The sequence below is a fragment of the Malus domestica genome, chromosome 12 (assembly GCF_042453785.1).
Source record: "Malus domestica chromosome 12, GDT2T_hap1".
NCBI lineage: Eukaryota > Viridiplantae > Streptophyta > Magnoliopsida > Rosales > Rosaceae > Malus > Malus domestica.
The window spans coordinates 16,464,557-16,535,781 of record NC_091672.1 but is presented as its reverse complement, the minus strand read 5'-3'; the positions used below and the strand labels follow the sequence as shown (position 1 = coordinate 16,535,781).

At 39.2% G+C, this 71,225-nt stretch overlaps 6 protein-coding genes across 7 annotated transcripts in view; 5 read left to right on the top strand and 1 right to left on the bottom strand.

Moving 5' to 3' along the window:
- Positions 1-1,875, bottom strand: part of LOC139189836 (uncharacterized) — a 3,577-nt gene extending 1,702 nt beyond the window's left edge. The window contains exons 1-7 of the mRNA XM_070809073.1: positions 1,593-1,875; positions 1,243-1,380; positions 825-906; positions 630-706; positions 383-498; positions 190-298; positions 1-94 (exon numbers count right to left, since the gene is read on the bottom strand). The exon at positions 1-94 is cut by the window's left edge and continues 23 nt beyond it. Coding sequence (XP_070665174.1) covers positions 1-94; positions 190-298; positions 383-498; positions 630-706; positions 825-906; positions 1,243-1,380; positions 1,593-1,859 — 883 coding nt within the window. The 5' untranslated portion in view covers positions 1,860-1,875. The remainder of the gene's footprint in view (positions 95-189; positions 299-382; positions 499-629; positions 707-824; positions 907-1,242; positions 1,381-1,592) is intronic.
- Positions 1,876-8,131: 6,256 nt separating this feature from the next.
- On the top strand, positions 8,132-10,308 carry LOC103433098 (protein NUCLEAR FUSION DEFECTIVE 4-like). Its single transcript, XM_070809495.1, has one exon. It carries the CDS (start codon positions 8,352-8,354, stop codon positions 10,188-10,190), a length of 1,839 nt encoding a protein of 612 aa, XP_070665596.1. The 5' UTR covers positions 8,132-8,351; the 3' UTR covers positions 10,191-10,308.
- A 15,144-nt stretch (positions 10,309-25,452) lies between these two features.
- Positions 25,453-25,953, top strand: LOC139189835 (uncharacterized). Its single transcript, XM_070809072.1, has 2 exons — positions 25,453-25,676; positions 25,815-25,953. Exons 1-2 carry the CDS (start codon positions 25,453-25,455, stop codon positions 25,951-25,953), a joined length of 363 nt encoding a protein of 120 aa, XP_070665173.1.
- Positions 25,954-58,694: 32,741 nt separating this feature from the next.
- On the top strand, positions 58,695-62,961 carry LOC103449992 (serine/threonine protein phosphatase 2A 57 kDa regulatory subunit B' beta isoform). Its single transcript, XM_008389310.4, has 2 exons — positions 58,695-60,383; positions 62,456-62,961. The coding sequence occupies exons 1-2, from the start codon at positions 59,214-59,216 to the stop codon at positions 62,777-62,779; spliced, it is 1,494 nt and encodes a 497-aa protein (XP_008387532.2). The 5' UTR covers positions 58,695-59,213; the 3' UTR covers positions 62,780-62,961.
- A 2,638-nt stretch (positions 62,962-65,599) lies between these two features.
- On the top strand, positions 65,600-68,166 carry LOC114819118 (uncharacterized). The gene is made up of 4 exons (XM_029090768.2): positions 65,600-65,993; positions 66,097-66,207; positions 66,860-66,928; positions 67,819-68,166. Exons 1-4 carry the CDS (start codon positions 65,844-65,846, stop codon positions 67,867-67,869), a joined length of 381 nt encoding a protein of 126 aa, XP_028946601.1. The 5' UTR covers positions 65,600-65,843; the 3' UTR covers positions 67,870-68,166.
- Positions 68,167-68,974: 808 nt separating this feature from the next.
- Positions 68,975-70,781, top strand: LOC114819117 (transcription factor MYB27-like). Of its 2 annotated transcripts, XM_008389308.4 has the most exons (5): positions 68,975-69,268; positions 69,370-69,486; positions 69,585-69,714; positions 69,869-69,966; positions 70,080-70,781. In XM_008389308.4, the coding sequence occupies exons 1-5, from the start codon at positions 69,205-69,207 to the stop codon at positions 70,424-70,426; spliced, it is 756 nt and encodes a 251-aa protein (XP_008387530.2). In that variant the 5' UTR covers positions 68,975-69,204; the 3' UTR covers positions 70,427-70,781. The 2 variants fall into 2 exon arrangements, with proteins under 2 accessions (XP_008387530.2, XP_070665635.1); XM_070809534.1 differs by having other exon boundaries at positions 69,118-69,486.
- The last annotated feature ends 444 nt before the right edge of the window (positions 70,782-71,225 follow it).

Here is a 71,225-nt window from a genome sequence, read left to right as displayed (position 1 = left end):
GTGTGTAGAGATGGTTTATTCCCCAGACCTGTCGATCCACATATCCAACGGCATTGCAGGCAGGTCCCAGATGTCCTCTCATCCCACACTTCACCTGAAAAAAAAAGAGGGTAAATGTTAAGCATTGCCAGAAATTGTAATGTATGCTGAAAGCTTCCGATATAGTTAGTCCGAAACAAATATACATACCAAGAATTTTTTCGGTCCGTCCTTTTCGTCTACCACAAAACTCCAATCTGGAACGTATAATGAAAATGTTGTGATCATGTAGACAAGGAATGCGACGAACCCTCCAATCCTGCAGAATGGTAAAAAAATAAATATTCACATAGAACAAAGATATTAAATTTGAATTAAGGATATAATCTGTTATATAACTCACCACTGCCATTTATATGCAGTGAAAATCGAGGTGTGTCCAGGGGCAAGTAAAGTTGGTCTGAGCTTGGTGGTGACTGTCTCAATTAGAGCAACAACAAAGTAAACCAATGCTATTCTCTGCTCGCCATTTTACCAACACATACACAACACGAGGAGATTAGATTCGGAAACGTCAGATTAATTAGTCCTTAAGTGAGTTTCATTAGAAAAAAAATAGCTTAAACATAAATTTGGATTGAGGGAAATACCTGGAGGATGCCGAACCATCGGATTTGTTTCATGTCAACTCCATAAACAAGATCATCAGGGGCATGGGAGTATCCTCCTGCACAACATATGAGAGTGAGAGAATTAAAATTTGGAACAACAACAAATTCGATGTGTTATTATTTAAACCAAGTTTCTTGAAAAGGAAGGCTTTTTTCTTGACAGAGGACTTTCACCTTGCAAAATAATTCCCCAAAACATGAGCTTCAATGTCCTTAGGATAATCTTCTTGACTGCATCATTTATCTTCGGAATTTTCTGCAAAATCGAAATTTTCACATATTTGGTAGTTATGGCAATGATCCAATTTGCATAAGGAGTATATTAAGCATTTGTTCACTTCTGCCATCTAGCTAGACTTAATTAACCAAAAGTCCAAAGGTAATAAGATTACTATTTACCTTATGTATTTAGTAGTGTGCTTTACATAATATGCAGGAGCGATAAAAGAACTTGAAAGAAGCCTCTGGGATTAGCCTAGCGGTGAGGTTGTGTAGGGTGATGGATAGTAGATTACGTACGTTTGAAGTTTAAAACCCCCAATGTGACTTAAAGAAAAACTTGAAAGGAGCAGTGTGTATGTATATGGTATACCTTGAAGGCAAGGGCTATAGCGACGCCTACAATGAAGAGGAAGAAGGGCATCACGAAATCAGCCAATGTGCATCCATTCCATGGTGAGTGATCAATACGTGCATATGCTCCTCCAGCATCATCTACCAATATCATCACCTGCATGTGCACATACAGATGTGAGCAAAATGTTCTCTTACCAGAGCGTCCAGACTATGATATGTTGTTAATTACACAGTAATAACCTTAATAGTTGGTTAAGTCATATTCAATACATAACGAATGATGTTGTTAGATTGTGAAGCATAACGGTTGAGTATGTGAAATCCAATGACAAAGCATAAAGTAGACTCTAACTTAAATGTACGTACCACTATGGTAAGGCCTCTAAATGCATCCAAAGTAGCAACTCTCTTGCTCTTTTGCTTAACCACTAGAACTGGTTGCTCCTCCCCCTTGATTTCCTTCTCTTCCAGAGGAGCCACCGCATCCACTTTCTTCATCTCCTCATCCTCATGATCATGGGCAATGACATCTCCACCGCCATTATGACCACTACTCGTTGTTACTTTTTTGTCAATCAAATCATCATCCTTCTTATGAAGACCTTCTTCCAATTTCTTAGCATCATCCTCCATAGCTAACTAACGTCTTTTCCCCTCAGAACTAAAGTTTGTTGAAGTTAAAGCTAGACAGTAACAGAAGTGAGAGGAAGGAAAGAGCTAGCTACGTATGAATCTGAGCAAAGACAACTGTGTATGTTACAAGGAGGCCGGCTTTTGTTGGCTTGACTGGAGCAAGGGGCCATGCAATTATAGGAAAAATATGGTAATCATATATAGTTGAAGATTTGAAATATGTTAAGGTTATAAATTGACAATTACATAAGAATATATGATGAGTCAGACAAATCAAAGAACTTTGAGCAATGAGAAGACAGAAATATGGTCAGGATTCCATGGTAGATAGCCAGTAACTGCCACAGTAATCGTCCCCTTAAAACGGATGGTTAGCGACAATGGTACGTAGTTAATTATCTTCTGTTTTGTACTTCATGGGCTGAAATCTTTGGCTTTACTAACTCTGATTCTTGTGTTGGACCTATTATCTCTTGTATAATGAATTAATGTCACATGTAAAATAAGGCACGTGTGACTATACTATCAAGTGACTTTCAAGTGTACTGATATATTACAGAAAAGATAAAAGTGCAAAATGTATATGATTTGTTTCTTTCAATCTCACTCATTCATTTCACGTTGCATTGAATAAAACATGATGTTGTATGTTTTTCCACAAGTATAAACTATAATAACACTATAAACGTTCAGACAGCCATACAAGATAACAACCCATAACTACTTGATCGTGGACGGACCGTTTGACATTTGATTTGCTTTCTATGTGCCAATTAAGCAATCAAGAAATGTTCTAATTAACAATGAGACGGCCTTATTGGATACATCACAAGTGAACAAAAAAAAAATGGTGGTAATTATGCTCGCAAAATAAAATAATATAACAGATATATGCAGGAGTTGAGCTCTCCTTTTCCTAATCGATGGAGTTCCATTTGGCATTTTCCTGTGTCGATCTCATATCTAAATGGACTTTAAAATGGTCACTAGCTTAATCTAAATTAAACTTTGGAAATCTCTACTTTAAAAAGATTACAAAAAACAAAAAATACAGCATTAAGAAAACATCTCAATGCAGGCCAATGAGCGACCAATTAATTTACAAACAAAAGCATGACCATCTAACTCCCATTTGGGGAGAGTAGGTGCCTCACACGTGCCTATTGTCGAAAAGCTAATTTCGTCTAATATTTCTCTATCTGGGGAAAGAGAAAAATAAAAAAATAAAAAAATCTTGTATCTGAGTTTCATTCTTGTGACATATCTAATGTAATACTTGATCTTGACCGTCCATTTGTTAGACTGTTTCATGGATAACGTAAACTTGAGTCTATGACAAGAAGTATGATAGTTCTAACAAGTAAGCAAGTAATAAACTGTGTAAAGAAGACTGATTTCTGCAAAACCCTAGTTACGTTAGGCTGAGATAAGTTATGTACAATCTGATGCAAATTTAATAGAAACTAGCAGAAAATACAAGTGAAACTCAGATCACCCAAAGATGTGTGGGTGACTTTGGCCGTTGATGCAAGTGAGTCTTATACACATCAAGAACTCATAATGACTTAATCGTAACTGTTTAAATAGGAGGGAAGTGAAGGGTAAAAAGATTAAAAAGTAAGACGAAAAAGACTAACCAGTCCATTAGAGACTGCATGAACTCAGTACATGGGGCAAACTTTCCCAACCAAGCCCACACTCGCTTAAACCCTTACTACTTGGGCAAGCAAAACTTGAAACTGGTCCTGGAGTTGGGCCTTGTGAAAAGATGAGGCATAAATAATTCCTACTAATTAGGCATAAAAACTCCTACTAATTAGGCAGGTAAAGTCGAACTTAGAGACAAATATACTGACTACTCCCCAATAATTCAAATACCCTTGAAGCCAGAAGAAACCAATCATTCATTATGTGGTCCAATCTGATTGAATTGTCAAATACTTAAACCAATGCCATTCAAATCTGGATTTGGAATTTGGTCACAAAACATCCACGCATCTTTGATTGTCCATTCGAATGCATGGATGATTTGACCCGAAAATATGTTTTAATTCGTGTTACTTCGACTTTGTGCCTACTACTAATCAACCCTAATTTGAAATTCAATAATACAAGATTATTCCAAAACTTGTTGACACACTCTCCCTCTATGATTTCAAAAGTTCACTTGATCCAAAATCATAACAAAAACTGAAAAAAAAACCCCTTTTAAGTCTATACATATACACGTGGTATCATATGTGGCATTGTCTCTCATTGATGGCCTTAATATGGTCTCGCTTGTTGATGATAATTGTTTACTATCGTCTTTGTGACACATTCTTAATTATGGTGCTTGTGGTAGCCAAATAGCGGTTTACTTATTATGTTTCTCTGTGCAAATTAACTCCAAATCAATATACTGGTTATTGAAGAAAATATATCCACGTGTCATCCCTTGTAATTGTTCTTGCTGATTAATGAAATGTATCTACTTTTTTTTTATCGTGTGATACTAGATGAGTTAAACACGTTTGATATATTAAATTTAAATCATTTGTATTTAAAACTAAACTAATATTTGTATCCAATCGAAATTTGCTTTCGAAGTTGATTCGTATTATTGTATTTATCCTGTTAGAAAAATCATCGGACTTGGATTCTCTGCCCTCCCAATTCGGTGCCCTCCCCGTGCCCTCTTGTTTGTGTGGTCACGGTTAAGCCACGTCAATATTTTATATTACTATTTTTTTTTGTCTTATTATTTTTATAAAAAACAATATAAAATATTAGCATTGATTAACCGTGACCACACAAAACAGGAGGGCACGAAGAGGGCACCGAAATGGGAGGGCAAAGAATCCAAGTCCAAAATCATCACCCCCACTCAAATATCTTCCCTTATCCAAAGCTCCTAAAAGACAAGATTTGGAACTTAAGATATAGTCAAATCATACCGTATTGGAATTTGGTTTTTCATGTCATTTTCCCAAAAGTCGGGTGTTCCCTTGAAATTTTACACCTAAAGTAGTCTTTGCGTTCTAACGGAATATGACGCAGTTAGTGAGATCATATTTAGGCAAAACAATTGTTTGTTTGCTACACTATCTCTAAAGAATATGTTAAATTCTAAGTAGAATAACACAATTAAATTCTACGTGAATTGACATACGAGTCTTTTGCTGTCAAATTTAACATATGAAAAAAATGATGTCAATTAATTCTTTAATTATTTTATTATGTGGATCATGTTTATGCACTAATTATAAATCTTAAAAAAGTATTTTATTGATTTTTTTTAAATAGGTAAATATCATTTATAACAAAAAAAAAGCATATAGGTTGAAAAAAAAAAATTGACATTACTACATCAACAATCAAATTAACATTTAACAATCATCTTTTGACATTTTCAATAAAGATGCTCACAGAATTCAAAAGTGTCCATAAATTGAGCTTTCATTTCTTATTCTTTTGTAAATTTATGAGCACAATGTGTTTTCAATCTTTGGGATGAAAGTGTTTTTCAAGGCATGTGTGGTGGAGTGGGACCACAATCCTATCAATGAATTCATTGTTATTGCTTTTCTTAAATGAAAAAGAGTAGGGGAATTGCTATTAGGAAATAAAAATACATTTGTGTGTGTAAAATAATATTTTTAGAGTGTCAATAACACTTCTAAAAAATAATGTTGCAAAAACTAAATAATTAGTTGAGGTGCCATATGCATATTATTTGCCATATAAAATGGTGCACGGTATGGGTTAAAAATTGTGACGTGACTAGCTTTTTATTGGTTATCTTACAAACAAGGATTGTCTGCCCTCCACTTCCGGTACCCTTCTCGTGCTCTCCTGTTTTGTATGATCACGGTTAAACCACGTAAACATTTTATATTGTTTTTTATAGATATAATAAGACAAAAATAAATAGTAATATAAAATATTAACGTGGTTTAATCGTGACCACATAAACAGAAAGGCACAAGAAGGACACCGAAAATGAAAGGCAGACAATCCTTGTCCTTTCCATGTCAATGTGTAACTGGTTGTGAAAGGTCTTGCTTGAGGTGATAAATATCTTTACTTTTACGATTTCCACTTTAATAAGTGCATCCAGATAAAAGGGCTGGCGCCAGGAATGCATAAGTAAACGGTTGAAAAACACGTTTTGGGAATGTTCTTGTGACGTAGGTTGTTACAGTGCTGTATGACAGAATAATTAAATTAGAGGTGTAATATCTACACACCCTATTTTACTTTTCATACATCTTTTTAATTTTCGGTCTTTAGATCGGATGAATTGAAGATTATCAACTTACAGAAATTATCAAGGGGTATGTGAGAAGTAAAATAAGATATGTGAATAACACACTCTTTAAATTAAAACATAATATATATATATATATATATATTTAAATTTAATACTTAACTTTTACTTTTATTACGTGTAATATTCTAGTCGAACTATTTTGCCATTTAAACCTTTATCAAATGTTTCTTTTTAAGGTATTAGAATAAGTTGTCGTACATGTAAAATTTCACAGCCATATATCCTTTATATTATCTGATTTGTATTGTCCATGTATTAGACTTGAAAATTCATCATATATAAATAAGTGTGTCGATAATGAATCTTATATTAATAAGAGGAATGATCTAGTATGAACTTATAACTAAGTTGGATTACTATCTGTATTGCCGATATGGTGTACATCAACTTTCATCCAACTTAAATTTTAAGGAAAACTAATGAAAATAGTTTAAAAACTTTGAGTTTTAACGATAAAGATAAAATAAAGGATAAAGTGAATAGTATTATAATTGACTTTTTAGTGTAAAAATATGATTTTTCGTTAAAATGGACAATACCGAAAGTTTTTCGTTAAAGTTCCTTAAATTTTAAACTAATACTGCCATTCAACACTTTATTAGTTAAATTTTATTAAACCAATTTGAACTTGACTAAAATAGAAGCCAATAATGCTCCAAAAGCCAGCTGTGCAAATCAGCATATAAACTTCATTACAAGATGCTGATAGAATCATACAATAATTATTGTGCATGTATATTAGGCCTAAATATTACCCCGTGTAACTCCAACAAGCATGCTCAGTCAACTTTCAAAGATATTTTTTTGGGGTTCTGGAGCAGCAAATTATGCGGAAGATTACGGATTTGGATCCTCTCCTAAGCCCAAGGAGAGGATTCTCCTGACCAAATATTCTGGGCTATTAGATTTTCATCCAACAATTATAATTATTATAACTTTAAAGATATCCTCTGTTTGTAACCGTTGAATAAAAATCCAACGACTCAAAATGCTCGGTCAGGAGGATCCTCTCCTTGGGCTCATGAGAAGATCCAAATCCGAAGATTACAGCTCAAAAACATGGTAATGGGGCATGGTAGTCTAATTCAAGATTGACAAAAAAATTCAAGATTGACTTACAGTAACAAGAATACGATTCTTTTCACAAGGACTGTTGATGTCTACGAAACTAGTCAGCAAATTTGTATTTTCTTTAATTAAAACTAACAAAATAATGAGATCAAGACTCAGTTTTTATATTTGATAAAATCAACGTAAAATTTAGTGAGATTAATACATACAGAATATCATTGATAGAATATTATCCTAGTTAGGACTGGATTTCAAAAACTTTAGAAGTTGCCGCCGGCCTCGTGTAACATGTTGGTTTAATGCACATTCACAATTCATATGTCCATGATGGAATATTTTCTTAGTTAGTTTCTTTGTTTCTACAAATATTCTAGTTTTGTAATATAGCTTTCTTACTTTTCAAGGAATCCTATTCCATTTCAGTTCTACAATCATACGTTTCTAAGAAGTACCTTACTTATGTCATCCTTACCGTAATTTTTTGTATGCAATGGTCATGCAGTTTGCACATCACGTTTGTGTATATATGCATATGGTTAATTTGCACTATTGAATCTGATTCTTTTTACAAAGACTGTTGACGTCTACTAAACTAGTCATCAAATTTGTATTTTTGTTAATAAAAATCAACTCATTAGAAATTTCGATAGGCTGCTTAACTAGGACAATTTTTATACCAGATAAGTTTGCGCCTCAAATTGATCAATAAGACCAAAATACAAGAAATATCATGTTCATATGAAAATACCTTATATGTATTAGGTAGGCGATCCGCAACCTTACTGTAACTTTTGTCCTCACATCGCGTAAATTTGTATGTACGCATATGGTTAATTTGTACAAAAAGCATTTTCACATGTTGCAAAAGGAGCACAAACTGAATCCAAAGTCTGCAGTGCACACTTTAAATTAAAAAAACCTTTCAACGATTCCTTGAGGTAGGTCAAGTTTATAGTCAATGTGAAACCTCCATTTCTCACTCCCTTCCAGCCAATCTTTTAATATATATATATATATACACACGCATTGGAGATGCACTATACTGCTATAAGTAACAACTCAAAACCCCACCAAGAGTGTTGGAAATTCTTATCCAGAACAAACAAAATATGGTGGCGGCTGAGTTCACCTCTGGTTTTGGTGGTTTTGGGAACAAGGAGATGAGGAGCTTTGGCTTTCAAGTTCTCCATGGCAGATGGTTCATGGTTTTTGCATCAATGCTTATCTTATCCATGTCCGGCGCGACGTACATGTTCGGCCTCTACTCAAATGAGGTCAAAATCTCTTTAGGCTATGATCAAACGACAGTCAATCTTCTAAGCTTCTTCAAGGACTTGGGAGGTAATGTCGGGATCATAGCCGGGCTCATCAACGAGGTAACAGGGCCATGGGTGGTGCTGTTAATCGGGGCGCTCATGAACTTTTTCGGGTACTTCATGATATGGATGGCGGTGACTGGTCGGACGTCGAAGCCTCGCGTGTGGCAGATGTGTTTGTACATCTGCATAGGTGCAAATTCACAGACGTTTTCAAACACGGGCGCGGTGGTGAGCTGTGTGAAGAATTTCCCGGAAAGTAGAGGTAGTGTTCTGGGGATTTTGAAGGGACTTGTTGGCCTGAGTGGTGCAATTATCACGCAGCTCTTCCATGCTTTCTATGGAAACGACTTAAAGTCTCTGATTTTGTTAATTGGTTGGCTTCCGGCTTCTGTTTCGATGGTGTTTCTTCCGATTATTCGGTTGATAAAGTACGTCAGACAATCGAATGAGCTCAAGGTTTTCTACAATCTTCTCTACATTACTCTCGGCCTAGCTGGATTTCTCATGGCTATAATTATTATACAGCACAAGCTGAATTTTTCAAGAACTGAGTACATCGGAAGTGCTTTAGTTGTGACTGTGTTACTCTGTCTACCCCTCGGCGTTGTTATATTCGAAGAATTGAAGATCCGAAAGAGTAAAATAAGAGCGTTGAACGATCAATCTGAGCTCAAAGTAGTAGCCGAGAATCCAGTTCCAGCTCCTCCTCCTCCTCCTCCTGTTGAAGTAGCCCTGCCACTTGCTGCAGAGTCCCCACAAACACAAAGCCAGCAGAAGCCAACTTCTTGCTGCTCCAGCCGGCCGAATAGAGGTGAGGACTACACCATACTGCAAGCAGTTTTCAGCGTCGACATGCTGATCTTGTTCCTTGCCACAAGCTGTGGTGTCGGTGGGACTTTAACCGCCATCGACAACTTGGGTCAGATTGGGAGCTCATTAGGTTACCCATCTGACAGCATAAGCACTTTTATATCTCTGGTGAGCATATGGAATTACCTCGGAAGAGTCACTTCCGGCTTCTCCTCGGAAGTGCTTTTGAAAAAATACAAGTTTCCTCGCCCCCTCATGCTCACTTTTGTGCTTCTCTTGTCATGTGCTGGCCATCTTCTCATAGCTTTTGGCGTCCCCAATTCTCTTTACTTTGCTTCGGTAATCATTGGGTTCTGTTTTGGGGCACAATGGCCATTGATTTTCGCCATCATATCGGAGATCTTTGGCCTCAAGTACTACGCTACTCTGATCAATGTTGGTGGTGCTGCTAGCCCTATTGGGGCTTACCTTCTCAATGTCAAAGTGGCCGGAAATTTATACGATGCGGAGGCCTTGAAGCAATTGAAGGCTTTGGGAAGGACTAGAAAAAAGGGGGAGGACTTACGTTGTGTGGGAGTGCAATGCTACAAATTGGCTTTCATTATAATGGCTGCAGTGGCATTTTTTGGGAGCCTTGTTTCTTTTATTTTGGTAATTAGGACTAGAAAATTTTACAAAAGTGATATTTACAAGAAGTTCAGAGAGGCAGCGGAGGTAACTGAATCGGATAATGTAGCTGCTGCTTCAGGTGGTTTGGTGCCTCCGAGAGAAATCGACTCCAAAGCTCCTGTGAATTCTGCAAATCCATCAACCTCCTAAGATGGTTAGGATAAAGCAATGAGATAGTTGACTAATAGCTCTATGCATGTATGAACGATTATTCAGATGGTATTCTTGTAGTTTCCAAGTCATTTGCAAAGGAATAATCTTACATCAATATGTTAGTAACATGCTTAGCTTAACAAATCTACAATTGAGATCATTTACACATTTCTAAGTGATAGAGTAATTAAATTTTTGCTAAATGGAATAGTTTTACAATTTGACTACCGTCTACCGCATAAAAGGACATGTTTCAACCGGTTTCTATGTAACTTGTTGGCTTTAAAATATAATGAAGGTCAGCATGTCATGAATTTGACTAACCTGAATAGATCAACTATCATTCTTACCAAAAATGGTATAATGCGTAATTTGATATGCATAAAATTTGTGTTCAAGCAGCATTAAAATTGCGATCCGTGGGGTGTTAGGTGTGTGATTTGCAAGCATATTGTGCATGGTATGCAAGCATATACCTAACATGCAAACAATTTGATATATAAAGAGTATCTTTAAGCTTTATTTGGGATTGTTTTTTAGAAGGTACTTTCATTTCAAATGAGCTGAAAATGGGTTTTAAAAATATTTTTTAGGGTTAATTTCAGTTTAGTACCCTTAAGTATTTTTGGTTTTCAATATTTAGTACATCAAGTTTTTTTAATTCCAAAGTGGTACCTGAAATCAAAATTTTGGAACAATTTCATACATTCATTAAGGTTGCTATTAAGTCAGTAGTACACTAGCCTATACCTCCTATTTTGTTAATTTAAGAATCTTTTCTTTCATAACAAAAGCTTTTCAAAAGCTACATGAATCCCAAATGATCATCCACAATATATGGTGTAGGTATGTACCAGCTTAAATTGTTGACTATGCCATTGGTCAATGTCTTACAGATCAATCTGAATTGTTTTGTTCCTTTCCTGCGTGGAGTCGTGTGGACCAAACCCAATCGTGTGGGCATACTAGATATGTACCACCACTTCAGTCATGGGGTATGAAAACTCAGCCTAGCTTTCCCAAACCTAATTTTGACACCTTTGTTTTATTCTTTGGGGTCGACATGTATTTGCCAATGCCACACCTTAGCTATAACAACATCTGCCCACCTTTGTTCTCTCATCCACCACCTCCGTATCTCCTTCAGATTCTGCAGAAACCTCCCAAACTTCGTCCCCTTTCCACGTTGGCAATAGTGTAGTGAAGTAGGACTAGAGTTTTTCTTTCCTATTTTCTTGGTTCAAGGACTCAAAATACCAGCTACCATTCAATTTATGGCAGCACTAGCACTCTTTCGGCAGAGCCACGTCTATCGTCATCTATCAATTTGTTTATGCGATGTAATAAGAAAGATAAATACAAAATTGTAAAGAAAGACGGTGATAAAGACAAAAAATTTCATAATTTGGCCGTCAAATGCCACAAAACCTAGAAAAGCACAAAATATGATGTGTAAGCGTGCAATTATACTTTTTGACGTTTGGGAAAAAAGTTGTGGTTATACATGTATGCTTGGAGACACAAGCAGGTGAGACTTTAAATTTTTAGGGTTTTGTCGGAGCTTTCTTTGTGCACGCTGCCAACCGGTGGTGTGTTTATATCAATGTATATATCACCATTTAATCTTATTGGGGCTTCAACTTTTCTTTGCCTCAAGTTCTTTGTGCTTACCCCACAACACCAATAATTTACAAGACAAAGAAAACAACTCACGATCGACCCCATTGCTGATTGCCCTCTTATGAGGGCTACCGGCCCAGATTAAAACACAATTTTGTTTATTAATTAATCAAGAAGGAATCATTATGTTTTTACTCAAAATTTCCCGTAAAAATTCACTAGAATAAAAAAACTGTTGAAAATATCAGCATTGTTGACAACGTTGGCTGATAATTGAATGCCCACAAATGGATTTTCAACATTACACACTAATGAAAATATTGGCAGTAGACTTTGGAATTGTAGGAATCACATTTTCAAAGTATATGTTGTAAATTTTGAATGTACAATTAATTGGTTTGATCGGAGCTGCTCTATAAATAGAGCGCTCTGTATGCCTGCAATAACATACAGAAGAACAGAAAGAAAGAAATCTCTTCCTTCATCTTTTATTTGTCATTCCCTTGAGCTATAGTTTTAGAGTGATATTTTACATCTGCTTTGCACCTGTTGATGCACAAAATCAACGAGGACTTTGGTACAACAGAAAGTGTCAGGTTTGTGACCTTCGCTTGGTTGCTTCGATCACTAGTGAAGATAAGTACGTAAATGAATAGGGACAGGGAAGCAAACACAAGATGTACGTGGTTCACCCAGATCGGTTACGTCCACGGAGTAGAAGAGTTCTCATTAATTGTGAAGGGTTTACACAAATACATAGGTTCAAGCTCTCATTTTGTGAGTTCTAGTGAATAGTTTAGTACAAAATGACATTAGAGATTATTGTGGGAGAATGATCCCTATTTATAGAAGAGAGTTTCTAGTTTTGTTCTAACATTGACACGTGTCGTGTTGTGATTGGCTTCTGATGCTGACACGTGTCGCACTGTGATTGGCTTCTGATGTCGACACGTGTCGCATTGTGATTGGCCTCCTGGTTGAAGGGAAGCTCTTCTGGGTCCTTGATGGTATAACGTTGACCGGTGCTCAATAGTTTCGGGATTGGTCAAGTATGGTACAAACAGTGCTCCCCTAAGTTCCCGAGTGAGGGAAGCTCATCGGTTGGGGACTTGCAAGATCCAAGCCATTGAGTAATCACGAAACTTCTAAGTACTGAAGTGTGGTATCATTTTCACGTGCCTTATCTGTCTCATATGTAGATGTGGCATCTTCTCTGGAAGTACTTTTCCTCCATCCATGGGTGGTATCTTTAACCGATGAAGATGCACAAGGTAATGTATCAATTTCACTTGAAGCTTACTTGTAGTTTCGGGCTTGGTCAAGTGCGATACAAACCCTATAGTAAGAGTCCCCCAAGTCGCCGAGCTAGGAGATCTGCCGAAAGAGGTGACAGACAAGGTAAGCAGTCAAACTTCCAAGCAAGCAACCCAGGATCGGAGGTTCGACTTCGGCTTCCGGTTGATTGTTCTCCTTCTCCTTGTCTCTCATTCAGCTGCCAGGATAAGGAGAAGCAAATGGAGAAGAGATGATATGAGATACTTTTGCTTTTGAAGAAGTAACTTTCCACAGGCTTATTCTTGAACTGTGCTGGAGGGTTTTCTGGTTCCCTTCAGAGTATAAGGCCGACTCAAGAATTTGAGGGTCAAAACAAGTCCATCAAATCTAGAATACGTTCGACCTTGATGATATGTGATACTTTTGCTGTTGACAGAATAGTGAATGTGGTATGGAAAGGTGTCGTGCTGTAGTGATCTGTTTCAACTCACCGTTGAACCTTCTGCTTCAATCTTTTGCATGGCAGAAGTGGTGTGCAACCTTTGCATTTAAATGGTCATTCAGAACATTCCTTCATAGTGACTCATCCACGCTTGGCAGCTTCAGTGTAAAGAGCCAATATCTGATCAACTGTCATGAGGTATGTGCCGATGGAATTCATGACCTTGACATCGGTTGAGGATGAGTTCTCGAGAGCAATGCTAAGTAAGCAACCAGGCAAAGGTCTCAGGTAGTCAGTTCCAGATTGGAGGTTTGATTTCAGGTTCCGACTGACTGCTCTCTTTCTCTTTGTCCTGCATGTGTGGACAAGGACGAAGACAAGGACAGGGAGAAAGCATGATATGGGATACTCTTGCTTTCGACCCTGATGATATGAGATACTCTTGTTCTTGGTGTGGCTTATTTGCTGAGGTATTATCGGGGGGAAATAAAGCTGAGTATTTCGAGAGGTTATGTTGAAGGTGCATTCTCGAATGCGAGAAAGGGTTGAGCATTTTTGCAGGTTTGCCTGTCCGTTGAGGAGGGAGGTCGATGTATATAGGGATTTCCCAATAACAAGTAGTAATGCTATTCCTTTACCCTTCTTGGTCACAGCAATGTAGTGGGAGCTGCCAGCTTCACGTGTTTTAACTTTGTCAGAGCACTTTGAAAAAGTGGTATGTGGTATCTGGAAAGCTGATGTTGCGTGTGAAGATTACAGACAAGCCTTATCTAAGGAAATCTCGCTCTCGAAGTTCTGAGAGCTGTGCCTCTTCGGTTTTCGAACAAGCAATCCTGTTGGGGATCTGGCTCTCGAGATTCGGAAAGCGGTGCCGCTTCGGTTTTTGAGAAAGTAATTATGTTGAGAGTCTTTTCTCGAATGTGAGTAAAGGTTGGACGTTCTTGCTAGCCTGTCTTGCCACGGAACATGGAGGTCGACACACATAGGGACTTTCCAGTTGTCAAGCAGTGGTGCTGTTCCTTTACCCTTGTGGGTAATAGTAGGGTAGCTGGAACTTCGAAATTCTCGTGCCTAAACTTTGTTAAAGATCTTTGGCAAAGTTATATGTGGTACCCGAGGAGTTGATGGTGCGTGTGGAAAGTGGTGATTGAACAGTAAGATTCACGTGCTTTCTACTTCACCATAAATCTTTGACAGATTGCCCGTAATTTCCGCAAAGCTGAGTGTGCATGTGACAGGTGCTGACGAGGCTGAAAAAGCAGGTGCTTCTTCGATTTCTGAGATCGGCCCTCGTGGTCTCTGAGCAGCTCAGTTTTCGAGAAAGCAAACGCCTCTTCGATTCCTGAAGCTTCGTCAAGTGCAGATTTTTATAGAGGTTGGCATTAAGTTCCACAGCACACTTGAATCTCCACCAGTAGAAGCTCCCTTCTTGCACTTCTAAGATCTTGATTTGTCCGACCTCTTCCCTCTTCAACACCTTTGAAAATGTCTGGCCCCTCCGACCGTCGTTTTGACTTGAACCTTGGAGAAGAGATAGCCACGCCTTCTCCAGACAACATATGGCGCCCATCCTTCATATCCCCTACTGGTTCTCTTACCGTTGGGGATTCTGTGATGAAGAATGATATGACCGCTGCGGTGGTGGCCAGGAACCTTCTCACTCCCAAAGATAATAGACTACTTTCCAAACGGTCTGATGAGTTGGCTGTTAAGGATTCTCTGGCTCTTAGTGTTCAGTGTGCAGGTTCTGTGTCTAATATGGCCCAACGCTTATTTGCTAGAACCCGCCAAGTTGAATCATTGGCTGCTGAAGTGATGAGTCTCAAACAGGAGATTAGAGGGCTCAAGCATGAGAATAAACAGTTGCACCGGCTCGCACATGACTATGCTACAAACATGAAGAGGAAGCTTGACCAGATGAAGGAATCTGATGGTCAGGTTTTACTTGATCATCAGCGGTTTGTGGGTTTGTTCCAAAGGCATTTATTGCCATCGTCTTCTGGGGCTGTACCGCGTAATGAAGCTCCAAATGATCAACCTCCGATGCCTTATCCTTCTGGGGTTCTGTCCAGTACTGAGGCTCCGGATAACCACCCTCCGGTGCTTTCTCTTTCTGGGGCTCTACTGACTGCTGAGACTTCCCCTGAGCAACCTTTGTGAAGGCTCCCTCTTGTTTGTTTATTTTGATTCATGTATATGTACATATTTGTAACTTATCGGAAATATCAATAAACAAGATTTGCTTCATTTCAACGTATTGTGTTAAATACACCAAGGCCTTCTTCACTAAATTCTTTGAATTTTTCCTTTTGTTGAAGCTTGTATGTTGAAACTTTGTGAGTGAAGCATGTAGGTTGAGGTAGTGCTCCCTTAATTTCCCGAGTGAGGAAAACTTCTCGTTTGGAGACTTGAAAAATCCAAGTCACTAAGTGGTCGTGAGACTTCCGTGTATCAAGGTGCAGTAGCATATGGTAGGAGTCCCCCAAGTCTCTAGTCGAGGGAGTTGACGAATGAGGCATTTTCTTTCTAAGTGGTAGCCCAAAACTCATTCTTCATATATATTTGTTATGAAAGTTGTTAGGCCCAAAGAAGAGGAGGCCTAGGCAATTTTTTTTTTTTGATTTTTTTTTTTGAATTTTCAAATTTCCGGATTTTTGAATTTTCGAATTTCCGAAAAAAAAAATAATAAAAAAAAAAAATATTTAAAAGCTTTGTAGGTGAAGCTTTGGTGTTGAAGCTTTGTAGGTGAAGCTTTGAGGTTGAAGCTTTGTTGGGCACCATGAATTGATTTTGCTTCACACTATCTTGATGAAGAGTGTGTGAAGCTTTTATATGTTTTGGTGTTGAAATTTTGTATTGTAGGTGAAGCTTTGGTGTTGAAGCTTTATAGGTGAAGCTTTGGTGTTGAAGCTTTATAGGTGAAGCTTTGGTATTAAAGCTTTATAGGTGAAGCTTTGGTGTTGAAGGGTTGAAGCTTTATAGGTGAAGCTTTTGGTGTTAAAGCTTTATAGGTGAAGCTTTGGGGTTGAAGCTTTATAGGTGAAGCTTTTGTTGGCACCATAAATTAATTTTGCTTCACACTATCTTGATGAAGATAGTGCGAAGCTTTTGAGATTGATATTTGTCCTCCATTGATGAAGCTTTTGTTGGCACCATAAATTGATCTTGCTTCACACTATCTTGATGAAGATAGTGCGAAGCTTTTGAGGATTGTAGTTGTGTTCCATTGATGAAGCTTTGTTGAATTTCCCAATTTCCAATTTCCCCTTTTTTTTTTTTTTTTTGGGAAAACTAGAAATTTGAAAATGTGGGAGAGACAACGTATACAAATTTTTCTTTCATACTGTTAAGCGAGAGATTGTGATGCAAGCCACATCTTGTAGTAGTCGAAGGTTTGGATGAACCATATAAATTGAATTTGCTTCGAACAGTCTTGATCAAGAGCGTGTGAAGCTTTCTATGAGTTGTAGTGTTTGCATTGTTATAGAGGAGAAATGTCTGAAGCAGATGCAAGAGGGCTGAAGAGCTTGATCTTCGTATACCATGCACTGAAGCCATTGTTGGCTTGCAATAAGACTTTGTTGGTGACTATAGCTCTTGTTAGGCATAAGTGCTCCCCTAGTTGAGTTGTAAAGCTTGATGGTTTTTGATTATTTGTGAATGCTAGGAGTTCACATGTACAAGTTGTACCACTCGTCTTCTGGTTAGTGGAATGAATGGTAGGTTGCTTTCATCACTTGGTTGGTGGTACGAATGTGAATTCCTTAATCACCTTTCATCACATTTCATCACCTGGTTGGTGACATGAAGGAGAGTACGCGTTATACATTTCATCACCTGGTTGGTAGCATGAAGGAGAGTACGCGTTGTACATTTCATCACCTGGTTGGTGGCATGAAGATGAGTTCCTTCTTCACCTGATTGGTGATAAGGGTGGCAAGTTTCCAAATAATATTAGAGTACGGGTTGTACATTTCATCACCTAGTTGGTGGTACGAAGGTGAGTTCCTTCATCACCTAGTTGGTGAGAATAAGGGCAAGGTGTCGAGGCACATTGTGGCAAATGTCGAATGACACAAAGTGTGTTGAACCCTTTCGAAGCACAGTTGGCTTATGTATGGATGTGTTGGAATGTATGATGTTTATGTATGAATGTGTTGGAATGTATGATGTTTATGTATGAATGTATTGGAATGTATGATGTTTATGTATGAATGTGTTGGAATGTATGATGTTTATGCATGAATGTGTTGGAATGTATGATGTAGATCCTTTGTATAGTCTTGTTGACACATACTTAGATTTTGTTTTGTATTGGAAACATTTGCATTGAAGCTTCAACACTTGAGTGTTTCATTGCTCAGAATGTAAAAGAGTTTAGGGCCGAGTTGGCTAAATCACCTCTTTATTGAATTCATACCAAATGGTATTTGTTACATAGGATGCCGAACGGCTGTAGCTTAACACTTGTACAATGTAAGTCTATTTGTAATAGTACTTCAAGTGGTCAACATTCCATAGATGGCCAAGGGTCTTGCCGTCGGAGCTTCTGAGCTTGTAGGAGCCAGGGCGGCTGATGCCGACGACCTCGAACGGTCCATCCCAGTTAGGACTGAGTGTTCCTTCACTCGGGACTCTATCACAGAGTAATCTTTTCTTCAGTACCCAGTTTCCCACTTTGAAGGAGCGAGGTTTGACCCTTGAGTCGTAGTAGTTGGAGATGCGCTGCTTGTAGGCGACATTCCTCAGGTGAGCCTGATTTCTGTGTTCCTCGACTAGATCCAGGTTGAGGGTGAGTTGGTTGTCGTTTTCACTCTGCATGTAGTTTTGGATTCGGTATGTTGCTTGCTCAAGCTCAACCGGGACAACTGCTTCTGTACCAAAAGCAAGTGAGAATGGAGTTTCTCCTGTGGAAGTCCGATATGAAGTGCGGTATGACCAAAGAACTTGGGGTACGAATTCTGGCCAACAACCTTTAGCTTTGTCCAAGCTCGTTTTCAGAGTGCGCTTGATTATTTTGTTAACGGCCTCGACTTGTCCATTAGACTGGGGATGGGCTGGAGAGGCAAAACATAAGTTGATGTTGAACTTAGAGCAGAACATCCTGAAGTTCTTGTTGTCGAACTGCCGCCCATTGTCCGTGACTATCGCATTGGGAATGCCGAATCTGCAGAGGATGTTCTTCCATACGAAGTTTTCTATTTTTGCCTCAGTAATGGTTGCCAAGGGTTCTACTTCAGCCCACTTTGTGAAGTAGTCAACTACAACGATTGCATAGCGGACCTTTCCCTTCCCTGCAGGCATTGGGCCGATCAAATCAAGTCCCCATTGGGCGAAGGGCTAAGGGCTGATCATAGGAGTGAGCAGCTCGGGAGGGGAGTGAGGGATAGTTGCGTAGCATTGACACTTATCACATGAGCGAGATATTCTGATGGCATCTTGGTGGAGTGTTGGCCAATAGTATCCTTGGTGAAAAGTCTTGTGTGCTAGCGATTGAGACCCAACATGATCTCCGCAGACTCCTTCATGTATTTCCCGAAGGACAATTTCCGCCTCCGCAGGTGTAAGGCATCTTAGGTAGGGCAGGGTAAAACCGCGCTTGTAGAGTTGGTCATTAATGATCAGGTAGCGAGCAGACTTGTATCGAATCTGCTTAGCTTGGACTTTGTCATTTGGGAGGGTGCCATGGGCAAGGAATTTATAAATTGGGGTGATCCAACTATCTCCTTGTTGTAAATTGCACACTTCCGCGACCATGGTGCTTGGTGCTGCCAACAATTCGACATGAATTTTTCTCCCAATCTTGTCTTCCACTGCCGAGGCGAGGCGGGCCAAAGCGTCTGCATGACTGTTTGCCGCTCGAGGAACTTGGGTGATCTGGTAGTGGAAGTGCTTGAGCAAAAGTCGTGTTTGCGCAAGATATGCTGCCATGGAGCTATCCTTAGCATCAAAGTTGTTCGTGACTTGGTTGACCACTAATTGGGAGTCATTGAAGATATCAATTTGTTTAACTCCAAGATGCTTGGCCAAACGTAAGCCTGCTAGAAGGTCTTCGTATTCGGCCTCGTTGTTCGATGCCTTGAATTTGAAACGAAGAGCGTATTCTATCGCCACTTTGTCAGGGGTAGTGAGGACTAATCCTGCTCCGCAACCCTGTTGGTTGGATGAGCCATCAACATACAGACTCCATGCTGGGGTTGTTGATTCTATCTTCTGAGCTTCCGATGGTAATGAAGCTATTGATTCAGGTGTAGAAGCAATGTCAACAGGATATGTGAAGTCGGCGATGAAATATGCTACTGCTTGACCATTTTCGGTTGGTTTTGGTTGGTAGGAGATGTCAAACTCACCCAATGCTATCGCCTATTTGATCATTCACCCAGACGTGTCAGGACTCTAGAGTATCTGTCGAAGAGGGTGATTGGTAAGCACGATGATGACGTGTGCTTGGAAATAAGGGCGAAGTTTTCGAGCAGACATGACCAATGCTAGAGCTAATTTCTCAATGTTGGAGTATCGTGTCTCCGCATCTTGTAGGGCTTTGCTAGCGTAGTAGACGGGCCGTTCGACACCACTGTCCTTTCGGATAAGAACAGAACTGACTGCTAAAGCCGAGACCGATAGATAGATAATGAGAGTGTCACAAACTTCTGGTTTGGAGAGCAGAGGGGCTTTACTCATGTACTCTTTGAGGTTCCTGAATGCCTTGGCACATTCCTCCGTCCATGTAATGTACTTCTTATTTCCCTTGAGTGCTTTGAAGAAAGGAGCACATCTGTCTGTGGCCTTAGAGATGAATCTGGTTAAGGCTGCCACCTTGCCAGTAAGGCTTTGGATGTCTTTTGAAGTTACTGGCTCTTTCATGTCGAGGATTGCTTTGATCTTTTCGGGGTTAGCTTCAATGCCTCGTTGGCTAATCATGAAGTTTAAGAATTTGCCAGAGCCCACGCCGAAGGCACATTTGTTGGGGTTTAACCTCATTCGATACCTCTTTAGAATGGTGAAAGTTTCAGATAGGTTGGTGATGTGCTGGTCAGCATGTTTGCTATTGACTAACATATCATCAACGTAAACTTCCATGCTCTTCCCAATCTGTTCGGCGAACATTGAATTGACCAGTCTCTGATAAGTTGCTCCTGCATTCTTTAGACCGAAGGGCATGACTTTGTAGAATATAGTCCCCTGTCAGTAGTGAAGGCTGTGTGTTCTTGGTCTGAAGGGTTCATGAGGATTTGGTTGTATCCTGAATAAGCGTCCATGAAGCTCAAGAGCTCACACCCTGTCGTAGAGTCTATAAGCCTATCAATGAGAGGAAGGGGGAAACTATCCTTTGGGCATCCTTTGTTTAGGTCAGTGTAGTCGACACACATTCTCCACAAGACCTTTTGAAGCAGGAGACTTTCATTGGTCGGATTTTTCTTAACAAGGACAACATTTGCTACCCATGTTGGGTAATTGACTTCACGGACGAAGCCTATGTCCTTAAGTTTTTCAACTTCTGCTTTCATCGCCTCGTATCGTTCAACATCATAAGATCTTCGCTTCTGTTTTACTGGTTTGGTCTTGGGATCAATACTCAAGTGGTGACAGATGATATCGGGAGAGATGCCCGGCATATCTTTATATGACCAAGCGAAGACCTCGGCGTTCTCTTGTAAAATTGAGATCAGCGACAACCGAATGGGTGGTGACAAAGTGGTGCCAATCTTCACCATGCGATCTGGATGGTCTTTGGAGATAGAGACATTCTCTAACTCTTCAGCGGGTTGTGCTTGCTGGGTGAAGGAATCATCTCGAGGGTCGTCGGGTTGATTGTTGCCATCATGAAGATCCGAGTTGGCTTCATCTGGACTGGTCTTTACTACCTGGTTATGTATAGAGAGGGTCTCCTTGGGGACATGCAGGTGTTGTTGCTTAACTGAAGTGTTGTAACATGATCGAGCACTAAGTTGATCTCCCCTGATGTATCCATTGCCGAAAGGGGTTGGAAACTTCATCAACAACATATGTGTGGATACCATGGCCTTGAGATCATTGATGCCTATGCGCCCAAAAATGACATTGTATGCCGTCGGGCAATTGACCACTAGGAAGTTAGTGGTACTAGTAATTGTGTAGGGGCCTGTACCAATGGTGAGGGGTAAGTGTATACTCCCTAAAGGTTGCACGATATCACCAGAGAAGCTTATCAGAGGAGAAATCGAGTGATTGAGCAAGTGTTCAGCTACATTAAGTGCCTTGAAAGCTTCAGCAAACATGATATTGACTGAAGCACCTGTGTCTATCAGGATTCGTTTCACATCAAAATTTGCTATGTGAGCCTCCACGATCAGCGAGTCGTTGTGAGGGTAGATGATACCTCTTTCTTCCTCAGGGTAGAAACATATTGGATCCCAGTTAGGTTTTTGATACTTGCCTCCCCTGATGTCTTCCACATGAAACACTTGATGGTCATGTCTCAAAGTTCGTTCACTGTTTTTCATGGCCCTATTGGAAGATTCAGACATGGGTGTGCCGCCGCTTATGGAGTATATCACATTTACCTGGCGTTGGTTACGGTTATCCCTTGGAGGGTGAAGGAGGAACTGATCAATTTTTCCTTCACGTGCCAAAGCTTCGATATGATCACGGAGGATGATGCACTTCTCGCCGTCATGGCCATTATACTCGTGGTAGCAGCAAAACACTCCCGTGTTCTTCGTGGACTTGTAATCTGGCTGTCTTGGCTGTGGCTTTGGTATCAGGTAAGCTATACTGGGGTAGATGACCGCGCATGTAGCGTTCAAAGGTGTGTATGTCTCATACCTCGGGGTAGGGCCTGTCTTGACACGCGATTGGCCTACTGCGTTGACTGCCTAGGGATGGGTGTTATTGTGACGATATACTGAGTTATCGCGATAGTGCCCCTTATTCTTTTTATTAAAATGAGATTGGTGAGGATGGAAATCTTTCCTTTTGCCTTGGGATTGATATGTCTGCTGACTTGGCGAAGCATTAAATGAGGCCGGGGGGTGTGCTGCTACCGTTTGGAAGGTTGAGGTCTTTTCATTTGGTTGGATCTGGCCTCTACTCTTTACTTGCTGATAAGGGGTGACTGTAGGGGGTTTCCCTTAATATGTCTTTGCCTTGGCAGAGGCATGGTTGTAAGCTTGTGCCATCACCTCAGAGTAAGTCTTCCAAGTGTTGGCATTGATCATGTACTTGAAGAAACAGTCACGTAAGCCTGCCGTGAAGGCCTTGAGGGCGGTCTTGTCATCTGCCTCAGCGTAGCGGGAATACTCATGGCTGAAGCGGCCAGCATACTTTCGTAATGACTCGTCCAGCTTCTGGCGAATAATGTACAAGTCATCTGCGGAATGCAAGCGATCGGTCTGGAAGATGTGTTGAGAGACAAACAACTTCCTCAACTCTTCAAATGAGTCTACCGTCTCGGGTGGAAGACGGCAATACCAGTTTAAAGCTCCGCCAGAGAGGGTGGAGGGGAAGAGAAGGCACCGTTCTTCATCGGTGTGTCTCCGGTATACCATGGTGGACTCAAAGAGGTTAAGGTGTTCAATCGGGTCTTCCCTTCCAGTATAGAGTTGTAAGTCAAGCTTCTGCTTTGTCTTCGCTTGGAGGGGGTGTTGAGGATCCTTCTTGTGAGGGGGCCAGGCCTGGGTTGGTTCCAGTCAGGTATCTCGACTTGACGTTCAGCCTTCAACTTGTTTACTTCCTCCAGGAGCTGTATGACGAGGGGGTCCTGAGTGGAGTCGTGCATCACTGAAGTTTTCTTCCGTAAGTCCCCATCGCCTCTTGGAAGTAGGAAAGTTTGATCAAGATAGCATGATTTTTCCTTGGACTCGTCACACTGACTCCTAGAGTGAGTATGTCGGAACATTTCCGAGTCCCCTGTACCTTCATGTTCTTCTGGGACTTGTTGCCCATTCCCTAGATTGACTGCTGGCCTGGGTCGTGGGAGAGGACCGAGTCTTTCAAAAACTCTTGGGTCATTGATCTTCGAGCTTATGTGGATGAGATTCTCTCGACGTTGTTTTAGGAAGTCTCGACAATCGCGATAGACGGCTTTTGATCCTTCCACTCCCTCTGTAAGGAGGTGCTTTCCTCTACTTCTTCTGCTTCAGGTTGAAGCAGCTGGGTTGAGAGAAGTCTCATGTTGATTATCACATTGATGTGTAGCTCGGTCCCTATCGGGGATGTCCATGTTGGATATCGGTGACCCTTCGTGTTGGGGGGCATTCATATGATTGTTGACCTCAACAGGGGTGACGAGCTTGTGTGTTTGAGCATGCCTAGCCTCGTGAAGCATCTCGAAAAGTTTTTCATATTGTTCATGGAGGACCTCATTCTTCATCGCTATCTTGTTGTTCTGAACCTCTAGCTCATCGACTTTAGCTTGAAGAGTAACTCTATTTCCTTCCTGCTTTCGTTGCTTCATACTAGGTCCAAGGGGGGTGTTATTCTGTGTGCTATGGCTTCTTTCGCTCCCCATGTCGGAGGGAGATGTTTGGCCAAAAGAAAGTGTACGAGCGGTGGAAACCAGCTTAACAAAGCTGAAGAGAGTGGGAGTAAGTGTCTTTCCCACAGACGGCGCCAAATGTTGATGCACAAAATCAGCGAGGACTTTGGTACAACAGAAAGTGTCAGGTTTGTGACCTTCGCTTGGTTGCTTCGATCACTAGTGAAGATAAGTACGTAAATGAATAGGGACAGGGAAGCAAACACAAGATGTACGTGGTTCACCCAGATCGGCTACGTCCACGGAGTAGAAGAGTTCTCATTAATTGTGAAGGGTTTACACAAATACATAGGTTCAAGCTCTCATTTTGTGAGTTCTAGTGAATAGTTTAGTACAAAATGACATTAGAGATTATTGTGGGAGAATGATCCCTATTTATAGAAGAGAGTTTCTAGTTTTGTTCTAACATTGACACGTGTCGTGTTGTGATTGGCTTCTGATGTTGACACGTGTCGCGCTGTGATTGGCTTTTGATGTCGACACGTGTCGCATTGTGATTGGCCTCCTGGTTGAAGGGAAGCTCTTCTGGGTCCTTGACGGTATAACGTTGACCGGTGCTCAGTAGTTTCGGGATTGGTCAAGTATGGTACAAACAGCACCTATAAAAAAGGTTATCCCTCTAGCTTTTACATTTTTATAACACGTTATCAACACGAGTCTCTAAATATAACTATTTCTCATTCTTCTTCGCCGAATGTAAATCATTTCTCTTCGCCAAAAGAAAAATTGTTTCCTCTAAGGTTTTTACTGTTCATCTTCTTCCTCTGCCTCAACTGCGCGGTATACCGTCGCGACAAACTGTTTGCTCCATGCCTGCTTCTAGTTCTCCAACTAGCGGTTACATACATCTTTGATTTCTTGTTTGGTTTAGTTATTGATTACTAACCCAGTATTTATTTATGTTGATTTTACTGCAATCTAAGATGGTGCGGTACAATCGCCCATCTTGAACTGCAAATTTCATTTTATTGCGATCCAAGATGGTGCGGTATCATCGCCTATCTTGAATTAGAGATTTAATTTTATTGCAAATTTTAGGTGGAGCGGTATAATCGCCCGCCCTACCCTGCATATTTAATTTGCCTGCAATTTAATTTCATTGCAATTTTTAGGTGGTGCGATATAATTGCCCACACTGCTATGCGTATTTAAATTTTTCCTGCTACTTGAGTGGTGCGGAATAATCGCCCATTCTATGTTACATCATTTCAATGAGAATGGTGCGGTACAATCGCCCTTCTCATTCACCCTGAAAATCTCGAGCCAGAAGTTTTGAGTGCTTATCATTTTGGCTTGAAGATCAAAATGAAAAATTTCTAAGAACCAGAAGTTCTAACACTATATTCATCCAGGAATACATATTGTTGCAAGTTCTTACACATCTCATTTTTCTTTCAGAAAAGAAAATGGCGAATCTAGCAAAGCTTGAATATGCTGCCCTGGAGATTACCGGGAAGAATTACCTTACTTGGGTACTGGATACCAAGATCCATCTGGAAGCAGGGAATCTTGGAGATACCATAAGGGAAGAGAACAACTCATCCTCTCAAGAGCGGGCGAAGACTTTGATTTTTATTCGTCGCCATCTTGATGAGGCACTAAAGAGTGAGTACTTAACGGTTGAAGATCCGTTAGCTCTCCGGCAGACTTTGAGAAGCAAATACAATCACTAGACAACGGTGATTCTTCCAAGAGCTCGCTATGAATGGTCTCACCTAAGGATCCATGATTTCAAGTCAGTGGCTGAGTACAATTCTGCGTTATTCAGAATTATCTCTCAGATGAAGCTCTGTGGGAATACCATTACTGAGGAAATGTTGCTGGAAAAGACTTACAGCACATTTCATGCCTCTAACGTGCTCCTGCAGCAGCAGTATAGAGTGCGAGGGTACACTGAATACAACTAGTTGATATCTGTGCTCCTGGTAGCTAAACAGAACAATGAGCTCCTGATGAAAAACCATAATTCCCGACCTATTGGATCTGCATCATTCCCATAAGTGAATGTTGCTTCTCTCGAAGTGAACACCATATTCTCTGATGGCGATAATGATAAACGAGGACGTGGCCATAAGCGAGGTCGATGGAATAGGAAAGGAACCATGGTGGTCGGTTTCACAACCAAGTTCCGAGGCATAATTCAGGCCCGAGCTTTAAAAATGTGAATCGTCACAAAGACAAAGCTCACATGAACAATGCTCCCAGGAACTTTTGAGGAGCCTGTCATAGGTGTGGTGGCAATGGGCATTGGGCGTGCACTTGCCGTATCCCAAAACATCTGGTGGAGCTGTATCAAGCCTCCCTCAAGGAGAAGGGTGTCGAGACCAATTTTCTCGACCAGGCTTAACCAATGGATATACCTGATCCAGTGTTTGATTTATCAGGGCAATTGGACACAACTCACTTAGATGTTTCAGACTTCATTATGGAAAGGGGGAATGAAGTATATAGGTCTGACTAAATCGTTTATGTTTGATGTACTTTTATTATGCTGAACTTGTTGTGTAAAACTAGCATTTCAGATTCAATAAAAGTAACATGTACATTTCTTGTTATAACTTGCTTTTAACTCTGATCCCCTTACTCAGAAAGCATGGATAAAAAATATGGTCATTCTCAGAACATGAGAAATGGCGGAGATATCTGTCTTGCAGACTGCGCAACAACGCATACAATACTTCGAGATCGAAAGTATTTCTCAAGCTTGATGTTTACAAAAGTAAAGGTAACAACAATATCAAGCCAATCAGATGTGATTGAAGGCTCAGGGAAAGCACAGATTATGTTACCAAATGGAACAATACTATCCATACAGAATGCGTTGTACGCCACTCGATCTACTCGAAACTTATTGAGTTTCAAAGACATACGTTTAAATGGATACCACATTGAAATGAAAAGTACAGAAAATGTGGAGTATCTATGCATTACCTCCAATGATACCCAGAAGCGTATATTGGAGAAGTTGCGGAGTTTGTCGAGTGGATTGTATTATACATACATAAAGACAGTTGAATCACATACTGTCATGAACCAAAAGTTCATTGATTCAAAAGTTTACATGCTTTGGCATGACCGTCTGGGTCATCTAGGATCCACCATGATGCGTAGAATCATTACCAACTCTAATGGACATTCATTATTGAGCAGAGACATTGCTATCTCAAATGATAACCCTTGCAAGGCTTGTTCTCAAGGGAAGTTGGTAATTAGACCATCACAACTAAAGGTTGATACTGAATCCCCATCATTTCTACAAAGAATTCAAGGGGATATTTATGGACTTATTCAACCATCTTGTAGACCATTTTGATATTTTATGGTTTTGGTTGATGCATCCACCAGATGGTCACATGTTTGTCTCTTGTCTACTCGGAATGTAGCTTTTGCGAGACTTCTTGCTCAGATAACTAAGTTACGAGCACAGTTCCCATATTATCCCATTAAGTCAATCCGACTTGATAACGCTGGTGAATTTACGTCTCAAACTTTTGATGATTACTGCATGACATTGGGCATTGATGTTGAACACCCTGTTCCTCATGTCCATACTCAAAATAGTTTAGCAGAAGCATTGATCAAGCGGCTTCAGTTAATAGCCCGCACTCTGCTTATGAAAACCAAATTGCCAGTTTCTGCATGGGGACATGCCATTCTACATGCTGCATCATTGGTTCGATTGAGACCTATAGCCAACCAGCAATACTCCTCAATACAACTCGTGTTTGGACATCAGCCAAACATTTCACATTTACGAGTTTTTGGTTGTGCTGTTTATGTGCCTATTGCACACCTGCAACGCACTAAAATAAGACCTTAGCGTAGACTGGGAATTTATGTGGGTTTTGATTCACCATCTATCATTAGATATTTGGAACCCTTGACAGGTGATATGTTTACAGCTCGTTTTGCTGATTGTCATTTTGATGAAACTGTCTTCCCATCGTTAGGGGGAGAAAAGACCGTTCCAGAAGAACGAAAAGAGCTGACATGGGTTGTTTCCAACTTGTCTCATTTTGATCCTCGAAGCATTCAATGTGAAAATGAAGTAAAAATTATCGTTCATCTTTAAAGCATTGCCAATCAAATGCCAGATGCATTTAATGATGCTATGAAAGTGACAAAATCGCATATACCAGCTGCAAATGCACCTACCAGAATTGATGTCCCTGTTGGACAAAATAAAGTGGCAGCGAATGATTCATCTAGTACACGCTTGAAGCATGGTAGACCACTAGGTTCAAAAGATTCAGCCCTTCGAAAGAGAAAGACAAGGGCACAGTTGAATCCAAATGAAATCATTCAGGAAGAGAGAATGAATGACAAATCCACAATTCATGATTCTGGAGTTCCAGAAGAAGAGAATGTCCTTGATGAGACACATGTCCCTGAAGAGACAGTAGTACATGAAAGCAAAGAAATCTCCATAAATTATACATGTACTAATGAATTGTGGGATCGGAATGAAATAATCATTGACGATATGTTTGCATTCGCAGTAGCCACTGAAATCATATTAAGTGCTATTAAGCCTCGCTCTGTTGATGAGTGCAAACAGAGACAAGATTGGCCTAAGTGGAAAGATGCAATCCAGGCAGAATTAAATTCCTTGGAAAGGCGAAGTGTTTTTGGACCGGTAGTCCAAACCCCGCCTGGTGTAAATCCTGTGGGTTACAAATGGGTATTCACAAGGAAACGCAATGAGAAAAACGAGATTGCAAGATATAAAGCACGACTCGTTGCACAAGGTTTTTCACAAAGACCTGGAATTGATTATGAGGAGACATACTCTCCTGTAATGAACACAATTACGTTCCATTACTTAATAAGTTTAGTGGTTTCAGAAAAGCTTGACATGCGACTTATGGATGTCATCACTGCGTATCTATATGGAGAATTAGATACTGACATATATATGAAAGTCCCAGAAGGACTCAAGTCGTCTGAAACAGCTAACAAACCACGAGGTATGCTCGCGATCAAATTAAGGCGATCATTGTATGGGCTAAAACAATCTGGACGAATGTGGTATAATCGTCTCAGTGAGTATTTGATCAAAGAAGGGTATATCAACAATGTCATTTGCCCTTGTGTGTTCATTAAGAAATCCAACTCTGGATTTGCTATAGTGGTAGTATATGTAGATGATATGAACCTAGTTGGAACTCCTGAAGAGTTACATAAAACTGTTGAATATATGAAAAGCAAATTTGAAATGAAAGACCTTGGAAAAACGAAATTTTGTCTTGGCTTGCAGATCGAGCATTGTGCTAGTGGAATTTTGGTCCACCAATCAGCTTGCATTGAAAAAATCTTGAAGCGATTTGGTATGAACAAGGCTTATCCATTCAGCACGCCAATGGTTGTTCGTTCTCTGGACATTAAGAAAGATCCATTTCGTACAAAAGAAGATGATGAAATGGTCATTGGTCCAGAAGTACCATATCTGAGTGCAGTAGGTGCCTTGTTGTATTTAGCATAATGTACTAGACCAGATATAACTTTTTCAGTCAACTTGTTAGCTAGGTATAGCTCTGCTCCAACAATCCGTCAATGGAAGGGTGTCAAAGATGTATTGCGATACCTTCGTGGGACAACAGATATAGGTCTTTTCTACTCAAAGAACTCCACAAATGACCAGGTCCTTGTCGGATATGCAGATGCTGGTTTCCTTTCTGATCTGCATAAAGTCAGCTCACAAACTGGATATGTGTTCAAGAATGGAGATACAACAATCTCATGGCTCTCAACAAAGCAAACATTAGTTGCTACATCTTCAAATCATTCATAAATACTTTCTTTACATGAAGCAAGTCGTGAATGTTCTTACTTAAGATTAATGATCCATCATATTCGGAGTTCATGTGGTCTAACTTCGAAGACAGACAATCCAACTATCATTCATGAAGATAATGCAGCCTGTGTTGCCCAAATGAAGGAATGATTCATCAAGGGCGATAAGACTAAACACATATCTCCAAAGTTTTTCAATGCATATGAGCTTCAGAAGGCTAAAGTTATTGAAGTCAGACAAATCCGTTCTAATGAAAATCTGGTAGACTTGTTCACCAAGTCTCTACCAAAATGCACCTTTCAGAAGTTAATGCAAAGTATCGGATTACGTCGACTTACCAAACAGCTAAATTTGGAGAATGTGGAATCAGGGGGAGATACATCTCATGGGGAGCATCCATGATACATGCTTGTTGTACAATTTTTCCTTCGATTAGGATTTTTCCCACTGGGTTTTTCCTATTAAGGTTTTAACGAGGCACATAAGCATACTTAACACTATATCAACAATCCAGGTAAAGTTGTACTCTTTTTCCTTCGCTATGGTTTTTTTCCATTGGGTTTTTCCAAGCAAGGTTTTAATGAGGCAACTGATGTTGATATGTGGGCATCCAAGGGGGAGTGTTGAAAATATCAGCATTGTTGGCAACGTTGGCTGATAATTGAATGCCCACAAATGGATTTTCAACATTACACACTAATGAAAATATTGGCAGTAGACTTTGGAATTTTGGGAATCACATTTTCAAAGTATATGTTGTAAATTTTGAATGTACAATTAATTGGTTTGATCGGAGCTGCTCTATAAATAGAGTGCTCTGTATGTCTGCAATAACATACAGAAGAACAGAAAGAAATAAATCTCTTCCTCCATCTTTTATTTGTCATTCACCTGAGCTATAGTTTTAGTGTGATATTTTACATCTGCTTCGCACCTATCAAAAAGGTTATCCCTCTGACTTTTACATTTTTATAACAAAAACACATAATTATTAGTTAATTCAATAAATTTCATGACTTGAGTTCTTGCTATCCCTCTTAACCTTGTCTTCGTGCTTGACTAAAAACATAATCATCTTGTTGATTAATAAGTTAAACCGAAACAAAGTTTGCTTGGATCCCCCACCTTCGGGTTTCCCACTAATTGAATAATCTCTTCAAGATTGAAGTTTTTAATACCGTTCAAATCTTGTAGACGATTTCCTTTTTATTTTTCTCTCATTGTTCTAATTCTTTTCATAGTTAACCTGTCACATATTAATGTATCTTGCTTGTAGGTATATTATGTTTTTTCTACCTTTTAGTTAGGTTTCATATCTCACTTATAGGTATAATATACATTCATGGATTTGCTACTTGAGTTAGGGTAGAATGTTTTGCAGATAGATTTATGTTAATATATTAGTTTTTTTGTTATAAGATATTAATTAGATATTTTGGAGTTGGAAAATGCATAATATTAAAAGATTTTAATTGATTTTTAATATTTTTAGAAAACATTAAATGAGTATAAAAGAAATAAATACATATAATTAGATAACTGAACTTACTCTTAAAAACACTCTATGATTTTGACCTTGGATCTAAAAGCCCCTTTTGTATTCTCTTGGACTTGGTGGTCGATTTTAGATCAAAGGGGGCCAAAAAATAAGCCTAAATGAAAGCTCTACCCAATAACATTTCAGCCCAGCCCAAGTCCAAACTTAAATTAAAGGGCCGAAATGCAGACATTGATTGCATGTCATGTTTTGTCAGCGCATCTTATTTACATTTTTCTGAAAACTGAAAATTAAGAGTAGTTATTAAATAAGTTTTTAATTTTTGAGGCAGAACAGTAGATTGATTAATAGTAATCAAGCACTACAATCATTCAAAACATCACGGATAATGTCCGAAGAATCCTCAAACCAAAAGAAATTATGATCAAAGTTCAATGCCAACTTGGCTAGTCTATGCCCTATGACATTAACTGAACGTCGAACATGGAGGATGCGAGAGTTGGGAAGAGAATTTTCAGTTTTCAAAAATATGAAAACAAAAAGTAAAAAATTGAAACGAAAATAGTTATTAAACATATTTTTTAGGCGAACAACGCCCTAGCTTCTAGAGTTCGTTGGTTTTCCCAGGTTGGAGAAGGGCTTATACTGCTCGTCTATTTTAAAAATAGGAAACTGAAAACAGTTACTAAACAGATTTTGTTCTAAAAAATGAAAAAGTACAAACTAATCAAAATTAATGGCTAAAACACAAAATTAATGATTGAGATTGAAAATTGAAAATCTAATAATTGTGAAAAATATTATCTAACGACTAAAACACTCGTACCATTGAGTGTTACGTAGCGTTAAAGCCACACCTAAAACTAAAAGCTAAAATATAAAAAATGAAAGTAAAGTGGTTATTAAACACCCCCTTAAACTTCATGCTTTGTGATAAGGAATCATTTTTTAAAATACCTAAATTATTGGATGAAGAATCTTCGTAGCTTGTTTATCCTTTAGCCAACCAAATTTATTAGACAAATATGAAGTAGTAGCTCTAACCATTTGATTTTTTTTTTGAGCAACGATATTATCTATATTAATGGAGTAGGGAAGTGAGCTAAGCTTCAAACTGAGCTAGCCATAATAATATAGTTCAAACATATTCATTGCTCATGAGTTATGACCAAGTCTTCACCCAAGACGGTGTGTTTTATGCTTCTACACGTGTCAACTGTCTTGAAAATTATCGAGTTAAAACTGTCATTCAAATATCTCTAAGATGATGACATGATTCCGATCTTGTGTATCAAACCAGATAGTAACGTCTTATTAGGGTTTAACACATTAATTAGATTGCTAACCTCAATCCTTATCTGCTCTAAAAAACTAAATATTAAAAATTAATAGAGCCCCTTCCAAATTTCCAATTAGTTTTCAACATTCGGGGTCCACTTTAGTACTAAAATTCCTTACCATACAATATGACTATGAGAAGTTTATTGAAACTAAACTTCCGAGCAGTGACCCAGTACTACAGTCTGGTGATATTTCTTTTTACTTGGTAAGAGGTCTTAAGTTTGAATCTCGTAGATAGCGAATTCGATACCAACTTAGGCTGCTTATTATGTGGCTTAGCCATACTCCCTTTCCCTTTAGTGTAAAAATATAAATGTACTCCAAAAAAAAAAAAAAACTTCTGTCTGAGCAAATCAATTCCACAAAGTGAAGTCATCATGGAGGTCAACTGAGTGTAATCCCCTTATTGACTTTAACCATACCACGTTCATATATATGGTTTATGACCTTGATGTTGATGGTGTCTAACAACTCTTTTGACAACCCTCGACTTATTTCAAAATTTAATTTTAGTTGCCAGACTATTTCTGGAAGAGAACAATACACCTACAACAGATGCGCCATTATAAAAACCAGTCACACGCTACAAGAAAACAGAACTTTAGTGACGATGCCATGTGATTGCAGAGAAATTGTCAAAGAGACGAGGCCGTGTGACCTGCTTGCTATGAAGGAGAGAGTTTGAGAAATCGACGGGTAGAGATTGATAGAGCGAGAGATCAATGAAGATTGAGATGAGGTCATGTGACCTGCTCGCTCTCAAGAAGACGCGTAGTTTTGTTTTATGAAAAATAAACGCTTATGACTTATAAATAAAATTATTAAAAGAGAAATTAAATGGGCAGCAATAAGGTGCATGTTGTTGTAAATAATATTTTGTTTTAGGAATGTGATTATGTAAATTTAAATTGGAATCCCAATGGGATTTAGAGATCAAATTCTTATAGGCTTTGATTATTGTAAGGCAAGAAACCCTATCATGATTAGTATAAATAAATGCATAATGTCATGCGGAGAAACATATTTGTCACAAACACCTTAGCCCTTCATCTTTCTCTGTTGTCCCTTTCTCTCACCCACTCTTAAAATTTAGTTTACAACACGTTATTAGCGTGAACATGACTTTGCAAGAAGGAGAGGATCCTTGAAGAAGTCATGCGAAAAGCTTTTATCATCTTCGTCAACATCTAGGTAATCCTAAACCCTAATCTATTTGATTTTAATTTATATTTATGCCATGTACACTATTATTACTGTTCTATGCTATATGTATGTTATATGTTGGTGTATATGTGTGGGTATACTGAAAAAGAAACCTTAAAATCGTACAAGCGGTGGCTGGAAGTTAGGCCTACGTCTAAGCCGCCAGACTGAGTCACCAAACCCTTGCCTTAGACTGGACAACTCATCGTTCTTGATGTTGTCCCTAACCTCTAGTCGCTGCCGTTGCCCTATCTCCTCGACAGAAGTCGAGCAAACCTTAGGGCCGCAAAGATTAGTCACCATGACGCCTAAAGCTGTTCTCCTGTGGTGGTGATTGTCTCTAAAGATCGAGGTTCAAGAGATTCTGGGAGAATCTTAGTAGATTGAGGTCGTTTCACCTCGCCACTGTCCTTCTAACAACGTCAGCATCGATACTTGGACTCCACTATATTTAGAGGTGGAGGACTATGCCTTGTAACCCATGCCAACGTTAAGATTCTTCCGTCGTGCCCTATTAGGTTACCACTAAGAATCCATGGATTTTCTCTTCTAGAACCACATCTCTCGATGATATCGAGGTTGATGGTGAGGTCTAGAGTGTTTGACTCGACCCATAACTTCTAGAGGATGCCTGAAATCGGTAGACTTGTTTATTTTGGCGAGGGAGACACCACCAGTGATTCGAATAATGTGTGTTGAACAATATAGACTCAGCTTCGGCTGAAGTCTGTTGAAGAAAACGCCCAACTTCAGCTAAGACCTACTGAAGAACGCGCCCAACATCAACTAGGACCTACTGAAAAACGCACCTAGCTTCGGCTGGGCGTACCAAATCTACTCACCTATCTTTGGCTGGAGAGTGCCCATCCATGTAGAGACCCGAAGTTCTCCATGTCTTAAATCCGTTAAATCATACTATGTCCCTAGAACATGAGGGGAAAACTTTTGAATATGCTAAGTTCATAGAGTAACGTATCGTATGCAATTAACAATTACAAGGAGGAAGCATGCTTGTATGCACGAAAAAATAAAACTTAGACTAAGAAATTCAAAGCCTTGTAGTTTGGTGAACCAAAGACTTAACTCAAATTACAAAGAGAGTTGAGATTTCTTATACCTTTGAAGATTCTCTATACCTAGCAAATGGTAATCACCCAAAGTGAGGACCTTCATTACTTTCCTTGAGTTAGACACTATACCTTTATCTTCATAACTTTGCTCCTTGGATTTAGATGCTTGAATGGATTCTCCAAAGCTTCCAAAATTGCGAGCCTTTAACTTTCGACACCAAGGATGATTGAGGAAGAAAATGAGTGACATGGGAGGAAGAAGATGGTAGTGTTCTTCTCCCATGTAGCTTGCATCCTAGAGTGATAAGAGAGAGTTGTATTCTCTCTTCTTTCTTTATAGAAACCTCTTAGTGAAGGAAATAGTTAAAAGATCTCTATGTAGCCACTCACATGTCAGTGGCACAAGAGAAATTCTCCTTTCCTTACTTGTATGGCTAGCCATCCCAACTCATTTGGGCATTTGGGCTTCTTGAATTTTGTTGTTAAGTTATCATACAACTTAAGTTAATGGGCTTGAAATGGAAGCCCATTGGGCCTTGAGGCCCAACGTGTTTTAAGTTGTCATACAACTTAAGTTAATGGGCTTGAGTATTTTAATCTCATTGGGCCTTAAGACCCAATACTAACTCAAGGTCTAAAATGAACTTATTTTTTATTATTAATTAGTCATGCCATAAACTATTAAACTGTTTAATTACTCTACTCAACTTTGTTATATTCTTCAATCATTACACGATTTGCGATCCATTAGGTTCTTTTTAGCTAGGTAGTGGGTTATTAGAACTCTTACAAATCAATTGTGAATTGAAACTTACTTTCGTGTCTCCCTTAGTGATTGTTAATTACCATGGTCTAACCCATAAGAGACATCTAGTAGTATGTCATGACTCCTAAGCAAACTAGAAGAGGTTGGAGAACTTGTTCAGTTTGGGATTACAATGCAATATGATCTTTCTCTAAATCAATACTCTTGATCACATTGTTTAGTTGATAGTTTTTTCATGTCTACTATCCAATGTGATTCTCTTATTTATATGATTACCTTGGATGTGATTTGGAACGAACTTCCTAAATCTCATTCATACTTTGGCCAAAGATTCTTAATTATATTATGGAGTATTCTCCCTCAACGGTTTGAAGGTTAGAGATACCTTGTTGTATATTCACATGCCCATGTGATTAAGTAGCTCAACCCCAATTATGTCGTGGACACTCTCTAACGGAATGCCCTTAACATAGTCAAAGATTAAAGACCTAACCACAAGACAACTATGATGCCTCAGGTCAAAAGACTACTTTGCATTATCCCAACTAGGGAGTTCTCATATGACATAAGTATGAGGACTCATGGTTGATCGCGTTCAGTGGACTCACTCTGATTAAGCACCTATACACTTGTCTTGGTGTCATTCACACCATTGACTTGAGACCCGTCACTCTTTGAAGAGAAGACATAGTATGTAATGATTTATCGAGATTGTCAATGCCCAATAGACAGTCCTATGTTCAGGAATTATTAGGATATGTGTATAAAAAAGTAAAGTCTTATGAATCTAACATCTTTAGATTACATTCTCTTAGTTACATATTCCTTGAACTTATCGTTTAAGTGTATAACATTTAATGAGACGGCTTTAAACAATAATCTTTACCTTTACATTAAACTAGATTAGTTTAATATGTGAAAAATTCATAAAGTATCATCTCATGATTTGCTTTAGGGCACATTTCCAATAGTCCTAGCCATGATTCTTGTGAATATTAATTCAAAGCAACAAATCAACATATTAATTAACAAATCCTAATTTGGGTTTGTTAATTAATATGTTAACAAATCCTAATTATGGGTTTGTTAACAAATCAACATACTCTGGTTCTGGTATTCAAGCCTCAAATTGATACCGAATATGATCAATATTAGATTTTCGAAATCTCTTTTTAAGTTTTAACTATGACCATTTCATGCAAATTGGATTTGATTGTAAATTCATTTTTATAAGCTCTTATTTGTAACTATTAACTGGGAAAGATGGCAATTTATGAAGCATGTATTCACCCTCTTAGAATTGGGAAAAGGATGTGAACACCTTATACTGACAACAGAGGCTGCAAAACCTTTCTCATTATTTTATAACTTTTCTTATCTAGCAACAACATGACTAATGAGCTATTAATTTCTATATGTTCAAATGATTTAAGTAGTCGCTAAGTTAGCCTAAAGGCAATTCTCTCTTTTAATGCAATATTCTACTCAGCAAATATATACAAAGAAAATGATACAGACTTACAGTGATAAACCAATCCAAATAATCTATTAATTTTTTTTTGTAATATGGACTCGTGGACCTGGCTCAAACCGGCTCGTTTCAAACGGGCCAGGTAAGTTTTGGTTTCAGATCTCAGAATTCATATACCTGGTCTGGCTTGCCCCGTTGCATTTTAAAACGGTCCAGTTCAGTCCCTCCAAATTTAGTCTCGGCCCGACTCATGCCCACCCTTACTCTGAAGTATATATAATCTAATCAGTCCTGAAGTATTGTGAGGTTGGGTTCACAGAAGAGGATCTTTTGGAAAATACCTACTTAACTTTTCATGCTACAAATAATTTCCTGCATCAACAATATCAAGTGCAAAAATTTACTAAGGCATCGTTTGTGAATGCAAATTTCTGCCATCTTCTCCTTTGATGAAAATGCACCTGCAAAATAATAACACCTAAAATTAAGGCCAAAAGCCTCACGCACCTACAATGACTTGGGGAGGGGGCTTTGGCTGAAGAATCTCCTATGCCAAAGTTAGAATTCTGAAAAGAATGTGTTTAGGAGTTTGTGGGTAGCAAATGGCTTGGCTTTTTAGTGGGAGAATATGGCTATTTATAGGGGAGTGGCTGACCCTATTTGGAGAATAGTGGCCGGCCATATATGGTGAATTTGTGTGAATAATTGCAAGGTATTATGTGAAAAAATATCTTGCAATTAACCTGGCAATTAATCCTAAATTAAATAGAAAATCTGGGAGTTACCTTTTAAATAAGGATTTGATGAGGAGTGATGAGAAAGATTTCAATAAATACCATTTTGATCACCTTTGACTCTTCCTTGGTTGAGCCGTTATTATTCGTTGCACGCGAATGAGAATTCCGGTATGCCTCAAGGGTAATTTTGTCCTTTAAGTCCACGTGTCACCTCCATAATTTTCTTGATTATTTTTGGCTCCACAAATACCCCCACACCTGTTCGGCTACTCGCAGGAAAGGCCAGCAGGTGTAGAGATATTCCCTTGCTTTAGGAAACATAAGATCATTTCCTATATTGATGTAGATTCCCACATTTAATTGGAAATTAGATCATTCTAGAAAAGGGAAATAAATCACTTCCAAATGCTATTTAAGTCTACCTTAAGTAGATGATTAAATCAACTTTAGAGAGCAATTTATTCTACCTTGCAAAAGAGAGAAAGTTAAAGGATATTTGTTCCCCTTCCCGTAGCAATCTTCTATACTTGCCAGTGCAAAGGATCGTCTTTCATTGCTTTCTTCGTCTTCATGCCGCACCAAGGTAAGAATAAATTAATTTTCCTTGTCTTCGTAATTTTTTGGAGCCCTAGAGCTTGAAATTTAGCTTGACGGGGGTCGAGGATGTGTGAAAAATGGTTGGAAGGGCCATGACATTGTTGCCATGGGTGGTAGGGTGCGGCGACAGCTCGGCTTGGGCCGAGGGTTAGCACCGTGAGCCTAGGGCTCGGCACGTGGCTAGCTTGGGCCAGGGTATTGAGGTGCTTGGGTCTGGGTCGTTGTGCTTGGGCCCGTGTTGGAAAAAGGAATGCAGGCTTGGGCCTCTTTCTTGGGTTAGCTTGAGGATAGCTAGGCTTTGACCCATGCAAGAAGTGAGAGAGGGAGGCGCAATAACGCTAACCCTTCTGTAATTAGGTTGGGTTGTGAGGCCTGCTGGCTAAGAGAGAGATGGACCAAGCTGTAGGGCTTGGCGCAGTTGCTAGGCTCATGAAGTTTTGGGTCATAGAGCCTGGTGTGCTGATTGTTTTTAACTGTCTAACGATTCTTCCTTGTATCTTTGTAGAATTTCTTCGAGTATGTCATCTTCAAGCCGTAAGAGTGACGATGATACACCGCTGTTGTATCACCAAGGCGAGTTTTTGAGTAAAGTGGGTTATTTCAAGGCTGCTAACTTCAAAATTAGCTCTGATGAGGCTCAGAGAGCCATCAAGTTTCACCCCTACTACTTTGTGTTAGGATTTACTTTTCCCATGCCGTATGTCTTCTAAGAAGTGCTTTGCTCCATGAAGTGTGCCCCCGCTCAATGTTCTCTAAATGAGATCCGTGTGATGGTGGGATTCCTTAATCTAAGCCAATTCTTTGACTTGGATCTGACCGTAAAAAATTCTAGTACTTCTTTGACATAGGCCATATTGATGGAGTTGGGCAGCTGCGATTCCACCATAGGCTCTTCGATCATTCGAGCAAGGGAGATCATGACTGGGCTAAGGAGACTTTGGAGATAAGTGGAGAGTGTGAGTCTGATTCTTCCCTTAAGCTGCGCGTTTCGACGATTTTCATCACCGGTAAGCAGACTGCTTTGTGCTTTTGCTGAGTTGCTATCTGATTTATTGATTGTCTTCCCTTACTTATGTAGATTCAGAATTCGGCTCAACTTCCAAGACTTCTCCAGATATGAAGAAGGTGCATGTTACTTTTGGTATCCCCGTTGAGTATCGTGAATGACGTTGGCTGCTTAGTCCTCTTTGTCGGGAGAAATGTGGGCTGCCCCCGAGAAAGGAGATAAAGTGGATCAAGGAAGATGCATTAGCTTGTCCGATCGTTGTCGTGGAGCTTGCTGTAAATAAAGGTGGAAATAAGAGATTTTCCTCCACTGCTTGTGAGGGTCCTCTTGCTGTCAATAGGCTTGTGATTGATTTAACTTCTTCCAAGGGGAAGAAAGATGAGGCTGCTAGATCTGAGCCGGTGACTCTTGCCATGCCGAAGGTAGCTAGTATGATTGCTGATATAATTACTCAGCGTAGAGGTTATGTTGTGCCCCCAGTGCTGAAATCTGTGCCAAGACGTCCGTTAGGAGCTAAGTTTGTTCACATTTGAAGAGGCTTGCTACTATGAAGAGCTATAAAAGCTGGACTCCAATGTTAAAGTGGCTCCAAGGCCCATTCCTTTTGTTACTGAGACTAGTTCACCTGCTGAGAAAGATGAGACTTCTCATATAGGCAATTGTGAGAAATCCACCAAGCCTGTTTCTGGAGAGGCTGTTGAGATCTGTGCATTTTTGAAGCCATATCTGCTTGAAGACATGAACGCGTATGCTAAGCTTGTTGATAGCGTTAGAGGGGTTATTTGCCTAAGTTCATTTGTGAAGCATATGACCTAGTATAGAAGGACTGCTCTGCTTGCTATGATGCAGAAAACGACGATTCTGGCAGCCGGATCTATGTTCCTTAACCAAGAGGATTCCAAGGCTACCAATGAGATGGCAAAGACTATGGCGGTTGAAACTTATTATTCTACCAAGATGATCAAGAGGTTGGAGTTTAAGCTCGTTGTTTTAAAGAGGTCCAATATCTCTGCCCCACTTCTTTGCAGCTTGAGACCGCTTTCCAGGAGATCGTTGACTTGAAGACTAGGCCTTGACACAGTTTAAGTTAAGTATGAAAGTGTAGAGAAGGAGATTGGATGTTACATACCTCAGATTCAAGATCTTAAGCGTGCTATTTCTGAGCTTCGTTTTGCTGCTTGCGCAAAGGATGAAGAGTTGATTGCTGCTTATAATCAAGTGATCCATTTCAAGAAGGTTTTCGATAAGCTTGAACCCCAAATGTTGGAACTCTAAGGTCCACTGAAGATAAAAGACAATTTGAAGAAGGAAGTGGATAAGTTGCAGCACGTCCGTGTTGGTCTGCTCGAGGAGAACGAGCAACTAAAGGGTTCGAGGCTGGGCTCGAGGCTTTGCTTGTTCAAAGTCAGGCCGATTTCTACAAGTTGGGTTATGTAGATCATCTCTTTGGCAGGCCGTCTAACTTTGAGTTTGCTGGGAAAGACTTCGAGACATTCTCTATTTCTCCGGAAGACTTACATGCCTTTACTTTTGAGGCTTCCATTGTGAAGTAGTCAGAGAAGTTGGTGCCCAAGCTGAAGGAGCCGGGAGTTAAGCGCTGGATGATGCCACTGCTGAAAGTGTGGCGATCGAGTAGTTGTGGGATGTCCAAGTTGCTGAAAAGTAGTATTCTAAGTAGCCTTTAGGATTTTCTTTGTTTTTCTTGTTGCTTTTTTCTTTGCTTGAACTCCTTCAGCCTTTGGTATTTGTTTATCAATTTAGCTAAAAAATTTAATAAACTTGTTTTCTTCGATTTTCTTCATCTTTGCTTCTTTTGTTTACGCCCAACCTTTGACCTTTAGACCAACGACAGACGTGCTGCTTTTCTATAAGCAGACATGCCCATGTAGCCTATGCAGTCGTAAGTGTTGGTGTAGAACTTTTGCAAAGTTGTTAGCCATAGGGTTGGCAGCTGGACTTCTTACTTACAGAAGCACACGAGTCCGCGTGACCACTTGGCTGTTAACCTTGGCTTTCTTCAATCCTTTGACCTGTGTGGCCTGCATCACAACATACTAAAGATTTTTGGATCATGAAATTCGCTAATCTTTCGTAAGTACGCGGTTGTATGGAATTCCGTAAGCAAAAAGGTCCAAGAGAACTCCTTGCTCTTTATGTAACCAATTTCGTGGGTTACGTAACAAGTATCACAACACTTTAGGAATTAGTGTAGATCTAAATGATCATTTTACACTTGGCAGAGGTGAAGCTTATCGATTGCGTAGCATGTCGACAGTAGATAGAGCTTCGTATATGCACGCTAACTGTTTAACCTTTCACAAAAATGTCCGGTTGTATAAGTTTAGCGCAACTTACTGCTCGAAGGGCAAGCCGTAAACAATTTTTTGGAAACTGTAGGCTACCTTAGTGTACTCGATACCAACTTTAAGGTTCCAGGGCAGCCGTCCATGGGGCATACTGTGTAATGTGCCTCATCTGTCTCTAAGGCCCGATTCCTCACAGATTAGGCTAAGAGACCAAAAATCCTTCAATTAGCTAAGCCTTGAAAAAAGACCATCGTGGCTACTTCTAGGAATCATGGCGCAAGCCATCGTGCACCTAGTTATTCTAGGGCAGCCTGACTTATCCACGTCTGGATATTCGAACTGTATAGTTTATCCTTCCGCATCGGAGAGCAAACCTATATGGGTGTTATGGAATTGGTTGACCCTCTAGCATTGGAGAGCATGGTTGGTCCCTAGCGGGGTGCAATTCATAAGATAAGTCCCTAAGAAGGGCACAGTCTTCTTTTGAAGTACATGAGTGATCAGTTGTTGTAAGCATACAGCCGAGCCAAGTTGTAAATTACTTCTAAATTCTTCATTGAAAAATGAGTGAAACGAGTGAAATCCTAACTGTAAGGTTGGAACTACATAATAAGTGGATAGTCCTCGGCTTGCGAGGTGGTGCCCATCGAGCTGCTTGAGTTTTCAGGCTTTGATGTAATGGGAGGTCACGCATGGTACTTCCTCAGATTGTAGGCGTTCCACTACTTTTCGATCTCTTTGTCGTTCATGGTGGCGAGGGTGTAACTACCCTTGCTGCCTACTTTGCTAATCTTGTACAGACTTTTCCAGATGGGATCCATCTTTTTGGAACCTTCTCTGTGGGTAGTGATGAAGGCTTTTCTTATGACTAGATCTCTGGACTGGAATTGCCTGATCTTGGCCCTTTTGTTATAGTTGGAAAAAAGCTGCTGCTGGTAAGTTGCGATGTGGGTGAAGACTTTCTCACGTTTCTGCTCTGTCAGATCTAAGTTTGTGGCCATCTTCTTTTTGTTCTGCTCGATGCTTGGCAGTAAAGTGCTGGTACTTGGTACGATGACATTGGGAAGAATGATTACTTCTGAACCAAATGCCAAAGAGAAATGAGTTTTACTGGTTGCTCGTCGTTTGGTTGTGTGATACGCCCATAGACATCCGGGAAGTTTGTTTGGCCATTTTTCCTTCTTGTTGGAGAGGGATTTCTTAAGGCAGTCTAGAATCGTCTTGTTAAATGCTTAGGCCTACCCATTGCCTTGGGGATACCTTGTCATGGACACGTGCTACTTGATGCCATACTTCTGGAAGAACTTCGCCAAATCTTTGCTTACAAATTATGGGTCGTTGTTTGTGACGATGGATTAAGGGATGCCAAATCGAAAAATGATGTTCCTCCATATGAAGTGCTCTATGTCCGTCTGAGTTATGGTTGTCTTAGGCTCTACTTCCACCCATTTGGTGAAGTAGTTAGTTGCCACGATCATCATGCTTCTGCCCCTAGTAGTGGGCTGCATTGGCCTTACCAAGTCGATTGACCACTGCATGAACGGCCAAAGACTCGTCTGCAGATGTAGTTCACTGGCATGCAGTGTTGGTACTGGCTTGTAACGTTGGCAGCAGTAGCATTTTTGTACTAACTCCTTAGCGTCTTGATGCATAGTAGGTTAGTAGTAGCATATGTTAAGAGCTTTCTGTGCTAATGATCTGTATCCAGAATGATTTCCACAAACGCCTTCATGGATTGAACTTAAAACCTTTAGGTCGTTAGGAGACGCTAAGCAGTAGAGATGTGGTCCAGTGTAAGATCTTTGAACGAGAATACCGTTCCATATGTAGTAACGTGCTGCCTTTGTTTAGAGCTTCCTAGACTCTAATATTTCCATAAGGAGTGTACCTTTGACCAGGTAGTCTATAATGAAATCTTGCCAGTTATGAGTTGTACTAACCTGTGACACTTCGGCTGCTGGCTCCGTCTCTATGCTTCGTTTGTCTAGATATTCCACTTGAATATAGCGTTTGAGTTGATGGCCGAGGGCTCAACCTAGGTCGGTTAGCACGTCCGCGTGGGCGTTGTTTACCTGAGGAACTTGAGTGAGGGTGTAAGTCTGAAACTCCTCAAGTTATTTTTGTACCTTCTCTAGGTATTGTGCCATCTTCGAATGTTTTACTGTGTACTCCCCAATAGTCTGGCTGGTGATTAGTTGGGAATCAAAATGAATTGCAGGCTTTTTCACCGCCAAGTCTTTTACCATTCGGAGGCTTGCTAGTAGGGCTTTGTACTCTACTTCGTTGTTGGATGCTTTGAAGCCTAGAGTGATTTCCTACTCGAGCATCGAACCATCTGGGGTGACAAGGACCGTGCCTGCTTTCGAGCCCTTGTAGTTGGATGCACTGTCGACATGCAAATGCCAGAAGTCTCATCAAGTGAAGCAGGCATGGCTAGGGTGTGCTTGGTTGCCTCCGGGGCATCGTTGGGTCGCTCTGCTGTGTCGACTAGGCTAGGCGTGAATTATGTTATGAAGTCCGCCAAGGCTTAGACCTTTATCGTCGTACGAGGTCAGAAAATTAAGTCATATTGGCCAAGTTCCAAGGCCTATTTCATTACTTATTGAGAAGCATCTTGACCATGTAGGATTGATCGTAGAGGACACTGAGTCATGACGAAGACTGTATGAGCTTGAAAATATGGTTTGAACTTCTGAGCCGCAACAACTAGCACCAAAATTAATTTCTCGATCTTCTGATATCTAATTTTCGCATCAAGAAGAGCTTTAGAAGTGTAAAATATCAGCAGTTGGGCCCCCAACTCTTCATGTATGAGGGCAGAAGTCACTGCTACTTTTGAGATTGCCAAGTAGATGTATAAGTTTTCCATTATTTCTAGCTTGGATAGTAAATGAGGTGATTTGATATACTTCTTCAGGTATTGGAAAGCTCTTTCGCACTCATCATCCCATTTGTCTTGTTATGCCCTTTTGATTACTTTGTAAAAAGGCTTGCATAGAGGAAGCGGTTGAGTGTAACTGCTCGTCCGGTCAAGCTTTGGATCTCATTCAAGGTAGTTGGAGACTTTATCTTTATGATTGCTCGAATCTGCTTGGGATGTGCTTCGATTACTTATTGGGTTACTAGGTACCCTAAGAATCTGCCTGAGGATACTCCGAATGTGCATTTGGCGGGATTGAGCTTCATCTTGTACTTTCTAAGGATGTCGAAAGTTTATGCCAAGTTGCTGATGTGGTCTGATCGCTGCTTGCCCTTCACCATGATGTCGTCGACGTAGACCTCCATGGTTACTCCAATTTGCTTATTGAACATCATGTTTACTAGTAGTTGGTAAGTGGCTCCAGCGTTCTTAAGGCAAAAAGGCATGACCTTGTAGCAATAGGTGCATCGCTCAATCATGAACATGGTTTTCTTATTGTCGAACTCGTGTATGGCTATTTGGTTGTAGCCAAAGTATGCATTTAAAAAACTGAGCAGCTGGTTCCCGAAAGTTGAATCTACTCGTAGATCGATTCGGGAAACTGGATATGGATCATTCGGGCATACTTTGTTGAGGTCAGTGTAGTCCATGCAAACCCTTAATTTTCTATTATTTTTCTTCATTACTAGCACGATGTTGGCAAGCCATGCTGAGTGTGCTACCTCTTATATGAATCCAACCTTCAATAGCTTGTTGATTTCCGCTTCGATGATCGCCAATCGTTTGGGTGTGAAATTTCTTCTTTTTTGGATTACTGGTTTGGCAGTGGGGTCAATGTGCAGCTTGTGGCAAGCTATCTCGGGGTCGATGCCAGGCATGTAGGAAGGTGACCATGCGAAGGCGTCATGATTTTCCTTAAGGAAAGCCATGAGTTCCTCATTTTCTTTTGGGCTCAAATGTGAGCTGATTTTAGCAGTCTTCTCCGGCTGCTGAGGATCAAGAATGATGTGCTCAGCATTTCTTTAGGTTTCCATTTTTCTCGTCTGTTGGCATATTGATTTGGACACCATTTTCTTGATCCGTTTGTTGTAATTACTATTGGGTAACTTTATCGTCCTTTGGACCTCGGTAGCCTCTACGGGGGTAAATGTCTTTCTTTTTTACTCATTCAGTACTTGCACAGTGCATCATCGAGATGTGGCCCGGTCAGACTTAATTTGTCTAATTCCTTCTCCTAGGATGCGGAATCGGATATTTTGATACTTGACGAAGGTTACGGTGTCCAGCTTTATCAGCCAAGGTTGCCCTAGAATCCTATTATAGGGAGACAGGTTGCTTACTATCGTGAACATTTGCTTTGAGACAACTAGCGGTGTTCTCACATCAAGTGTAATGTTGTCGATAACAGTCGAGATGTGTTCGTTGAATCCAATGATTACCTCTGCTCGGCGTATGATTGTGTTTTCTAGGCCCATTTTTTGAATTACTTAGAGCTGCAGTAGGTTGACCGCACTTCCAATGTCAACCATTATTCTGACGACTATAGCGTGGACTAGTTGAACATATATTACTAATGCGTCATCGTGTGGAAAGTCGACGCCTTTGGCATCTTACTCGGTGAAGCCAACAATAGGTCCAGGTGAAGTGTTGACTGCCTAGATCTATGAGACTAGTAGAGTTTGTTAGATCTTCCTCTTCTTGGAGTTGTTGGTGGCTTCCAAGTGCTTGAATTCGGTGAAGATGCCAAAGATCCGGATTGTCTTAGTCGGTGGCTCTTTTTCAGCGTCTGCGTTTCTTCTAGGATACGTAACTGGCTTGTCCAAGTATCTGTCGACCTTGCCTTCTTTCACCAACTTCTCTAGGTAGTTCCTCCAAGTGTAACAGTCGTCGGTTGTGTGACCGGGACCTCGACGGAATGCGTTGTACTTGGTGTGGTCCAATTTGTAGGTATTTCCCTTTGATTGCTTTGCCAGCTTGAACCATGGTTCATTCTTGATGTCACTGAGGATTTGGTAGATCGGGATCGAGAACTTAGAGTAGTTCTTCGGCGTCGGCCTCCTTTAGTTGGGGATTGATCCTTGCGCTTGGTCTCCTGCCTGGTTTTGTTATTGCACTGTTTCCTGTCCTATTTCTTTTAAGCTACTGGCGATTTTCTTCGAGGCTGCTCAGGTGCCTTGTCTTCTTGTCGAGCCTCGTCTCAAAGTGTATGTTTCTTTGCTAGCGTTAGATACTCTTTCATGATCAATTCTCCGAATAGTGGGTGGTCTCCTTGGAGTCATTTTTGGAAGGCTGCACTACCTATCGAGTCGTTGCATCCAACTATCTTTGCCTTTTCAGCTTTAAACCTCTTCACATAGTCGGGAAGCGACTCCTTTGGGTTCTTCTTGATGTTGAACAAATGGTCGGATTTCTTCTTGATCGAGCAGTAAAATGAATACTTTTTGGTCAAAACCAAAGAAAGCTTATCGAAACTCCGGATGGATTGTGGCGGCAAGGTGTGGAACCAATCTTGCGCCTTGCCTTGTAAAGTGGGGGGGGGGGAATATTTTGCACATGAGAATGTCTTTGTTACGATAGATGATCATTGCGCTTCGGTAGCACTTTAGGTGTCTCTCCGGATCTCCATCCCTTTTGAAGAATGTGAAATGCGACATGCTAAACTTGCGTAGAGGCTCTGCCTGCTTGATCTCATCCGTGAAGGCTGACCTGCTTATGTTGGTTATGTCTCGTTGTAGTGCCTCATCAGTGACCTCCTTGCATTGGAAATCGTGCAATTGCTTAGTCATAAACCTTTCTACTTATTTCTGAATTTACATTTGTTGGGGTAACAGAGCTCTCAGTTGCCCCCGGTCATGACCTGCTAGTCTAGGTTGCTATTCTATGTGTTCAGCTAGTCTATGTCGCGGCTGTGGTGCATGTGGTACGTTCATAGCAGGAGAACGAAGTTCTCGCAGGCTGCCGGTTGAATTTAAGTCAGATTGAGTGATTGCTTCTCTTCGTTCGTCGTGTTACCTACTTCAATGTGAGGTGGAAGATGCTCATTGCAGGCCTAACGTGAATGAACACTTCGCTTGGGAGGTTGCTCATGTCGATTATCGGAGTATAGCCCTAACCGTGAATGTATACTCGTTCGTAGGCCTAACCGAGAGTGTACACTCTTCCGAGCGCTAAGGTAATAGTATACACTATCTCGGGGGCTTAGTCGGGAATATACACTACCCGAACGCTTGGTTAATAATTGGTCAAGGGGTTACTTGCCGGGATGTTGTTAGAAAGGTTCATCGTCTGCCCTTGTCTTACTTTGGGATATCTCGTCTGGGGCGTGTTGCATCTTGTTACGCTGCAAGAGGTCGCTTGTCAACTCTATGCGTCTCTTTATGTAGTGGAAGTGTAATGGGCTTCGGGTGCGAAATTTTAGTTGGGAAATGTCAAATCTGTGGAGAAATGGGGTGAAAATTCCCCCGGTTTAATCATCGGTTTAGAAATCTGAAGTTGAGACGGTTGAACCAATCTTGGACCAGTTTGGATTGCTAGGAGGGCCACGTACGGCACACATAGGACATAGTGTTGCCTGGTCTGCTTGGCATTGGGCCGAGGGTGAATTAGGCTTGCGCTAGGCTCGCGCTGAGTCACGGTTCAGGCTGGCTCACCTTGGGCATGGGCCTACTTGAGCTAGAGTGGCATTGGGACTTGTTCCATGAGCCTTTAGCCACCTGGTTTTGGGTTTGCATTTCTTGGGCTCGTTGCGGCGTAACATTTTGGGTTGCTTCGCACTGAGCTTGTGGCCTTGTAGCACGGGCCTTGGTCTGCTGCTACGAGGTGGCGCGGGCTTGGGCTTGCTACTGCATGGCTGCTTGCTCACCACAGGTAGAGGGCTCGCCATGGGCTGCCATGGTGGTGCCTTATGGGGGTGATTATGCTCCATTAGCCATCGTGTTAAGCCTCGTGGATCGTTGTGATGGGGCTATGCCTCGATCTCTATCGTTTAGTCAAAATCCTTGAACGTAGGAAGTTCCATTCATTGTGATTTCCAAATTTCGAGTCATTATACTTTTCTTTTACATTTATTCAAAGAACTTTATAAAAAATTCGAGGAATAAGAACGTACGAAAAATCTACAAATGAACGAGAAATGAGAAACTTTGAATGCGAGAGTCTTCTTCGAGCGTGTGAATCAAGACTCTCAATGAAAGCACCAATTTGTGGATGCAAATTTCTGCCGTCTTCTCCTTTGACGAAAATGCACTTGCAAAATAATAACACCTAAGATTAAAGCCAAAAGCCTCACGCGCCCATGATGAATAAGGGGCTTTGGCCAAAGAATCTCCGATACCTAAGTTAGAATTCTGAAAAGAATGTTTAGGAGTTTGTGAGTAGCAAATGACTTGGCTTTTTAGTGGGAGAATAGATCTATTTATAAGGGAGTGGCCGGCCCTATTTGGAGAATAATGGCCGGCCATATATGGTGAATTTGTGTGAATAATTGCAAGATATTATGTGAAATAATATCTTACAATTAACATGGTAATTAATCCTAAATTAAATAGGAAAATTGGGCGTTACCATTTGAATAATGATTTGATGAGGAGTGATGAGAGAGATTTGAATAAATACTATTTTAATCACCTTTGACTCTTCCTTGATTGAGCCGTTATTGTCCGTTGCACGTGCGTGGGAATCCCGGTATGTCTCGAGGGTAATTTTGTTATTTTTACCCAAAAGTCCACGTGTCACCTTCATAATTTTCTTAATTATTTTTGGCTCCACACCGTCAAAGGCACAAAGGATTGTAAAGACCTTTAAATATAAACTTGTGAACATGGGGAGACAAATTTGTGGCTAGCATTGGGGAGATGACCACTGTAGGTGTGATTCCCTAGGTTTCAAGGCTTAAAATTCAAGAGTAACGCTAAATCTGCCAAAGATTCTTTTGACCTTGGCATGTGTGTTATCACTGTGGTGCACTAGATCATTGGTTCTGTGTATGTTGTGGCCACCAGAAGGTTGTAAAGGAGTATCACGCAAGGAAGAACATTTTCCACACGAAACAAACTTTGCCCAAGTTTAGAGTCCTGCAGATACGACATTGGAGACATCTGACTTCTAGATGTTCCTGGCAAATTCCGGAAGACTAAGTTTAGGATATAGAGCCATATAGAGGCCGAAATTACCTAATTGTTTTGGTTTAATTTGTGAACAATTTTTATGTTTCCAAATTTCGAATTGGTGATTGTTTTCTTTAATTTTAAGTTTGAATAATGATGAATGGATTTTCTCGATTATGTGATTAATTGAATATCAAGTTTATTCTTAGTTACTGTGACCAATTCAATTAAATTATCATTATGTATGTTTTTTGGGGAAGTTAGTTTTCTGCTTGATAATGCTATGACTTATACCATATTGAATGAACGTAAGTACTTTACTAACTTCATATCTAAAATTTTACCTTCGAAAACTCTTAAACCCATCACATCCTGGTTGAGGTCTATGGCATAATCCTCATAATGTTGTCCAATGGTATAAAATCACCATTCAAGATATTCGAGCTAATGACTATCACATCGAAACCACCGAAAAGAATCTAGTGGATTATTTTTGCGTAACTTCCCACAAATATGGCTGACAATGTATTCTAGAAAAGATTAAACATTTACTAAATGGGTTGTACTCAATCACTATTCAAGCCGTAGAGGCGCACTACGTGGCCAGCCTCCCCCTGCGTTTTCTAGTCCTTACATGCTGAAGGATATCTGGGTCATAGTGTGATGTGCCATATACTTAGTTTCTCTCATGGCATCCCTTCACCCAAAGTAAGGATATTGTGCCCATTTGCACACAATGTCAAGCTTGTTTATTAGGGAAATTGCATATTAGACCATCCCTTACAAAGATTACTATTGACCCTCTATCTTTTCTTCAAATAAGGGACATTTGTAGACCAATTCAACCACTGTACATACCATTTAGATACTTTATGGTTTTGGTTGATGCATCGACCAAATGGTCATATGTTTTCTTATTGTCTACATAAATGCTGCATTTGCTGATCTCTTGGTGCATGTTATTAAACTACGGGCTCAGTACCCTGGTTATTCCATAAAGTCTATTCGACTGGATAATATTGGATAATTTACGTCGAAAACATTCGACAACTACTGCATGTCTCAGGGTATTGAAATTGAACATCCAGTTCTCTATTTTCACACCCAAAATGGTCTCATAGAAGCATTCATTAAGTGCCTTAAATGATCCAGAAGAACATAAATCACGGCCCTAAGTGGTGTAACAATATCGAGGCTGAGATTAAAAAGCTCAAAGATGCTGAATTCATTGTGGAAGTTTTCCACTTGGAGTGGTTAGCAACATGGTCTTGGTTAAGAAGAAAAATGGCAAGTGGTGTGTGGATTTTACATATTTAAACAGCGCAAGATCACTTTGTCAAAGATACCCAAAGATGAAGAAGTTAATCCTGACATTAGTCATGGTGGTGAGGAAGCTGAGGCCTTACTTTAATTCATTACGGATTTTGGTGATGACTGAGTTCTCATTCTGAACAATCCTCCACAGTCTTGATGACTCTACAAGAGTCAACAAGTGGCCTAGTGATTTGGGCCAGCATGGCCTATTTTACAAACCTAAGACCGCCATCAAGGGGCAGGTGCTAGTAGACTTCGTTGGGAATATTTTTTCCTCATCTATCCTATGGATGAAACAACCTTGGCTAATGGGAAGCCGTCACATGTAAGGCAAAACCCTAACCTAGGCTCTCTACTTGAACGACAGTCTGGTTATTTCGTAACTTCTCGACAGAAGCGTTGATCTTCATCAAGGTTTCCCAGATTTGGTCCATGAAAGGGGTTATTTACTTATTGGATTTCCATTGTTTCCAAGCGTAGTCGTTGCTCTATGTCTGCTGTTACTTGCCCTGGGAGTTGTAGTGGTATGCGATAGCGAGTTATTCACTCCTGGGATAATGGACCCATCAAAAGTCAGGTTATCTCTACCAGTGGGATTAACGTTGGCATTAACTGAGTTTTCCTCGGCCGACAAATCGGTTGGCAAAGTGATATAGTCTAGAGGAATATAAGTTCACTCTCAATGAAAGCACCAATTGTTGGAACCAAATTTGCGCACTATCGTGAGTTGTGGTTGAGCATAAACTCGAGCAACCTGTAAAACAATAAACAATCTTGAGCAAGCCTAAGATAGGAGGGACGGCGTGCATTGGCCAAAGGCTCTCCAATGGTCAAGTTAGTGAACGATTTTAGACTCAAGGAATGGGCAAAAGAGTTTAAGTGTTTAGATTGCGTTACCATAGATGAACCCTTGATGGGTGTATTTATACCGTGGGGAGAAAAACATTTTTAGAATAGAATCCTCGTTCTGAGCCAAAAAAACCTAAAGGATATCTATAAGTAGATATTACACCCTCTTATGAGTTATGATTACTTGTGGTGCATGCTAATTCCTAGATTGTAGAAATTTCAAGACTTATAGGATTTGATTGTTTCCATATCTAGATTAGATTGTGTGTCTTATGGAACAAACATGGTCATCCAGTGAAGTCAATAGGACTCCGCCTAGTACCCCGGATTAGAGTGATTGTGGCACCATTACTCATTATGATATAGCTCCGCCCAGAGCTGGTAAGTCCATGAACAGACTTCTAAGGTAACTATATTGGAATTAGCCTCTTTTACCCTATTAAATTCATGGTTCCACATTAGGATATGTAGGTTGTCCAATCCGGATTCAATTGCAACGCCCCCGTCTCCGCGCAAACAAGTCCACGGAGAACTCAACTTCTTACACCTCATCATAGGCTTATCGTCAAAAGTGATCCCTGATGTAATTATTACATCATATCATCTTTTTCTTAGAACTACATTAGTGATTTGATTCTCCATCCTAGAGAACTATAGGAAATTCTTCCCGGATTCATTCGCCCCCTTATCAACCAACCCTATTTTTTATTATGAATAAAGAAGTTTTATTTTTCAATGTATGTTATTTCTTTTTTCTAGTAATGCAGGGAATATCTTATCCACCACAAGCAAGGTATAAACTTTAAAAACTTCGCATGAATGCAAGTTTAAAAAAGTTCAAAAGTAATATTGTCAGATGAGCCTTTTTTAGCCTATCCCGTCTTGAATAGTCAGCAGCTTGGAAGACTCGAATCGTAATAAGCGTGGTTACGATTAGTGGGCTATGAGTATAGGCACATGGCACCTTGACCCTGAGGTTCAATGCACCGTCCAACCTCTAAAAAGTTCATATAACTAGAAAAGTTGTGGGTTATAATGTTTAAACATAGGCTCTACGCCATTCAAGGGAATAGTAAAAGGGGCAATCCAGAAATTATCCAAGGGTGGCTCTGAACTCCGACTCTGAGTACGACTACATTTATCCCAGACCAACATACTAAGTAAAGTATGTTTTGCAACATCATATGATAGTATATGTGAAGAAAGCATCTAGACTAGGAAGTCTTCAGGATAAATTTTATTCCATTGGAGCTTCGATACGTGGAAATGCTTTGGCCAAGCCAAGCCAAGGTAGTCTGATCGGAAATGCTCAGGTCCGACGCATAGGTTTGACAAAAGGATTTAAAAAGTGTTTTCGACCCATATACCGACGACCAAGTCTCTAAAGTACTTTTGTGTAAGCTTCACTGGAGATGGACATGCAATCCAGTCTAGGAAGAGAAATCTCTCCTTATATTACATTGCAAGTATTGAAATCCTTGACCCAAAAACTGATCGTGGCAAGGTAAAGAAATATTATTGTTATTAATTTGCTCCTTGCAAATCGTTTCAAGTATGGAATGAACTACTTGAATATGATAAATGCGTTGTTGAGCACGAAGTGAAAGATTCTTCATAGGTTTAATGTTTAATTCTTGGTACCGAAGTAAGGTAGTACTCTGACTATCGCAAACAAAATACTTTATGGATGTGTAATTTGGGAGGTAATGTTTTTTTTGAACCAACGTTGTCGAGATGGGCTTTTGAGCTCTATCCTGGACCCACAAACTTACTTGCGTTTTGCTCTGTTGCTGATTTAATTTCTCAATGTTCGTTTACTTTAGCAAAGTTTATTGGATTAAAAGGTTTTCATGGATAAGAAGGCGCTAGACAAGTAAATATTCACACAAGCACACATTTATTATCAAAGCCCTAATAAAAAAGTTCAAGTTGGTACAATGGTTTGGGGAAGACAGACCCTTACCCCTGGAAAAGAAAGATTTTGAAGACTGTACAACATACTTGGCCAAAGAACATCAATTTTGAAGGAATCTCTGTCACCAGATCAAGTGCGTATTACACCCATCTAGCTGCTTTCCAGGCAAGATATTACATTGAGGGCGAGTGTATATTGCTGAGATTTGACCCATATGCAGAGGTTGTAGGGAGAGTGCTACGAGGATGAATGTTATGGAACAAACCGTAATAAGTGAGGGATATTAACATGGAATTATGGCTAAATTGGGTATTGCATAATCCTAGTTGGCAGAGATTGGGGAGAAAAAAAGGTTTTTTGGTTTGAAGATTCTGGACATCGAAGGATTACAGAGGAAATTGGGTACAAAAGGAAGGTTTGAGTTAAAACGCGAGAACTTCATGGTATGAAGATTAAAATGATAATGGAAATCTCAAAGGAGAATCAGCTATTTAAAGGTAGACTGTTGGAAGATCTCACTCTTGAAAATAGAGAGCATTTTGTTTAGAGATCGATGCGTGTAAAGATCAAATTCAATCAATAACATGCATGCTTAATTCTTTGAAGAGCATGCACACGAAATGGAGGTGTTAGTCATCATTACGGTTGATTTTGTACGATTTTAAACGATGAGTGACAAAGATCGAAGCAGCTGAACCACCACATTTTAATGTCAAAAGTTAGGCCAATGCACATGAAACTGAAGATTAAACTATACTTATTCCAGCTTACTCTGGAATGCATGGTCTTTGGATAACAATCCATTATGGGAATAGGTTACCTTTCAGATGGATAATTGGGGGCAATTATGAGACCATGATTTTCCAGGGTCGGAACAAGGCTGATTCGGAGCTGGATCAAACGGAGCAACGGTACCACCATCACCATGTTCCGGGGCAATAGGCAAAGTCTTATCGGCTCCACTGGATGGCCACGCTTATATCACAAGACACGCAATCAGATCCTGATACGAATCCAATCAGATCCTTATATGTCTTGGAGTTCTTACAATCCATGACTGGTGTGTGCCGCAAGTAATCATAATTTCTAAGAGGGTGCAATATCTACTTCTAGATATCTTATAGGATTCTTTTGGCTTAGAATGCAGATTCCATCCTAAAAATGTCTCTTTCTCCATGGTATAAATACACCTATCTAGGGTTTATCTCTAGTAACGTAATCTAAACACTTCAATTATCTTGCCCACTACTTGAGTCTAAAAAACTATTCACTAACTTGATTGTAGGAGAGTCTTTGGCCGGCACACACCCCCTAGGTTGCTCACTATTGTTTATTGTTTTGTAGGTTGCTCGAGTTTGTGCACAACCACCACTTACGACGGTGTTTGAATTTAATTCCAATAGTTGTTGTTACCTTTTTGGTTGTATTTTTCATTAGTTTTTATCGTCTCCTAGTTTATTTTGCCTTATGCATTTCCTAGTCCAATTGCCAATTGGTAGAAACCCTATCAACACTTATATAACTCATTCGAAATAAATTTAAGAACTACCATAAAGATCTTCATTGTTTTCGCCATTATACTGTCATCTTCATTGTTTCATCTAGGTTTGCTCATAAATTGTTGGTAACTTCTGAGCCTTCAAAATTATGGTGTGAATTTGTGATTTCAGAGTTGGATTATTTATGGGTTTTGACTTGTCCCATCTAGTTTTCAAGATCAAGTTATGAATTGTGCGTAATTGTCTGATGCAACCTTGCATGTTAATAGTTGGATGAAATGTCTTGATGAATTGAGAAACTGCTTTCTTCAAATCTACATTCAGTCTAATTTCAAGATTATATCATTGTGTAGGTAGTATGTTGTAACTGGTAATTTGGATGAGTAGTTGGTGAGGCACTAAGCCATTTTTGATTTGGTTTTGTTGACAATTAAGATTATTATTTATCTATTACAATTTGAATTTTTTTTTTTTCTGTAAGTGGATAATTTTTGCTGGTTCAAGATTCTTTTGAGATTGAAGTAACTAATGGTATTGCAAAAATCCCCGAGGGCAACGATGGATTTGTCTAATCTTTTCAATTGATAAGACTTTTGATAATATTTCTTGGTTGGGTAGTGGGGTATGAACAACTTTTCTATAAGTTCCATTAAGGATTGCCAAAGCATGATCTTCTCAAAGTGGTATAGCTTATCCTCTAATGTACGTTAGATTATGTATTTACCCTATGTTTGCTAGGGAGGTTGTAATGTTTAATTTCGCTTGTACTAAGAGCAACTCCACCCATGGTCCAATTGATAATGCAATTGGGTTGAATTACCTTTGGTCCCAAAAAAGTGGTCCGCTAGTGCAAAAAAGTGGAGGCTAATTGGGCCAAGGGCTTATGCCCTTTCAACGATCATTGAAAGAATTGCATGGATTTGTAGGGAGCCCCCACATGAAATTTTTGTGCAATGCATCAGCGTTGGATTTCCAACAGTAAAAAAAATTACAACTTTTTCTACAGCTGCCACCTAGCGAGCTCTTGGGCATCCAACATAAATAATTTGAAATTCAAAGGACATGATTATTCTAACGATAAAAAATTCAAAAAAAAAAAAAAATACCCTTTTTTTCCTATAAATACCCAACCATCTTCATTTTTATGTTATTGAAATTAGACAATCATTTTATTTTCATGGAACAAACTTACAAAGCATAAAAAATAAAAAATACATATTGTTAATAGTGCCCTTGCCTTTCACAAACAGGCAATGGCGGATCCATGATTCTAACATCTGGACCTAATCAAAGGACGTTAGGCGCTAGTCTGGTGGCGAGCTGAGACACCAATGCTCCTAGACAAGGTCTTGGCAAAGGGCTAGGCAGACTAGGCGGATTTAAGTATACTTACTACTATGTATCATACAAGTAAGTACCTAATTACACTTACAAAAAAAACTATACTTGTATTGAGAATGTAGGGTTTATTATTTTAATTAGGTATTATTAAACTATAACATATGAAAATGTCAGAATTTTTGCTTTAGTATTTTAGTAATTTTGATGGTATGAGATGAAAGTGCAAGTGACTATGAGTTCATAGTACTTTATGAAATACTTTTCAAAGGTCATATGAATTTATAGGAAATCTAAATTTATAAGAAATAAAAAAAAATTAACGGTTATAAACATATGGTATAAAAATATTGGTTTAGTAATACACCATCGCTTTGCTAATTAAAATGATAGGGTGACATAACCTGATTGGAAAAAAATTAAAAGAAAAAGAAAAATGGGAATTGGTCACGTCGGAAATGGAAAGAGAAAATCTTTCTTGTTCTTTGTAACCAAGGTTCAAGAAAAATAGAGCCATGGTGATTTTCTCTATATTCCACTTTTCTAAAATTAGATATTTCTTATTGGTTCAAAGTTTTTGTTATAGAACATCTACACAACTATGGTTGTATTCTATTTTCCCCACGTGTCCAGACAATTTGGTGGTCCTCAGAGGTCCTCAGAGGCCCTTCTTTGGACGTCTGGTGGTCCTGGGCCACCTCGGTCCGACAATGGATCCGCCCCTGCAAACGAGTGGACTTGCACAAAGGTAATTACTGTTCATGGTGAATAATAAAGGTAATTTCATTGCCTTGCCCTTACCCTTCTAAATGGGTAGACTTGCTCTAAGTTAGTCGAGGAATTGTAATTTACTTTACATCTAAAAAATCTTAATGAAAAGAAAATAATATATCTCTATATGAAAATACATTAAACAAAAATACTTTATTTTTCGATGAAACAATCCTGGAAGGTTTTAAAAAATAATTTATTTTATTTCTTTTTAGGATTATAATTTTTTTTTTTTAATTTTTGGGTAAAGCACAAAGTACTAATGTCATTGAGCAAATTAGGTTTTTGATGAGAAAAAGAAAAGACAAAATATGAACCAACCTAACAATAGAAACTTTACTATTTTTTTGTCCCAACAATTATCCTCAATACAGTTGGGGCCCACCAACAATTACAAGGATCCATCCAATCCAACCTCCAACTCCAATGTTCTCTTTAAGGAAACTTATTTCAGGTGGTGATAATGTTTACTATTGTATTTATCATATTCAGATGAGTTTGCAATTGATGTATATCCACAACATAGATTTTGAAATTTAAAATCTTTCAACAGTAAATTCAATAATAAATAGAATGGTGACATCATTATTAATTTAAAGTAGTGAGCAAAAATATTTTTCGATCATTAATATGGTAAAATCTCCTTTGCAACCTCGGCAAAACAGCACATCTCACGTTTATCTTATGTGATCCCATGCCACGTGTAAAAGCACAAAAAATATCAAAAATTCAAATAAAATAAGATGAATTTAGCTAACAAAATATTAAGAGTTAATCTCAATTTATTGCTCTAAAGTTTCTTTGTTTTCAACATTTCATACATTAAGTTTTTTTCATTGCGGTTTGGTACCTAAAATCATAATTTTGGAACTCTTTCATACATCTGTTAAGCTGCTTGTTAAAACAACAATTAAATTGTGACGTGATGCCCACATGGACAATAACTAGAGCTACAGGTCAATATAAGCCTACTTGAATATTAAAAAAAAAACAAAATTAATTAATAAAAAATAAAAAATCTTTTTTCTTCTTCCCCTTCAAAATAATAAACTAAAATTAACCGAAATATGAATTATTTGCTGTTCAACCGAAAAACAAACAAACAAAATATTCATTGTTTATCAAAAACAAACAAGTGTCAGTATTTTAGAATTATTTTTTATTTTTAAAGGGAGTTTATGCAATCATTCCCATTTTTGCTGTTTCAAACTTTTCTTGTTTTTCATTTTCTCCATAATTATCCGCCCTCCACTCCCATACTCACACACACTCTCTCTCTCATCTCGGGTTGATCGCCGGAACCACCACCGTCCGATCAAGTCGCCGGCATTCCGGCGATCTGGCTCAGATGACTTTGAATTCGGATCCACCAACAACCACTCAGCGATTCCAATCTCCAAAGACGGTACATTTCTTCGTATCCCCACGCCCCCTTTCGATTTCAAATTCAATTTCGTTTTCCGACGCCGAAATCGCCCATTGAATAGAACTACTCGGGGATTTGATTGATTTGTGGAGAATCTAGGGCTCTCGTCCCATGCATGTTGAATCAAATCATCGCCAATCGCCGATTGCTTCCCCCACGTCGCCAGAGCTGCTTCCCGATTCCCATATCGATCGCTGTCCTCAATTCTAGGGTTTAGGATTCGTCGCTGCATTGGGAAATTATGTTTAAGAAAATCATCAAGGGGAACAAGAAGCCCGCGAAATCCGAGACACATGATCCTTCTTCGTACGGGTACGGGCAGCCCGGTACCCGCAATTCTGGGGCGGTCTCGGCGAACGTGGTCGTAAACCATGCCTCCCGCTCTGGGCCGGCTGCTTCCGGCACCAACGCTGTTGGCGCCTCAGGGATTACGGCGTTGCCGCCTTCTGGAACCATCGAGCCTCTCCCTTCGTTCCGTGATGTGCCAGTCTCGGAGCGCCAGACCCTGTTCCTTCGCAAATTGCAGGTTTGTTGCTTTCAATTCGATTTCTCTGATACCCTTAAGAACCCTAGGGAGAAAGAGATTAAGCGTCAAAGCCTTTTGGAATTGGTTGATTTTATACAATCTGGGTCGGGTAAGATCACCGAGACTTGTCAGGAGGAGATGATTAAAATGGTGTCTGTTAATATATTTCGGTGCTTGCCCCCTGCGTCCCATGAAAACACAGGCCAGGAGAATGCCGATCCTGAAGAGGAGGAGCTTTATTTGGAGCCGTCCTGGCCTCATTTGCAGTTGGTTTATGAGCTTCTTCTTAGGTACATTGTGTCATCTGATACGGATACCAAGGTTGCCAAGCGTTATATTGATCACTCATTTGTGTTGAAGTTACTTGATTTGTTTGATTCTGAGGACCCGCGTGAGCGCGAGTACTTGAAAAACAGCCTTCACCGCATATATGGGAAGTTCATGGTGCACCGACCCTTCATCAGGAAAGCCATCAATAACATATTCTATAGGTTTATATATGAGACCGAGAGGCACAGTGGCGTGGCTGAGCTTTTAGAGATTCTTGGGAGTATAATTAATGGGTTTGCTCTTCCAATGAAAGAGGAGCACAAGTTGTTCCTTGTTCGGGCACTTATACCGCTGCATAAGCCGAAGCCAATTGCCGTGTATCACCAGCAGCTGTCCTACTGCATAACCCAGTTTGTTGAAAAGGATTACAAGTTGGCAGATACGGTTGTAAGGGGTTTGTTGAAATACTGGCCGGTGACCAACTGTCAGAAAGAAGTTCTTTTCCTTGGAGAACTTGAAGAAGTTCTGGAGGCAACACAAGCTGCCGAGTTTCAGCGGTGCATGGTTCCTCTTTTCAGACAGATTGCTCGCTGCCTCAATAGCTCTCATTTTCAGGTTTGGGAATATTTTCAAATTTTATTGGGTTTGCTTCATTTAATTATCCATTATGATTATTTGTTCGTATGGAAGACTAGAATTTTATTTTGCTGGAGCTTTAAACTAATACTGACAGACTTAATTTGGGAATTTTACTTGGTGGTATTTATCTTGGTAAAGTTTTTCCTTTTCCATTTTTTTCTTCAAATTTTGTTATTTAGTTTTGCTTTTGTTGTACTCATGATTACAATGAATATTGGTATTTATCTTGGTCAAAAGTTTTTCCTTTTCCATTCTTTTCTTCAAATTTTGTTATTTAGTTTTGATCTTGTTATACTTATGAGTACTTCATTGTATGAATGTATTGAATTGCATCATGATATGAAATCTTGTTCAAATGGAAACTGCTTCTGTTTGTGAAAATTGTCATTAGTGAGCATTTATTGTAACCGAAATACACTTTTCCGCAATCTCTCTAAAGCTACTTTTTGGTTGAATACCATGTCATTGTTCTCCTTACCTCATTTCTCTTTTTGCACGAGGCTGCGTCCTTATTAGTTTATTCTAGTTTGATAAATTTACCTGTTGTCTCTTTCTTTTGTTGCTGATCTCCTACTAATGTGACTGCCATTCTGTTATATTATGGTACACATAAGTGTTTGCTTTTTGTGTTCCTCCAATGGGAGAAATCTACCTTCAGTACGTAATTTTTGTTGCCTTAGCTGTTTTGCCTGTTTCTTTTACATTTGATATGATCTTTTTGTAATTTTTCATCCGTCCATCTTTAAAGAAAAGGTCAAAAATTGATACGTTACTTGAAAAGAAAAATCAATTATGCAATAATTTGGAACACTGGTCTATAGTTTGACTTGGAGGGGTTTTCATTTCTGGACATTTGACGAGCGGGGAAGGTAGAGCGGTTGTTATAGATGGCTAAAGTTCTTATGTTAATGTTTTAGGAATGCACATAATATGTTAAAAACACTGGCGTCCTTGTCATATTGATTTTCTATTGAATAAGCAGACATGCAACAATATAGTGGGTGACATTGACATATGAGATCAAGTTGTAGTCTGGCGGCATATAGGGACCGTATAACTTGAGAGGGAGAAGTAGTTACTTATTACATAAAGGACCATCTTAAGTATCTGAAATCATATAGTATCAATATTATGGGGGCAAAAGCACAAGATTGCCTGGTTAGACAAATCCCCTGGAAATTGTGCATTAGGCAGTGGAAAACTAAGTTTTGTTAGACATGAATGTTTATGAAGCAATGATGGATGCAACCTTCTCGATTGACATTTTACATTGATATCCCTTTGATGGTTAAGATGATCAATTTATGAAGAGAAACAGTTCACCTTGATTAATCTAACTTTCGATGTATTTTTGTGCAAAAATGCTTGCTGTATTTGACATAGTTTTAAATTTTAATAGTTCCCGTTCATCCCTATTAAGTGTCCTGCTGACAACATTCCTGATTTGTTAAGAAACCTGAAACCTGTATGTAATGTTCGGATGAAATATCATGGGCTTTTTATAGTTGTAACTTGTAACTAACAATATGTATGTTTTGTTTTTCTGCCAAACAGCAGCAGTTGTTTGAATTTAAATGCTTTTTTTTATGTTCTCATTTTATGCATTTATTGTTATTTAATCTTGTAGAGGTCGCACTTGGTGCGATGGCAAGTGCCTTCGCCCATGAGCGGTAGGTCTCGGGTTCGAGACTTGGGAGCATCCTCTCCATAAATGGGGGTAAGGCTAGCCGACATTCACCTCTCCCAGACCCTGCGTAAAGCGGGAGCCTTGTGCACTGGGTACGACCTTTTATTGTTATTTAATCTTGTCCCCAATTAGACGGTTGTCTAATGCTGTCTTGTGAAAGTATTGGTATGACCCAGCAATAAATGGGATTCTAGTTAGCTTTTGTGCTTGCCGTCATGAATAATCTCAATGTAATTGGAGGTAACTCTTTAACAATTATGAAATGGTGAAGGGATAAGATTCCAATTCAAAACTTCTAAAGTTGTATTTTCCTAATAATTGCATTCCTTGAAGGTTTTTCTGAGTCACGTTTTTAATGCAGGTTGCGGAACGAGCACTCTTCTTATGGAATAATGAGCACATTGTCAGTTTAATTGCTCAGAACCGCAATGTCATACTACCAATTATTTTCGAGGCGTTGGAGATGAATATCCAAAATCACTGGAACCAAGCAGTTCACGGGCTGACTGTCAATGTCCGGAAAATGTTTTCGGAAATGGATGCTGAGTTGTTTGAAGACTGCCAGAGGCAGCTTGCAGAGAAAGAAGCGAGCGCAAGAGAGGTGGTAGAACAACGAGAGTTGACATGGAAAAAACTGGCAGACGCGGCAGCACAGAGAGGGGAAGAGGATATGGTTACGAGCTGAATGATCAACCAGGGTTTCATGTACCGGCATTGGTGGTATTCTTTTTTAATATATTTTTTGTCGTTTAATTTTTTGATCCCGGTTCAAATCATTGAAGATATCAGAAGCAGTGATAAATTGTAATTTAAGATGTACGGAATTTGTTAGCAATATGCTGCAGATTAAGAATGATTTGTGAAATATGTTTCGTGCTTCTCCCTCTTCATTTTTCGAATTCTTCTACCATGTTGGGAACAAGAATTATTAGGTAAAGTTATACTTTTTTTTGTCCATCTTTTGTCAATAAAACATTGGAAATGGAACCTGCTTTCCCAAGTGCACAAAGTGAGTTTAAATTTGTGTGATGTTTTGCAAACGAGAGCGTAATCCAGTTGGGTAGAGCCGTGTCTCCGAGCCATTCTGATGTAGCTGAGTTTGATTTCTTTTCTTGTAGTATAATTAGATTAGAATATCATTAGAATCGAAAGAAAATTTTGTGATTTTTCAAACAAAAGGAAATTTCTTAATTTTCAAGAGAAATATGTGATGTCATTTACTTAACAATTATGAATCAAAATGTTCACCTCACCAATGAATTGGAACTAATGTTACCTTAAATTGGGAAGTTCCAAGTTCCAACCTAGAAACTTGAGAAGATTAGGATACTACACATTTTATGAGTTTCCAATTTTCTAGAGCAAAAAATTATATGTAGAGGATAATGCACTGATTTTCCTTCAACAGATTAAAAAGAAAGGAAATAATAACTATACATTTATTTATTTATTTTTCTTTTTCAATACTCACGTTTAATTTTGTTTGTAATTTTTGTTAATTCACTTAACATGATGACTACTATTCTAAAAATCCCCGCCTAGTGCCACCTAGGCGTTAGATGGCTGGCCACCGTCTTGATTAATCCTTAGACGTTTGAAAATTAAGAAAAGACACCTAGACCCGCTTAGGCATCAGCTAGGGTGCCTAGGCGCCTGCCTAGCCCACCCAGACCTGCCTAGATAGCCACCTAGTCGGGACTCTCAATTGGACAAAAATATATGATTTTATTTTGCATTTTATTTTTTTTAATAAATTGTGAAGAAACTTGTTTAATACTTAGATAAACATGCATTATATGCTTATTCCCCATATTTTCATTATGTTTTAATATTTTATAATCTATATGTCATTCTAATTTGCATTTATGTATCCTAATGCAATTATGTATTTCTTTTAAGTATAAAGAAGTATTTATTTATACGATTTATAATAAATTTACTTAAATCCATTTAGGCCCCCGCTAGACTTCTAGGTGCTAGGCCCTAAATCCCCATCTGACTAGAGGCTAGTTTCTTTTAGAACCTTGATGATGACTAAAAATAAAGAGGGTACATGTAAGAGGAGAAAAATGTGGGTATCATTTCTCAAAAAAGAAAAAAATCCTAAAATTAAGAGCGAAAAAGGGAAATAGATTAAAAAAATAAATTATCAAAAGGTTTTCGTCAACCAAATACTACTAAAAGAAAAAATTTAGTTTACAACGAGGTTAAACGCTCAACAGCTTAAGGGATGTCGATAAGCTTGATCAAATAAATTGGACCAAAACAATACGAAGAAATCAAGTTATCCAATTCATCGGCCACAAAATTCACTAATAAATTGAGACATAGTAGACTCATTTAGAATCTAAAGCAGTTGATGCTTTAAGTGGCGAAAAAAAAAATTTATGTTTATGAACTTTGATGCGAGGTTCAATTTAAATCACTTCCCCTTCGTCCTTAACAACTTACCATCTAACCTCATGAACAGTGTCACTCTACTAAAAAGAGTCAACAAAGAAAAATAAAAACAAATATGTTATTCTTAACATTTATTTGTACCATCTCTTTAATAGAGATGAGACGCATAGACCAGCTCTACCTCTATTAAAGAGATAACATAAAAAAGGCAAACTAAAAATTTAATAAAAAAAATAAAAATTTGAACAAGGTTTATTATATTAACACTCCATATTGTTGAATAAACCTCATATACTTAATACATCCCACATTTGCTTTTCAATTGAAAATTATCTTAATACACCTCACATACTTTCCCCTAATACCCTCACACTCCACATTCTCAACATCCACATTACATTTTCTACATACACCCCGTATTTTCTATAATTCCAACATTATCTTATAATACTCATTTGTTTCTTAAATCTCTCCTTGTTCAAAGTTTTCCACATTAGTATCCTTCCCATTAAGAAAACTTTGGAAGTTCTTAGCAGTAAACCCTCCTTTTTATCAACCACAATCACCTGTTGCTCCTCACTTGTGGGCCCAGTTTCGCAGAGAACTGGGAAACCGTGTCCTCCATTGCTCCTTCCAGAATCTCTAAACTCCATTTGGTTGTTCTAACGATTATTTCTGTGAGTACTCGAAGCACTCCAATTCACATCCTTATATAAATATTGGGTAGTATGGTTTCCTGGGGAATCACAAGCAGGTATTGGGGAAGAAAGTAGGGCCTCCTATAAAAAAATTTAAAAAAAATGATTTTGATTCATAGTTAGATGCCCGTTAACATATGTTTGAGAAGATAAATATGATACTTTCATAAAGGTTAATAACCCATAATAAGAGAAAGGGTTTGGGTAAGGAGGCATGCGCATATATGAAAGTGCAGTGAAGGTTTTTAAAGGTACGTAGTTTCATTCGTTAGAGTTTTGTTTAACAGTAAAGGGTGGAAGTGAGAGGGGTTTTGATAGTTGAAAAAGATAAATAATATATTAAAAGTAATTTAGAGTGTATTGAGAAATTTATTACTTTTTCTAAACCTAACAAGATCAAAATTGTCATTACATAATATGATACATATATCATTTAATATAATTGGTCTTAATAAAATAAAAAAGACCTTCGAACAAACGCCAAGGAAATACAAAACCTCAGCCGCCCAGCTTTGCTCCATCATCTTCTTCATCCAACAAAAAAATCCACACACAGACGCATAGACGCTCACCTCTCTCTTTCTCTCTTTCTCTCTCTCTCTCTCTCTCTCTCTCTCTCTCTCTCTCTCCGTCTAGGTACGAAAGAAGGGCATGTCGCGCAAAGGAGGAAGTGATTCTTCACTGCCAAAGGACGTGCCTTGGAGGACCTCAAACGTCAAACCCATCCCCAAAATTCACCATTCCCCTCTTCTCCGTATAACCCCCAACCCTACGTCCAATTACGCCCTCTCCGTCATGAAGGTCAGTTTTCTCCCAAACTTTACCCCCATTTTGCTCCTCTAATTACATTGTTCTTTTCGTTTTTTTCTCATCTGGGTCGTCGTGCAATTGTGTAATTTTGCAGCACCCGAATCCAGTCGGAAGTGGGTTGGCCATGGAAGCTATAGTGGAATCCGCTGGACCGGATTGCATTGTCCCAGGACAAGTAGCACCCGTCAAATTACTTGGTCTCAAGGTTGCCTCCTGCTCTTCTTTTTGTATCACTAAAATATATTCATACTTATTTGGTCCAGTAAGCCATTATTTAGCTTTTTAATTCACAAATTTTGACTAATGCTTTTGTGGGTTAGCTTACTTTTTGACCAATTGCTGCTGCCTGTAGGTGGATTGCTATAACTGTTATGCTATCTGAATTTAGAATTTATAATTTAAGTTATGCTAAGTACCTATGCAAATTTAGAATCGAAACATCTGGTACGGGTTGGGGTTTGCCTGTTGTTCTTTTTAATTTGTTTTGCTTTCTTCTCTGTAATGTTCCAACTTTGTAGTATATGCCATTGCTTTATGTTTGAATTGGGTGTCTTTTTTTGATGTTATTCGTAAGTTTATTACTTTCTTCAAACGCTTGCAATTTCTGCGTACACTAATTAGTTCTGCTTTTCCGGAGGCGTATTTTGCGGCGACGTGTCTACTTTTACTAGGACAGTGCCTGTGCTTGATTGTCTGTTTCACAGTTGCGGTTTGGTTCTTCGATTTGCTTATTGTGCATGTGCAATAGATATATGATATATCAAGTTTTTACTTTATACTTATCAATTATCTGTGCACCTGGTCTATTGTTCTTCTTAGTTATTATTGTTTTAATTGAATATTTGTTTTTCTTGCAGGTATGGCCTATTGAAGTTAACCTGAAATTTTTGGAACCAGTAGGGCGAGAGCTGAAGCAGCTTGGAAAGGTAAATTCTATGTTTCAGATCAGTTTTCCTCTCGGAGTTAGCATTCTTGAATAGATAATGAAAGTAGATAGCTTTAGAAGAAAAAGAAATAAAAATACATAAAATAAAGCTGGGAACGATCTTGAGTTATGGTGTTGTCTCCAATATCATGTAATGGAAAGTAGCAAGAATGTCAATAGATTGATACACGTTATTGATAATTCAAGTAATGAAGAGAGATAAGGTGAACATTCTGAGCATAGTAATTCAGAAATGATTTTCCTCAATAGTAAAACCAATCAATGATCTGCTGAAAATGATATGATGCCAAGAAACAAATGAGTGCTTTTAGGTCGAATCGATTGGAAGTGTAGAAATGTTCTTGCACAGAACCATAATGAAATTTACTATTGGATACATTAGCATCTTTAGTTCTTGCTACATATCTTCTGTGTTTAGGGTTTGTAAGAATTTATCAGCTTCTATTTTCAAGCTGTGGCCTAGGTTTTGCAGACCTGCTTTTCCCCAAAACTGATGATTTTTCTATGAATTTGAAGGAGGTTGGGTTTCAGTTATATCTGATTGACTTGCTTTTCCCAAAAACTGATGATATTTGTATGAATTGGAAAATTTGTAGCTCAGAATTAAGACTTCTCTGTACCCTTTAAGTTTTTTTCTTTTACTTGTCCTGAAAGTGAATAAGTAAGGATAAATTTATTACCTCAACACTTTCTTTGTGGTCACGGTTCTAGAATGTAACTTCCACCATTGTTGATAATAAATTGTTACTTTTGTTTGATACTTGTCCAGTACTCACTGGCAGAACAGTTTGTGCTTTCATACACAAAACATGAAAGTCCACAGTTCCAGAGGTCTTAATAATTAATACATTGATCATGTCTCTAATGCAGTTCATGGATGATGCTGTCAATCTCATGAATAAATCATTTATAGATCGCTAGGTCATTGATTTCGTGGTATCAAGAGGATAGGTAATTGCAGTCAGCAGAAGCCTAACCAGGAAGAATGACTTATTATGTGGTCTCCACTCTCCACTTGTGTTGTCTTTGCTTGTGCTGCGGTTTAGGCGTATGTAGTTGTTAGTATCTAAGATCAGAAGCGGGAGGTTTCTTATTTTGTATTGTGGCATGAAGAGTTTTCTTTTACATGTTATTCCCCCCCCCCCCGCCATATATACAGTTTTCCTGTTCAGTATGTGACTTTAATAGTTGAATTTAAATAATATGAGTCTTGGAGAATGTCTAGTTATATTTGAAAGCTTTGTCTTCCCTGTACATATAGCACATAAATGCATATGTAGAAGTCAAGTTCAATGACTAGGATTGGATATATTAACTTACGAGATTTGAGGTTTATTGATTCTTTGACTAGGATTGGATATATTAACGTGCGAAATTTGAGGTTTATTGATGTCAGAGATGAATGCCAAGTTTGCCAACTTCTATCTTTTGTCGAAGGTCAAGACATTAGATGGATTGGTTATAAGGTGTCAACCATTTGTAGTTGTGAGAGGGATAAGTTTCGTTCGTTACCAAACCATCTTTTACTTTCGACTTGGACAAAATTGGGAAGCTGGCATCCATTTCTTCATTCAACATACCTGAATCTAATGAGTTAATATATCCAATCCAATGTAATTCTTGGCACCAAACTTGTGGTCATGAAGCATATACCTGTGCTTGGATTAGAAGGGATATATTTCCTTCAATTCCCTCATTAATAAAATCATTCACATCTACCTTTAACCTTGAAACTTATTTGTTGCCCACTCCATTCCAATCCCAGGCACCAAATGAACCCTAAGTTCAAGGTAGGTTGCAGAAGGGATAATTGAGCCCTAAATGTAAGGTACAGTAGTACCATCAACACTGGTTTTGGATACTAATACCATACAAATATCTTCGGTTTGGTAAAATTAACGTATCATTCCTGTTTTGGCACAAAATTGGTATGGTAATGGTATGGTTCGGTATAATGGCTAAAAATTCCACTCCTCCGCAGCCAGTCCAAACTTCTCTCCAGATATGCAAATGCAAAGTGTCCATAATATCTTTTAATCCAATCAAAATATTTGCTTCCCCAGGCTACCTTCCTAAACATTATCTCTTTATCCCTTCCCTTTTCTCCCTATTAATCATATATTATATGAATAATATGATTAATAGACAGAGACAAAATGGCTAGAGACAAAAAATGTGATGCATAAAAAAGGGAGAGAGAAGTAGAATCATCAACTGTTCATCTTCCTGGATGACCTAATTTGTTGCCTTAACTGGATGAGTTTATGTAAGCCAAAGCCAGTGGTGGAGTTCCCACAAACTAGTGGAGTTTATGTAAGAGGTCTCATTTTTCCCTTTTCCCCAACTCTTTTGCCACCCGGTTCTGTATATAAGGGTTTAGCTTCTCTTGGTTTGTCACACCAATGATGACTTGTCAAGCAGCCATGGATGGAGAGAAACTGCGTAAAGGTCCGTGGCTCGAAGAGGAAGATGAACGACTCACCACCGTTGTAAACCTTAAGGGGAATCGGAGGTGGGATGCATTAGCGAAGGAATCAGGTAAGCACATTACATATGATTTTTACGTGTGAAGTTTAAAGATGACTCACTTCATATGTAGTGAACGGATAAATTCAGATGCGGTTTACATCATGCAGGTCTAAGGAGGAGTGGTAGGAGTTGCAGGATGCGGTGGTTGAACTATCTCCGCCCAAACATTAAGCATGGCCAGATTACCATCATAGAAGAGAAAACCATTCTCCAACTTCATCAACGTTGGGGTAACAAGTGAGTTTTGTAGTTGTTGTCTTTGGTAATACCTTTTCAAGTTTGCGAGATTATTACCTTCTTGCTACATCACTAGCACTATCACCTAGCTTAAGTGCATAATGCTGTAGTGTTCTGAGTTTGTTCTAACTATATCACTACATCAATCTTATAGGTGGTCGAAGATTGCCCGAGCGCTGCCAGGAAGAACCGATAATGAGATCAAGAATTACTGGAGAACTCATTTAAAGAAGAAAACACAGATTCCAGATGGTATATTGTGCTTCCATCATTTTCTTCTGATTTCTGACATATTTTGTGAAAAATGCCAAGGCTTGTTCTTCAAAGTGCTTGCTCCACATTACTAACAATTGCTCTGTCTGCAGGAAATTTCCAATGTACATTGAACAAAAACGGACGAGGTCTTTTCTGCCAGGAAGGTGATATGAATAATGAAAAATACGACTTCGATCAAGACCATGACTCCGTTAAGAATTCATGGGAAACCAAGGTTACTAGCTCTGATGATCTTGGTTTATCAGACTTTGCAGTGACAAATTCTCCATATGAAACCCAGTTATCAGATTGGATATCTGAGCTATCAAGTGAACAAAATGGAACAGCCTATAATCAGGACTGTAATAGCGTCGAGTCCGATTTATGTCATCTGACATGGACTCCGGATGATAGTGATACATGGGACTGTCCAAGTTTTCTCTGGGACATGAATTAACAGAAACTCAATAGTGTGAAATGTGGATCGAATGAACGTCAAAGAATCTTACTACAATGCATGTTGCTAAGAAAAATGGAATTTTTTCCTTTCCAGCTCCATCAAGTGAAGTTTTGGCATATCTTCTGGGAAGCAAATACGGCAGCTGATGATGGCTTAACAAATATTCTTGGGACAAAGTAAGGAGGGTGAATAGCTTTTGTACGCTCGTCTACCTAGAACAGTAGGATCTACTTCGATAAGTTTGGTAGAGTTCACCGTAATGTACTTGATGAAGCTTTTCGAAGCTGTAATTTGTAATGGCATGCATTGGATGTACAATCATCTAAGTTAAATTTAAATTGTTTTCCCTCGTCTTCTCTCTAAGCTGTTAAAGCGTAGCGAAAACGATTCAATGAACACCAAACAAAGCAATATTACAATCCTTTCAAGGCCCCACTTGCCTCCTTATATATAAGGAGTCATTTCTCTTTACATGACAATGTGATATCATTTCACCTTACAAATGTTATAATATGAACTAAGTGACATTATTTCACCACTGTAAAAACTTTGTATTCAAACTGTTTATTCTCTTTATCATCATCCAATGATCATCTCTAGAAAACTTCATTTAGCTTAGAGACCATTTTAGTTGTTCATATGAATCAAACAAGTTGACAATTAATTATAAGAATACTAGCCTTCATGCACGCGCTCAAACGCGTGCAAAAGACATTTTTTGAATCACAGCGTGTTATGCGCGACTTACATGTTTTAAATGTATTTTTATGCATAAATTAACAAAAGGAAAGTCAAA

Excerpts from the sequence above, each read along its gene's own strand:
- LOC114819117 (XM_008389308.4), top strand. The coding sequence starts at position 69,205 with ATGAGTTTATGTAAGCCAAAGCCAGTGGTGGAGTTCCCACAAACTAGT. Across the intron at positions 69,269-69,369 it reads TAGTGGAGTTTATGTAAGAG|CCATGGATGGAGAGAAACTG; the intron begins GTCTCATTTTTC and ends CTTGTCAAGCAG. Across the intron at positions 69,715-69,868 it reads CATCAACGTTGGGGTAACAA|GTGGTCGAAGATTGCCCGAG; the intron begins GTGAGTTTTGTA and ends TCAATCTTATAG.
- LOC103449992 (XM_008389310.4), top strand. The coding sequence starts at position 59,214 with ATGTTTAAGAAAATCATCAAGGGGAACAAGAAGCCCGCGAAATCCGAG. Across the intron at positions 60,384-62,455 it reads TCAATAGCTCTCATTTTCAG|GTTGCGGAACGAGCACTCTT; the intron begins GTTTGGGAATAT and ends TTTTTAATGCAG.
- LOC139189835 (XM_070809072.1), top strand. The coding sequence starts at position 25,453 with ATGGCGAATCTAGCAAAGCTTGAATATGCTGCCCTGGAGATTACCGGG. Across the intron at positions 25,677-25,814 it reads TACTTAACGGTTGAAGATCC|AATTATCTCTCAGATGAAGC; the intron begins GTTAGCTCTCCG and ends TGCGTTATTCAG.
- LOC103433098 (XM_070809495.1), top strand. The coding sequence starts at position 8,352 with ATGGTGGCGGCTGAGTTCACCTCTGGTTTTGGTGGTTTTGGGAACAAG.
- LOC114819118 (XM_029090768.2), top strand. The coding sequence starts at position 65,844 with ATGTCGCGCAAAGGAGGAAGTGATTCTTCACTGCCAAAGGACGTGCCT. Across the intron at positions 66,208-66,859 it reads TCAAATTACTTGGTCTCAAG|GTATGGCCTATTGAAGTTAA; the intron begins GTTGCCTCCTGC and ends TTTTTCTTGCAG. Across the intron at positions 66,929-67,818 it reads AGCTGAAGCAGCTTGGAAAG|TTCATGGATGATGCTGTCAA; the intron begins GTAAATTCTATG and ends TCTCTAATGCAG.